Raw genomic sequence first — 65483 nt, forward strand, 5'->3', positions numbered from 1 at the left:
AAGGTAAATATGGCATCATAATTTGTTTCCTAAATGAATAATAAACTTGTTTGTCTTAGTTTACTTATGTTGAAAGATGCTGCATCGTTGTGCTTTAGGTTATTATTTTTATGGCATGTTATGCGGTCCAGTGGAGAGTCTGACTACGAATCAAAAGGTTGTTGGTTCGATCCCTGGGAAGACCGATTTATATATTTATTTTATAAATGTCACTTTGTAACATCGTCGTTGTTCCGTGGTAACAACGTGTAGCGGGTCTTTGATTATGCCTCCCCGGACGAACTAATGAGTGCAACAACCTGTAACTACCTTGCAATTATTGGTTATTATCGTAAGGTTTTCCGCACCACCAGATGTCGGGGAATCTTATGTTGTCTTGAGTGACCGGACTCCGGTTTCAGACAAGAGCCGTGAGAGGAGCTAATCAACACGGATCATGAATATTTCATCACTAATGGCCAAACTTTTTTATTTTTTCCCCCCCAGGCGAAATCCGTTCCGCGTTTCGCACCTCGTCCGACGCTTTCTGGCCTTAATTACGAGGCTTTAGAGCACCAGGTGTAGCATTGCACTCAGACATGTGAGTGGTTTCCAAGACGGTTAGTAGGCCAGGTCAGTCCACCCCAGATCCCCGTCTTAACTGGTCTTCTTCTTGAGCATCCCTTGAGATAAGAAAAGGACGAAACACCTTGGCGTGCTCGATTGGACAATATTCTGAACAAAAGTAGCCCAAAGGAGACTTGTTTCATAACCAAGATGAAGTTGGTCGTTTTAAAATGTTCCCCTTTGCGTGAAATTAGTGTTTTCTAACTTGACGGGATAAGAAAAGACGATATCGCTATTTCTTTTATCTGGACATTTTGAGGCGAACGTCGGGAAAATGTGGTCAACGCCTACCATTTGTATTGTGTGCATTCTCTTTGGTAAGTGTCATGTTTATAATTTTTAAAAAAAAAAACATCTGAAGGAGCCTGGTGATATGTTGGACATATTTTCTTTAGAACTTTTTTAAGTGACACGAGCCAATTAAATTAATGATGTATAAATAATCAACTGTTACAGTAGGACTATGCCTGTTCAATCTAAATCATATAGCCTCATTATCCTCAGTAGATAGACCATACTTCTCAAACATATGTTATCCTTTATCATTGTATGGCTTAGGCCTATTCTCTGCTTAGTCATGTTGCAATTGTACCTTTTATATAAAATATATATATAATAAAGAATTGATAGGCTATCTAATTTCCAAGACCATTGTAGGATTTTATATCTTATAAAATCCTTCCACATGCTATTTTATTTTTATTTTTTTAAAGGATCAGTAAACTACATTTTAGAAAACGTAGGGGTCTTAACCCGCCCTGTGCCCTGTTTATCTCTCAACAGGAACAGTCTGCGATGTTAAAGAGTGCTCCCAAATCCCACCGCCGCACAGCGGCGCTGAGTTACAGGAGGAGATCCGGAGCGTTATAGAACAAATTCAATCACTGACCAGAGTAGTAACTGATTATAAAACACTAAAAGGCAGCAGCACCTCAAGGTCAGGGCATATCCAAGGCGATGCTTCGTCCCGATCCGTAGGAGACCCATCCCTGTTGGAGGGTGTCCACTTAAACTCCTATTATAGCGTCTTAGTTAACCTATATTCGGTATACATGCCGTTAATGAGCGAGCGATTCGTCAATAACCTTCCCGAAACACTCGTGTGTATCCTGTCCGGGACACAAGAATGTGGCCTGGAAGCAGAGTTAACGAGGGTGGTCGTTCTAGAACTCGCTAATCCGTTGTTGGCGGTTTTGTCGTTCATGAGGTCGGAGGGATGTACCCCCATGGACACGGGTGCGGGCAGCTTATTCAGGTCCTACTTGAGGATGGACGAGGTGAGCACGGCGGAACTCACCGGCTTACAGGAAATGCTTGCATTGGCAATGTCACAGGTACCCCAGTCTGGGAGTCTGATGTCGACTATAAGTCGACTTTTGGACATGGTTGTGACGTATTTCTCAACGAAGATGGGGACTCTTATCCAAGTCCCCATTGATTACGTGAACATTGGTTTACAGTTTGGAATTACAGTTCCTTCGCTTAATCAAACCGAGCAATGCCAGCAAGGTAAGGAACCCCCACAAACATATTTACCCATATGAATACGATTAAAGAGAATGGTAGCATGTTCAATGAAAAATATATGTTCGTTTCTTGCTCTGCAGGGAATCTGAAGCAGCTTATAATGTGGTAAGCAATCTTAACATCAAGTTCATCACTTTTTTTCTCATCTAGTTGTGTATTTAGAGCATATTAAAATCTACCAACACTCTAAACACACAATACGGATAAACACAAGCTGACACACTGTTCTCTCGGCAGGGGAATGAAACACAACGTCAGCTGGTCCTTCGGCCCCTCCATACTGGACATCTTCTTGGGCTCAGAATCCTCTCTGTGCAACGACCCCGGTTCAGAATGCCCCAGTCCTGCCGGCCACTACAGCCGCCCTGCCTCCCAATCCGCCACCAATGACGACGATGAAGACTCCATGTTCAGCTGCGACCGCCACAACCTCACCGTCTTCAACGAGACACCGTGCGCCCAAGTCCTTGCCTCTCCGCCGGAGGACCCCCCCACCTCGCTGGGGGTGTTCTGCCGCGCGCTCAGCCAGCTCAGCCCCGCGCAGCTGGAGCACGTCTGGGGTAACACGTGTCACGCCATCCAGGCGCTGATGTCGCCCGTCCTCACCCGGGCGCCCGCTTGTGACACCGGAGGCTACACGCCGCCGCCGCCGCCGCCTGTCCTGCCCCTCCCCCCGTCGCAGGCCCGCCGCGCCAGGGCGTCGCCCAACCTCCGAAACCTGGTCTGTGACTATGACTCCTGGTTTCAGGGTGAGGCGGTGGACGCCGGGGTGGTGAGCTTGTGCTCCGATAACGACCGCGACCTGTTCGTGGAGCAGGTGTGTGACAGCCCGCTGCGCATGATGCAGCTGCTGTCAGACCCCAACAACCACTGGATGTTGGACTTTTGTGGTAACCTGACGTCGAACCCAGGAATGCTGCTGAGCCTCTTCTGTGCCTACGAGGGCTGGATGAACCAGCCGGAGGTGCCCTCTGCCATGGTGGCCTTCTGCTGGAGCATGGACGGCGGCAGGCTGAAGGATCTGGTCTGCAAGGACCTCGGCCTCTTCCAATTCTTGTTCATCAACCCGGACAACGTGGCTCTGATCCCCAACTGCACGCACCTCGCCCCGCAGTCGCCGACGGAAGGGACCCTGGACGAGTTGGTGGCGGACTCCTGCCGCTACTCCGAGTGGCACGATGTCATGCAGATCCCCATGAACGTCATGTCCCTCTGCACCCGCAACGACGCCGCGCGATTCGCCGCCGAGGTGTGCGCCAACGCCACCTTCTTTAGCGCTCTGCTGCAGAACCAGGTGTACGCCAGTTGGCTGGAGGTGTTCTGTGCCAACGTGTCTCAGGTAGCCCCGCAGAGCACGCCGCCATCCAGGGTCATCTACTGGTGCGACTACGAGAACTGGGGCGACCGGCACGTGGACCCCTCGGTGGTGGGGCTGTGTTGGCAACACGATAAGGACAACTTCACCACGAAGGTGTGCTGCAACTCCACGCTGTTCGACCAGCTGGCGGCGGAGACCCAGAACAAATGGCTGCTGACGGCGTGCGGGGACAGAGACGTGGCGGAGATGATACCACAGGTCTGTTGTTGTTGTTGAAGGCTCGGCTGGCTGCTTTTGTCCGGGAGGGGGAGCAGGTTTACTGGCGACTGGAGGGTCTGCTGGTTGATTCGCTTTTCTGCATTTTTACAGACAGGAAGGTGAAGATAGTGCTGCTCAATTTTGTAAAAAAATTAGGATCACGATTATTTTGGTCAATATTGAAATTACGATTATTCAAAAGACTATTTTTGAGTTTGAAAGCATGATGCATTAATTCAGCATTTCCCCCACAAAACGTATCCAGCTGCAATTTCTATAAAACATTTAATGAATAAAAAATATATACTGATAAAATATGTCTATATTGTTTCAACTCGATTATATTAGTTTGGAGAAATGTTGACACAAAAATCTAAATGGCAATCAAAATTCGATGAATTGCACAGCCCTAGGTGAATATTGACAGGAAAGAGAATGGATAGACAGGGGGGGTTACAAGTAGTCCTAAATAGCATAGGACCGAAGGATGGAATTAAAGCTGGGTCGCTACAAGGCGTCTTGTTGACTTCATGGTGAACGCTCTAGTAGGTGGAACCACCGAAGGCACCGGCAGTCCTCGCATCACTCTTGGGCAAGGCTCCTCCTGCATGCCTCATAGGAGCTGCTTGTGGACATTGCATGCCTGGCACTGCTATCGGTGGTGTTTGAATGTGTGTCTGCATGGGTGATGGGAGCCATGGTATTTCAATGTGATTTAACATTGTTATAGCCGCTAGAAACCATATGTTTTAACTATCCCCAACCAACACAGTATACAATGTTGCTGCTTCCAATGTTGTGTTGGTCATACTATAGAATGATTTATTGCTTCTTTAGTGAATAATGCAGAACATAAGGAACTTTAAAAATAATAATCACATGCTAAATCGCAATATCGGTCGAAATAATCGCAATTCTTTTAATTCCCCAAATCATTCAGCCCTAGAATACATTTTTTGTGTTTTGTGTGATCAGGTTTGCAGATACTCGGAGTGGACCCGGCCCATCATCGTGGACATGACCGATCTGGCGCGCTGTGCTGAACTGGACCCCTTCAACTTCACCACCAGGGTGTGCGCCGACGGCGTTGTGCTGAAGCACCTCCTGGCCAACCCGGACAACATTTGGCTGCTGCAGCACTGCATCAACGGGTCCCAACCCGGGGAGCCGCTGGGCTTCAACCTCTTCGAGCAGTGCCAGTACGCCAGCTGGGGCCTGTCGCTCCCGGACCAGGACCTCATGGCTCTGTGCTGGAAATACGACCAGGTGAACTTCGCTAGGTCAGTCTGCCTAGACGTCAACCTTCTGGCCTGGCTCGCCCAGGACACGTCCACCATGTGGGTGAGCCAACTGTGCCACAGCTTCAGCCACCACGGTGCAAACGACAGCGGCCCCGGGGAGGAGAGCCAGCCCTGCCTGGCCCGAGAGCTGGTGATGAGGTTTAACTGGTCCTGCTCGGCCGACCTGGCTCCGGTGTGCCGGCCCGGGGCGAGCGTCACGGCCTCCCTGCAGGCGGTGCTGCGCTGCTGGGTGGAGAGCCTGACCCAGCGGATGCAGGGTCTGTCGGTGCTGAACAAGGCGGCCAGCATGAGCGTGGTGATGCTGGTGGCGCTGGAGGAGAGGCAGCTGACGTCGCTGCGCGTCACGGACCACATCCGGCGGAGCGTGCTGAACTCCACCGCCCTCTACCTGGAGAGAGAGACCAACTTCGAGAACAAGAGGGTCCTCCTGCAGTGCTTTGGGGTAGCGCTTGGATTACGCACGCACGCACGCACACATGCACACACACCGCAATAAGATCAAATTAAGTGGGTAAACCGTAGAACCTTGCAAACTACTGTGTGTGTCTGTTTGTGTGGATGTTTTGTCTTGTTTTCCTCCACAGAAAGAACTCACCAGCCTGATGGAGTCGCGCACCATACTGGACCCAGAGGTCTTCCTCATCCAGGTGATGTTTAAATCATTGTGTAGTTACTAACAGTGATTGGTATTCTCTGTGAATAAACCATATCGGCTAATCAATTCGAAAGTAAATAAGGAACAATTCCACATGTACATCCAAAGATCAGACTTCCTTACCTCCTTACTGTGTATCAGTATACAGATAGCAGTGTTATTACGACTGAAACTGTAGTTATTATGCATTAACCTGAATGCTAGTTATATTTACCTATTTGGCACATGCCAAATAACCATAGTCAAATGGACTCAATGTGAATTCAGATACAGGGTAATTCCAGTATTTCATTCATTTCCATCATGGCTGGTCATTCAAGTGTAAGGATCTTATCCTTAACAACAATACAAGGATATAAAAACAGGACACGGTATTTGTTTAAGGTTTTCAAGGGATAAATACAGCAGGAGACTGTTTGTGTAGCATGATATGATTGGATTCCAGCAGCAGCAGGTATGTATTGATCTCTCCTTACTGATCTGATCAGGAGTATTTCCGGATCCCTCTGGAGAGTCTGCGTGCTGTGCTGAGTGGGGTGGACAACACCACGGCCCGGGAGATCCTCCAGCACTACAGTCGGCATAAGAACTCACTGCAGGTAAACAGACACTAAAATGACCTAAAGCAGACACCTTTATATGAAGGGACTTTAAGAGTGAGTACAGGTGTCGGTCATTGAGGAGAAGGGAGGGGGAGAAGGGAGGGGTTTAACCTCGGTGAACACATAACGTTTCTCTTGTGAAAACATCACGTTTATTTTGTGAATACATTAAGTGACTAGTGAAAACATGATGTATCTCTGGTGAAGACTACATTGCGTTGTTTCTGTCTTATATATGATGTTTCTCTGGTTTGTCTGCAGAGTATAATTTTTTTCCATGGTTAATACCAGATTTTTATCTGGTAAATACGTTATGTTCCCCTTGTGAATACATGATGTGTCTTTTGTGAGTACATGAGATTTCTATGATAGATACATGTTTCTCTGGTTTGTCGGGTGAATACATTATGTTTCTCTAGTGAATTCATTATGTTTATCTAGTGAATCAATTATGTGTCTGGTGAATGCATAATGTTTCTATAGTGAATACATGATGTGTTTCGGGTGAAAACATGATTTTTCTCTGGTAAATGCATGATGTTTCCGTGTGAAAACATGATGTGTTTCTGGTGAATAAATTTGGTTTAATCTCGTTAATACATGATGTGCTTCTGGTGAATACATTATGTTCATTTGGAGAATACATGATGGGTCTGGTGAATGTAAGTTGTTTCTCTTGTGAATTTAAGATTTTTCTCTAATGAATAAATGGTGTGCCTGGTGAATACATGATGTGTATCAGGTGAAGGCATGCTTTTATATTGTGAATACATGCTTTGTCTCAGGTGAATGCATGATTCTTTGGAGAATACATGTTTCTCTGGTTAGTCTCAGGTGAAAATTGTATGTCCTCCTGGTGAATACATGAGGTGTCTGGTTATTCCAATCATTTTCCCTGCTGAATACATCTTTTTTTCTCTGTCAAATACAATACCGTACTCTGGTGAATTTAGATTTTTCTCTAGTGAAAACGTGATGTGTTTGGTGAATACATGACATTTTTCTGGTGAATTCATGATTGTTCTCAAGTGAACACATGATATCATGCGTCTCTGGCGAACACATGTCCACGGTGAATACATGATGTCTTTCAGGTTAAAACATGCTGTTTCTCAGTTGAATACATTTTGTTCCTCTAGTGAATGCTGACCTCTTGTCTGTGTGTGTTTTCCAGCTGACGGATGTCTATTTATCGGCCATGGTGTCTGTGTTCATCCCCGTCCACCTGTGGAAGGACAGCAGGCTGTTCACAGAGCTGGCTCCTCTTCTACCCTGGGCCTCCCTGGCCGACATCAAAGCTCTACCCCCACTGCAGTCCAACGCCTTTGTGTGAGTGGTGGCCATCTTATGATTCGGTTAGCTTAGTGACTGAGTGAACAAGTTTCATACTTACCAAGTATTCAGTGGTTTAATGGCTGATGGCCGAGTGACTTCAGTTGCAGAATACTTAGAAATAATTGCATTAAAGCATGAATGAAATAATTGTTTAATTCTACTTAAAGTAAATGTGAACCCCTTGTTTCCGCTCGAAGTTGAACACTGAGATTCAAATAAATTAGTTTTTGGGTTCTAGGAAGGAGGGGGGGACATCTTATCGCCATGGTTACGACCCATTTGTGCTACTTTTTCATACCGTTGTTTATGAGCTTGATAATGAGAGACGTTGTTATTATGCGTCACACACAGTTAGCCTGGCTCCGCCTGCCTAAGTACTTCCGCTAAATTTTCATATCCCTTCAGTACTACGTCTGGGTTTGCGGTATATTCCTGGGTTTTCTCCGTCCAAATTTTGTGCGTCCAATCAGCGAACAGAGGGAGTGGCTGAGAACAATGACGTTAAAGTCAGCTCTCGTTGAAGGACATCTTCACGCACAGTGTTTGGTTTGTTTGCAGCCTGCGCGCAACGTGATTCCCGGCCAAACGTAGAATGCTACCTTCATTCGGAGTACAGCAGAGCGTTCACAAACTGGTTGGTGAAGACTGGCAAAAGATTTTACTGTTTTTTTTTTATAAATTACAATAATATAACTTTTAGGAACAGTGACTTAATGGCATAGATTACTATGTTGACTATATATACCCATGGGCTACGTTTAAAAAAAGAACGTACAAAATAGTTTCATCCCGGACATTCCACAACACCGTTGCATCATCAGAAACCAAACCAGTAGACACTCTCATTGCCCTCAACAGGAAGTCTAAAATGAACAAAAACAAAATGGAGACGGCACACCGTCTGCACAGATTAAAATACTTCCCTGACTTTAAGTGTTTTTTGTTCATGTACGACATGCTAAATGGGTCACTTACTTTTTATAATCTTTGTATCTCCGGCAGCACAGGATCAGAATCATTTATTAACGTGGTTTACAGACACCTTATCTGACTCCATGTAAACACACAACACACCCCAGGTGTCAGGATCCAAGCTGAAGCTGTGTGTCGCGAGGTGTTGGTAGCCATGAATTATAAATTACTAGCTAAGGAAACAGGTGACCGGATTTAAATCCAAATAATCCTGCCCGGTTCTTTGTGTCGGGTGTTTATGTGCTGTTGGTTGATTGTACCGCTGCAGTTACAACAAACATTTGCACTTATTGAGGAGAAACAGAGACTGCTGACATGACTGTTAAGCATCTAAAGTACGCACACACACATGCACCATATAAGCAAACTCACACTCTTCTCACACTCACCCTCACCCACACAGACACTGGCATACATGTAGACAACCACACATACACACAAAAACAATACCAAACACACACACATAGAGATTCAGTGACCGATACCCCTTCTCCCTATCCAGTCGGACACAGACACAGGCATAGGCATACATACAAACGACCACAAATACACACACACACACACAAACACAAAATCAAACACAAAGACGCACGCACACACAGATTCAGTGACCGATACCCCTTCTCCCTATCCAGCCGGGGTGCGATCAACGACAACCTGGCCCTCATGCGCCTGGCCCAGCGCCAGGCGTTTGGCCAGTGGTTCAGCCGGGCCATGGCGCCGCTCAACATGACCAGCGGCGCACGCTCTCTCATCAGGGACACCGGGAACCTGATCGTCTACCTGCCCTTCCAAAGCTTCCAACACCTCTCCCCTGCTCAGGTAACAGTGGCAGTGGCCAGCTCCTGACACCTAGCTGTGGAGGGGGGAAACCTGAGCACTGGCGCCTTGGTCAGATCCATCAGTGACTGGCCGCCGGCGCCAGAGCTGGCCGTCAGGTAGGCTTTCAGCGGGAGCGCTTGATGAGGATGATGATGATGAGGATGATGATAGCTTCTCTGTGCACCTCAACACTATTTGCCTGGCGTCGACGCGGATGTTGTTTAATAAGTAAAGATTTGAATGGTTTAATTTATAATGAGCCTGGGACAGAAATTAGTCGGATGAGAATACAGGTCAATACTGAAGACGGTTTCGTGGCAAATAGATTATACAACCGCGTGTGTCATGGATCAAAAGGGTTGTACTGATTCTGTATGGCAGGATGTCACCTGATAAAGTTCCAACACCAAGCATTGCATTTAAAATGTAAACCAGATTTAATTTTATCCAAAACAACCAACAGTGAGGCTGGCAATAATCAAAGCATATAACCAAAAAAAAAAAATTTTGGAGGGGGATTTGTCTGCATAAAAGTTGGATTTAGGCAACTACAGTTTTACAGAATTTATTTTATCAGCTGTTTTTATGTCCAAGTTTTGCACTTGCCCTTTCAACGCAGTCGGCTTTCAAAGGGGAGATAAAGTTAATACATTTAGGTGAACAGTGAAGAAGACGGAAACCCAGCGGTCAACATACCTCGTGTGTAGAGCATAGGCTTACAGAGACACTGGGTCAGTGAGTATCTGTTTGAGTTCTTCGGACTGCATGTGGGTTCCTCAGCTGCTGGACGGGCTGGAGGTGCTGCGGAGAAACACGCTCAGCACCCTGCAGCAGAACTTCATAGCTCAGAGCATCATCGGTGCCTACAAGAACCTCTCCATACAGGACTTCAACAGGTAGTGCACCCATGCATGCACGTACAAAAATGCATTCATACACATTTACTGACACACGCACAGAAAATAAATAAATGCGTGTGTTCAGGCTGGGGAACCTGACCTGCCTGGTAGAGCCTTCAGAGCTGCTGCTCTACAGGAACTCTGAGGTTTTCCCCGTCATCCAGAGACTCATCTCCAACTGCGCCCAACACAGGCTGAATTTGCCCAGTGACATGGTGTGTGTGTGTGTGTGTGTGAGAGAGAGAGAGAGAGAGAGAGAGAGAGAGAGAGAGAGAGAGAGAGAGAGAGAGAGAGAGAGAGAGAGAGAGAGAGAGAGAGAGAGAGAGAGAGAGAGAGAGAGAGAGAGAGAGAGAGAGAGAGAGAGAGAGAGAGAGAGAGAGAGAGAGAGAGAGAGAGAGAGAATTGTCATTGTATATTCTGCTTTCGCAGATCGTTTTCATCCTGAATCAAACCAATTTGAGGTCCCCGGGCTCACTTCCACCCGACACACTTTTTGAGCTGGTCCCTTTCCTGCCCTGGCTAGGTGTGGACTTCTTGCAGGAGCTTAGCCAATCACAGCTGCTGCCTCACTTCTCTGAATTGGCCACTGTGTCATTCACCCCTACACAGGTATGATATTCCCACACTATGATTCACACTGAAAGTCAAATGCTCAGCTAGCAATATTCGGCGAGTAAAGTTTTGGCAAGAAACGTTCTGCAAGCAATGGTTACGACAGCAAGGTTTGTCTCTACCAATATTATGGCTAGTTAGGTTTGACTAGCAAAATTTTGCCAGGAACTTTGGCTACCAACGTTAGTGCTAGTAAGGTTCTACAGAAAATTACCAGTATTTAGCTAGTAAGGCTTCATTCTGCAAGGTTAGGCTGGCACGGTATGGCCATTAAAAACATTCCTTAGCCTTATTTCAAATACAATCAGAAGCTCCCCTTCCTACATGGTAACTGATCCTATTCAGACAGTCTACCTATATGGCAGCTTGAGTATGAGGCAGATGGTGTTCTGCATGATTGGCTTCATTCTTAAACCTTCGAGGAAGGGATGGGGGTAATGATAGCTGAACAGCTGACAAGCACCCAGTCTCAACTCTGAGGTCTGATGTTATCTGAGTCAGGGTAGGAAGGGGGCAAGACTTTCACCCTGTCTTTAACGTGATAATAAGCTTTATTCTGCTCCAGCACCCCAACTGTGGCCTCAGAGTAGCAGCGTATACAAATCCAACAGGAGCAAGAAAATGTTGTAAACCACTTGCACCTTTTCAGAAGCCACTTCCCGCCTCATTCAACCCATTTATATTTATCCTGTTTTATTTATTATAACCTTTTTTTTTTTTTTTTTTTTTCAGGCTAGTGTAATCCTGGACAAGATGTCTTCAAGCTATACTGTGAGCGATGTTTTGTTTATTTCAAATGTATAGCAAAACAACACTGGGCTTGCATAGTATATCCAGAGAGCAGCTACTGAAACATGTGTTTTGAAGTTATACTGTGCCCACTTTGTTTTCCAAGCTACTTCCTAACTGGTGATGGTGGACAATATTGGATTGCCAATGCCCTGCGGCACAGGGCATTCTTCCCATTCCAAAGTCCATGGCGTTTGTCATGCAATACTGAATTTGGGCACTCGGTGTAACAGACTTAAACAACAATATTTTTGTGGCACCCTTAGATGATAGTTCTATATTGCCAAATGATTATTCTTTCACTGAAATAAAATACAATTTAATAGTTGAATCACAGAAATCAAAACCGCGCCCCCTTAATGTTCAGTCCTTACCACAAAGGGTTTCTGCCCGTGCTTCTTTGCTGTATGTCTTCCCCTCTCTTCCCCATACCTCCCTGTCTAGCTATCTCCTTACTAAAAGCATAAAACCTGTAAAAAGAAATCTTAAAAAAATGAAATCAAGGGGGTGAATAACAAAAAACAGAAACAAACAAAAACAATTCAATGTTTGAATTTCAAACTGAATTAGCCAACGTTAACAGAATCAGACAACTTTAACTGAATGATTCAACATTAAGGGAATTGTACAACTCTAACTGAATGAGCCAACTTTCTAACGGGCCACTCTGTTGGTCCTGTGGTCCAGACGGCCCCGGCGGGTCTTCAGGCGCTGGGCACGCTGGTGGTGGGGCTGAAGGTGGAGACGGTGCGGACCCTCCCAGCCGACACGCTGCTCTCCTCCCTGCCTGGCATGGCCCAGAACAAGGCAGAGCTCAGACCACCCCTGGCCAACGCCATCTCAACCAAACTCTGGGTAACACACACACACACACACACACACACACACACACACACACACACACACACACACACACACACACACACACACACACACACACACACACACACACACACACACACACACACACACTCACTCACCTCCGTTAAATTGCGGTGTCCATGTCCATTGATTGGGTTGTAGGTAAGATGTCAGAGTTGGAAGAGAGAGCAGAAGAAAGCAAGATTTTGAACATAAGCTATACCAATAAACGATGCAGGTGAAGTGAGCCCGCTGCGATGTTCTTATGGCGCATTCCAGTCACTAATAGATGAGGAATAACTATGCCATGTCTAACAAATGAAACTCAAATGATACCTCTTAAATCGTACCTGTAGCTCTTTTAGGTACCTATTGTGATGTGTGAAGACATTGTTGTGGGTTAAAACATGAGGTTGTTTCTTGTTTCCTCAGGGCTATCCTGATGTGGTGAACCGGCTGCTGAATGTTGCCCCTCTCCTGTCCATCACTCCTCTGCTCAGCGTGCTTCCCCACACAACTCTACTCACAGCTAACAGCACATACACCACCACACAGCCCTGGAACACACAGCAGGTACGCTACCCAGACACCACCACACAGCCCTGGAACACACAGCAGGTACGCTACCCGTACTGCCACTAACACAGCTACTAGTTCTGGTCCCCAGAACACCACTACACACAGCTATTTATAGTCCTCATAACACCACTACACACAGCTAGTTAGGGTCCTCATAACACCGCTACACGCAGCTAGTTAGGGTCCTCATAACACTACTACACTCTGCTAGTTATAGTCCTCATAACACCGCTACACGCAGCTAGTTATAGTCCTCATAACACCGCTACACGCAGCTAGTTATAGTCCCCATAACACTACTACACTCTGCTAGTTATAGTCCCCATAACACCACTGCACACAGCTAGTTCTTTTTCTAACTTCGTTCAGTGTTTCACTATGGGAATCGCCTAGGCGTGACCTACTACTGGAAGCTCCAATTGCACCACGTCTGTCCTTGACAGACAGGTCGGACTGTGCCACAGGGTCCCGCCCCCTGCACTTATACAGTCGACCCGCCCTCCTCAAATCATTCTCGCTTTCTTCCCATGAGAAAGCTACTCAAGCTCCCTCAGCTCATCTAGGTTAGCTTTAAACTGCTTAACAGTTCACAGACGGGCCGTCATGGATTCCGTCGCCGAACGCAGTCGTAGGCTTTTAACCTGGTTCGGCTGAGTAATAACTTCGTAAGAAGCTATCTGTTACTACACCCGCTGGGCAGTGTCCGCATAAAGGCGAGCTGCTTCTCCGGTTACCCTGTATTTGCTTACAGGTGCACTGGTTTACGGTGTAGCTTATCGGCTAACGCGTCAAGGCGAGCTTACCACGGCACAGTACACATTAGCTTGTTGGCTGAGCCAAAACACCCGGAGTATAACGAACGCATCACGGCGAGTGAACTCTGTGGTATGCCTTCGCCCGCCACCCCCGCCAAAGGGTCGGAGCCGAAGGCTAGGGAGGCTGTATCCCGCCTGTGCCCCGCGTCATGTGGGGCCTCCATATCAGGCCGGGACCCCCACCCCATGTGCATAGCGTGCATGGGCATTAAACACGCTCAAGCTTCGCTAGCGGACCCGCATTCATGCGCTCACTGCACATCGATGCCGGAGAAAATTCTGGAAAGGAGGCTAAGGGTGACGGTGGCTACCAACCAGGATCCCTGCCTGGCGGGTGCCCCCGCTATAGGCTCAACGAGCACCCATCAGTCCCACGCGACAACGAGCTCGGCGGACATGATGGAGGCGGCATCCCCGCTCGTGCCCCCCGCTATTCGATAATTTAATTCTCGAGGCGGAACCGGGCGCTGAGGACGCAGAGGGCGACGACGACGCCAACTTTGACTTCCTCGACATGGACGGAATTGAGGAGGAGGAGGACGACTCCACTTTTTGGTCCAACTGTCCAGACCCCCTAGCGCCTCTGACGCTGTACAACCGGTAGACGGTAACCTGTACGAGGTGTGCAAACGGGCCGCTGCAAAACTAGGCATTCAATGGCCTGCAGCCCCTGATGCTGAAGGGGCAGAGAGAGACCTGTACGACGGCAAGAGGCTCCCACCAGCCCAGCCGCCTTCTAAGAAGCTCTTACCAGCAGTTCCCATCTGCATGAAGGAAATGAGCCGCTACTGGTCCAGCCCATTTAAGAGCAAGCTTCCAACCAAGGGCTGCTCAAAGCTGGAGATCCACGGGATGGGTGAGCTGGGGCTGGCCGAACCCCCAGCTGTGGAGCCTTCAGTGGCTCACCACCTCCACCCAAACCGTCGCCCTCTCTCCGCCTCTTCAGGCATCTCCCTGCCTGGTAAGATGGACCGCCTCACTGCTTCCACTTACCAGAGGATGTATAAATATGCAGCACAGTCGGTATGCTCGCTCAATGCCATGACACTACTGTCTGCATATCAGGCTGAAATCCTAGAGGAAATGGGTCGCCAGCTAGACTCTGGGTCACCCAACCCTGCCCTCTGGGATGAAATTTGCATCGTCAATGACCTGGTCCTACGCTCCTCACGGGGCGCAGTTCAGGGCTGTGGTCGAGTCATGGGACTCGCAGTCTCGGGTGAGAGAGCGTTATGGCTCAGTCTCTCCGGTCTGAGTGACGCGCAGAAAGCCGAGGTCATGGATGCTGCATATGACCCTACCAAGGGTCTGTTTGGTCCAGCGCTGGAAAAGATGAGAGAGACCAGCACTCTCAGGAAACAGGAAGGAGAGGCCTTCGATCTCTGCCTTCCCCGAAAACAGGCTCCCCGCCCACCCCAGCCAGCGAGGTCAGGCTTTGCGGCTGCCGCAGCGGCAGCAAGGGGAAGACAAGGGGGAACCAGGCCTCAGAAAGCCTACAGACCAGCCCACGCAGCTGGCCCACAGGCCGACCAACAGCCTAGGTCAGAGAACCCAAGGCCATGGGGCAAACACTCCTTCGCTGCTGCGGCAGCGAGGAACCGCTCTCCCCACCCCGGGGAGGGGAAGAGGAAGCGTGCGACCTAGCAATCCCAGCTTCTCTCTCTCCCCCTCCCATGAAGAAAAGAAACCTTGGGGGGGTAGAGCAAAGCCCAGAGTTCCATGGTTCAGGGACCTGGATATGTCCAAGTTCTCCATGGGCCCTTTCTCAGTCTCTCTCGCCTCACGTTCAGGGCGAACTGAGACAGGGGCAACGGTTGACACAGTGCCACCAAGCATTTTCCCAGTGTCACACAATAAACCCTGCATTTTCGCAACCAGGCCCAGAGCCAAGGGTGAAATGCACAAACCAAGACAAAATAAAACAATGTCTTGGTCCCTACATTCTCATGGGGGGAGCTCACGCTTCTCCTGTGAGGGCAGACCTCTCCCCTTGCGTCCCGAGGGTGACGTCGTTGGGGCGCGATCACATGAGCCCGCTCACTACGCGAGTGGAACAGTGGCGCGCATGCGCAGTTCACCCGTGGATCCTGTCTACAGTTTCCCAGGGTTACAGACTGCAGTTTGCTATGAAACCACCCAGATTCAACAACGTGTTGGTTTCTATGGCCAGTGGGGATTCGGCACGAATCCTAGAGGACGAAATATCGTCCCTGCTGCGAAAACAAGCGATCAGGGCTGTCCCGAACGAGCAAGCCCAACAGGGTTTTTACTCCCGTTATTTTCTCATTCCGAAGAGAGGGAGCTCGTCCCTTCGCCCCATATTAGATCTCCGTGTGTTAAACAGACACCTGCGCAAATACACGTTCAGGATGTTAACACACAAAGTGCTCTGTCGTTCAATCCGTCCAGGGGATTGGTTTGTAACGATCGATCTGTCAGACGCATATTTTCACATTGCCATCTATCCCGCACACCGGAAATTTCTCTGGTTCGCTTTTCAGAACAGGGCTTACGAATACCAAGTGGTCCCGTTCGGGCTATCGTTGGCCCCGAGAGTGTTCAGCAGGTGTGTGGAGGCAGCACTGTCACCGTTAAGAAACAGCGGCATCAGAATATTCTCTTATCTGGACGATTATCTGATATGTTCCAGTTCACGCGAACAGGCACTCAGAGATTCTACTACGGTGGTAAATCATCTGAGGACTCTGGGATTCAGCATAAATTGGGAAAAGAGCCGTCTGGACCCCGCACAATGTGCGGAATATTTGGGTCTCCACATAGACTCTCTCTCTTATCGCGTCACACTATCAGAGAGGAGACTAACGTCTCTCACGCAGTGTCTCTCCCTCTTCAGGCGGGGAGAGACCGTATCGTTCAGGTTATGCCTACGCCTGCTTGGCCTTATGGCTTCGGTGATATCAGTAGTACATTTGGGTCTTCTGATGATGAGAGATTTTCAGCGCTGGGTCGCAGCACTAAGTCTGTGCTCCCGTCGCCACCTGAATCGCAAGGTGAAAGTAACACCAGCGTGTGTTACCGCTCTCCGCCCGTGGTCGGTGCGCACAGTTCTGACAGCGGGCGTCCCGCTGGGGGCGGTGTCGTCCAGGGTAACCATGACAACGGACGCGTCCTTGTCAGGGTGGGGTGCGACAATGATGGGCAGAGCAGTGAACGGCACCTGGAGTCGCGATCTAGCTCAGGCTCACATAAACCTCCTAGAACTTTGGGCAGTGTTCCTTGCTCTAAAACACTTCCTGCAATTTATCCACGGCCGCCACGTCTTGGTAAAGACAGACAATTCCACTGTAGTGGCATACGTCAACCGGCAGGACGGCACTCGCTCACTGAAACTACACGAGTTAGCTCGAGAAATTATCTTGTGGAGCAGCACCAGACTTCTGTCCCTTCGGGCGACACATGTACCGGGTGTCCTGAACAGAGGAGCAGATCTTATGTCCAGAGGAATCTGCCCTTCTTGTCTAAGGTACAGGAAAGGATTGTAGCAAAGCAAATTGTTGACTATTTGACGAGGAATAATCTCTTCGAACCTTTCCAGTCGGGGTTCAGGAATTTCCACTCAACTGAAACTGCTATTACAAGAGTTGTAAATGACATCCTTCTTGCTTTGGATAAAAATACAAGCACAATGCTTGTGATGTTGGATCTGAGCGCTGCGTTTGATACGATTGACCATAGCACTCTTCTTCACCGTCTTGAACACTATGTTGGTATCGGGGGTACGGCTCTTGGTTGGCTCGAATCGTACCTCACAGATAGAACCCAATTTGTGCTTCATGAGGGTGCAGAATCGAAGCATTGTAAATTGCGCTTTGGCGTACCACAAGGGTCGGTTCTTGGTCCATTGCTTTTTGCAATTTATATGCTTCCCCTCGGTGACGTTATCCGCGGCTTCGGAATTAGTTTCCATTGCTATGCGGATGACACCCAGCTCTACATTCCTGTAGATTCCGGGGATTCTGCCCAGATTCAAAAGGTTGAGTCCTGTTTGGCTGCTGTGAAGGGCTGGATGTCACAAAACTTCCTACAGCTTAATACTGGGAAGACAGAGCTGATGATTATCGGCTCGAAGCGGGACCGGGAAAAGTTTGAGGATGTCTCTCTGTGGTTGGATGGCTTCGCCATCCCACAGAGTGCATCCGTCAGAAATCTTGGTGTCTTGTTTGACCCTCAACTATGCTTTGATCAGCATATAAGAAGTATAACTAGAATTGCCTTTTTCCATTTGAGAAACATTGCAAGAATCAGATCAATGTTATCTGTAGTGGATGCAGAGACACTGATTCATGCGTTTGTCTCGTCAAGACTGGACTATTGCAATGCACTGTTCTCGGGATTACCGAACTCTACTACAAAGAGTCTACAGCTGGTACACAATGCGGCAGCTAGATTGCTGACCAGAACGAGAAAGTTTGATCATATTACACCTATTCTCGCCTCTTTACATTGGCTACCAATAACTTTCAGATCAGACTTTAAGGTGCTATTGCTAACCTATAAAGCCTTGCATGGACTATCTCCATTGTACCTGAAGGACCTGATCATTCCTTATAGTCCTTCTCGGTCTCTCCGGTCTTCGGGAGCCGGCCTTCTTTCATTGCCGAAGGTTAAAAAGAAATCGGCTGGACAGAGAGCGTTTGCCTATCGAGCCCCCTTTTTATGGAATAGGCTGCCATCAGCGATCAGGGAAGCTGACTCTGTGGAGCTATTCAAAGGGAAGCTCAAAACGCACCTCTACAATCTTGCATTTGGAGTGTGAAAACAACAGATGCGTAGTGAAGACTACTCTGTTTGCTTGTGCTTTTCTTATTACATTATACATTCCCACTATGTACTTTTCCGTTCTAATTCACTATTCTGTCAGTTGTAGCGTGCTGCGGGTGCTGGACTGGATGCCTGGACTCTCCTCATGGATAACCGGCCAGAACCCCATCACCTTTTTAAATATGATGTACATGTATTTACCTGTATGCCAATTGTGGCACCCATTGCACTCCTGACCATCCCTGGAAGAAGGGATCCCCTACACTGCGTTTCTTCTCAAGATTTCTTCCTTGCTGATTCAAGGGAGTTTTTTCTTGCCCGTGTGGGGGCATGGGTAAAGGGGGGTGTCACAAATATTTGGCCTGTTAAGCCCTTTGAGACTGTAATGGTGATTAAGGGCTATACAAATAAAATTGAATTGAATTGAAACCCCCTGTACGGGGAATGGACTCTTCATCCACAGGTTGTGGGACAAATATGGCGGAGATATGGCTTGGCAGCCGTAGATCTCTTCGCCTCGCTGGAAAACACTCAGTGCCCGTTGTTTTTCTACCTGTCAGACGTAAGGTCCCCCCTAGATGCGCTGGCCCATCCGTGGCCAAACGTGCTGCTATATGCCTTCCCCCCTCTCAGCCTGATCTCCCCCACCCTAGCCAGGGTGAGAGAACAGAGTCTGTCGCTAATCCTGATAGCACCGCGGTGGCCATCCAAACATTGGGTGGCGGAAATAGTGCAACTCCTGGCGGGCGACCCATGGCCCCTTCCCCTGCGCAGGGATCTCCTCTCCCAAGCGGGCGGGGAGATTTACCATCCGCACCCGGACCGCGTAGCGCTCTGGGCTTGGCCCGTGAGAGGTGGAACTTGAATGCGGCAGGCCTGCCTGCACAGGTCGTTGACACCATTCAGAATGCAAGGGCCCTTTCCACTCGCCGGCTCTTTCCACTCGCCGGCTCTACAGTGGCAAGTGGCGGGTTTTTGAGGACTGGTGCGACTCGAGGCACGCCATTCCATATCAGTGTTCCGTGGTGGACCTACTGTGTTTCCTACAGGGATTATTGGAAAAGGGTAAGGCCTTTTCCACGATTAAAGTGTACTTGGCGGCCATCTCAGCTTGTCATGTTGGCTTTGGGGAAAAGCCTGCAGGGCAGCATCCCTTGGTTTGTCGCTTCATGAAGGGGGCGCGTCGCAAGCTCCCAGTTTCCAGGCCCCTGGTCCCTTTGTGGGATTTATCGGTGGTGCTGGATGCCCTGTCTCATCACCCTTTTGAGCCGTTGGAGACGGTGGGGATGAAGTTTGTGTCGCTGAAGGTGGTGTTGCTCTTGGCTTTAACCACAGCTAAGCGTGTGAGTGATTTACAGGCATTGTCTATCCGTCCTTCCTGCTTGCAGTTTGCTCCGGGGATCTCCAAGGTCTGTCTATGGCCCAATCCGGCTTTTGTGCCTAAGGTGGTTGAGTCGACCTATAGGTGTCTCACGGTGGAACTGTCGGCTTTTCACCCGCCTCCTTTCTCCTCTGTGGAGGAGCAGAGACTCAATACATTATGCCCGGTACGGGCCCTACATGTATATGTGAGTCGGTCAGCTGATTTTCGGAAAGGGGATCAGCTGTTCGTGTCCTGGGCCACTCCCCATAGAGGTAAGCCTTTGTCCCGCCAGAGGCTATCCCACTGGATTGTGAAGGCTATATCTCTTGCTTATGAGAGTAGGGGCTTGTAGCCCCCCCATGGCTTGAAGGCCCACTCCACAAGGGGTATGGCTACTTCATGGGCCTTATTCAGGGGAGTGTCGGTGCATGACATTTGTGCTGCGGCGAGCTGGGCTACGCCTCACACCTTTGTTAGGTTTTATAGGCTGGATGTCTCAGGGCCTTCTGTTTCTCAAGCCGTGCTGGAGACGATCTCACCAGACTCAAAGTGATGTTGGCTGCCTGGCTGAATTTGCATAGCTTCGGGAGACATATGCAATACGGGAGTGGTCTATATCTCCCATAGTGAAACACTGAACGAAGTTAGAAAAAGGACTTTGGGTTACTTAACGTAACCCTGGTTCTTTGATAACAGAGTGAGGTGTTTCACCAACACGTCCCTCCTTGCATTTACACGGAAAGAAACCGGTATAGAATGATTTGAGGAGGGCGGGTCGACTGTATAAGTGCAGGGGGCGGGACCCTGTGGCACAGTCCGACCTGTCTGTCAAGGACAGACGTGGTGCAATTGGAGCTTCCAGTAGTAGGTCACGCCTAGGCGATTCCCATAGTGAAACACCTCACTCTGTTATCAAAGAACCAGGGTTACGTTAAGTAACCCAAAGTTATAGTCCCCATAACATGACTAAACATATCTTATTCTAGTCCCCCTAACACTATTACACACTACTAGTTGTATTCCCCATAACACCACCACACACTACTAGTTGTATTCCCCATAACACCACCACACACTACTAGTTGTATTCCCCATTACACCACCACACACTACTAGTTGTATTCCCCATAACACCACCACAACCAGCTAATAGACCTCAAGTCCCCATACTGCCATTAAACATTGGCAGTCGAACACAAGATGAAATGACTCCTTTTCATTCATCAGCCAGAAACACAATTATTTTCTTCTTCTTTCTATGCAGGCCAAGGCATTATTCAGAAAAGTGATGGAATCCCAGCCAAGCCTCACCAAAGAACGCTTCCTGTACGTTTAACCTCAAATCCGCCTGAGCTGTGGTCGTCAGCATTATCATGTGATTTTATCCAAAGCTTATGAATGAATATCGTCAATTTTAGGATATAAAGTGCTCTGCACTTCATAACCTAACATTGTGCAGTTGTACTTTTATTAATGGTAAGGCTGTGCTATTTGCTTTACGAAGTTGAATGAGTTTTGCATAAAGACGAGGGGGCACCCTGACCGCTCCTTCCTGTTGTGAACCCAGGAGCATTGGGACGGTGGGTCAAGGTGTGAGCTGCCCGGTGCTCCGGAGACTCATCGCCGGGTCATCCATTTCCCTGCTGAGAGATATCCTTCACTTCCTGCAAGAGCAGCCGACTCTCCTTCACACGTCACTGGTGAGTTCAGTGTTTACCTCACAGAAGCATTACGGATATAGAGCTCTGCTTAGATTTATATAAAAACAAACGTTGCTTTTCAACAAAGCACGGCTTTCGAAGACAAGATGACAGAGAAATGTATTTGCTATTTAGCGGGTTTTTCAACACTGACTAAATGAAAGTAGGAATGCATTACAGTTTAAATTTGCAATTAAAATTCCTGAAAACTCAATAGACCTACAGATATTATAATATCTAGTTATATCTAATATCCTCTGAGAACAAGAAAACAAGACTGTTGCGTCCTTCTTTGAGCAACTCAATTACTATCCCTGTTCCCAGTGATGCGCTGTTGCAAACATTTTTAAACAGCATCCACTGCCAGATGACTGAACCTTTTTTTCCCTCTACAGAAAAACTGTCTGATAAATGAGCTGTACCGTTTTGAGTTCTTCTCTGAGCTGCTAGTGGACATGGGAGCAGAAATTGCTCTGGCCCTGCCGTAAGTCTGACCCGTCGTCAGGAATTGCCTCCTGCAGCATCTACTCTGTTGCAGTGAAATGGTCTGACCAATGACAGAATTCTTTTGAACATGATATCCACCCACAATAGTGGGTGGATAATATCATGCAAAAGACGAAATGTGTGTCATATAGCATTATTAATACACACACATCATCACCTATATCTTCACAAACCAAATTGAAATTTTTCGTCGTAACAAAATTGTAATTCCGAGGATTCTTAGAAGATGTTAAGCAATCTACATCTGATTGTTTCATCATGGATGAAGATGGAATAAATATGAATTGATTATCAATTAATATCTATATGATCTATAATTGTATACTCTTGTTCAGAGTTTTCTCTGAGTGTATCTATTCTCTCTCTGCTCATCCAAAGTGTCCGTCCGTCTGTCTTCTTGCGATCAACAGGGTGAGCACAGTCAGGATGTTCCCTGCAGACATGATGGACACTCTGAGGACCATGATTGTCCAGGACCCCAGGTCCTTCCTCCAGCTGCCCAGGGTCAAGCAGGAGCTGCTGGTTGACAAGCTGACCCAGAGACTGGTGAAGCTTGGTTCTTTTTGTTTTTTTGTGAGACACTTTGGAACTAGGATAGAAATACTGTGACGCATGAAATGTATACATTTCCATTAAGTGCTCTGAAAGCTTGTTGCGGTTTTCCCCATGGAAATAGTTCTGGTCTATGAGAAAGGAATTAAAAATTTAGCGCGCTGAAGTTCTGAATTGTTCTGAATTATCCGGATGTTGTACCACTGAAGTACCAAAGCTCGCTCTCGCTCTCTCTCTCTCTCTCTCTCTCTCTCTCTCTCTCTCTCTCTCTCTCTCTCTCTCTCTCTCTCTCTCTCTCTCTCTCTCTCTCTCTCTCTCTCTCTCTCTCTCTCTCTCTCTCTCTCTCTCTCTCTCTCTCGCAGGGCATGTACACGGGGGAGTACACAGAGAAGGAGTTCCACTCTCTGGGTGTCATGGCCACATTTGTGGTGGACGAGGTGTTTGTGCAGCTGAGGCGCAGCGTCTTCCTCAACAACCTGGAGCTTCTGCAGGGATTCTGCTACAGCGCCACCAAGAGGTTGCAGGTGGCAGCCATGTTGCAGGAGCCAGCGGTCTTCGGGTACATGGGTGGTCTTACGTTTAGTCTATGAACAGTTTAAGACCTACTTCAGAGGGTTCATTTAGAGAATAAAAGACCATGAATATATTTGTCAGCCATACCATTGGGTTGCACGATAGTTTCATAATGGGTTGTAGTGTGTTTGACTCATAGCCGAAAAGGTTCCGAGTTCAATCCCCAATGTGCATTGCATTGAGCAAGATACCCGGGCCCTACATGGTCCTTGATGTCTTGAAAATATTCGCTGATTCACAAATAAAGTTAAAATAGGATTGACTTAATTGTTATTTTGTTAATCAGCACATTTGTGGAAGGAATTGTGTCGTATCTACTGTGTAAGAAAACTAGGAGTGTCCCTAATGTTTTCATGTCTCCAACAGCCCAGTTGGAACCTGGACCGCGGTCAATATTAACCTGGCGGGGCGATTTCTCTTCTTCCTGTCGAAAGACACGCTGCAGAAGATTTCCCCGGTGAGTTTGCGCCGTTATCAGGAACATCGTCTCTCATTCTCATCGTCTCTGAAAATGTCTAGTCACTTCAGAAAATGTTTAGCCACCGTTGGAAATGTCTAGTTTTCTGTATGGCTTTTCAGTTACCGATACAAATGTATTTCTTTCCTCCATAAAATGCCCAATCAGTTCTGCAAAGATCTAGTCTCTTCTGGAAGTGTCCATAGTCTCCTCTATGAAGTCACCTGGGGACAGCCGCGGTCTGCCTTGATGGGAAGGATATTTTTGGACTTGACTGTTCTCTGAGAGTAGGTGTTTGTGGTTGTCGGGAATGGACTGTAGGATGCTGGGATTGCTATCTGACACCAGGTCAGGACGGACTGTAAACCACCCTGCTGGGTGTCACGTCTCCAGTTAGCCGTTTGGCTCAAATACCCTGTTCCTGTTGGCCCGCTAACCTCCTGTGTGTGTGTGTGTGTGTGTGTGTGTGTGTGTGTGTGTGTGTGTGTGTGTGTGTGTGTGTGTGTGTGTGTGTGTGTGTGTGTGTGTGTGTGTGTGTGTGTGTGTGTGTGTGTGTGTGTGTGTGTGTGTAGCGTGGCTTTATTTGTGTGATTCTATTTATTGGTTTGCGTATGTATGCTTGTGTTTGTGTCTGTTTGTATGAATGTATTGTTGTATATGTGTCAGTGCATTTCTGTTTGTATTATTTTGTATGTTTGTGTATTTGAGTGTGCGTATTCCTGTGGTTTTCTATGTATGTGTGTGTGTGTCTTTGGGAACTCATGTATATGCATGTGTGTGTCGCTCCAGTCCCTGCTGAGCCTGAGCCACGTGGAGAGGTTGTTCCTTGAGCAGTCCCAGTGGGAGGCCAGCGAGGTGGGGCTCCACTGTGTGAAGAACACCCCCCAGCTTGAGAGGCAGGCCTGGTTCAGCAAAGAGGAGTTTGTCCTCCAGTACTTCCTCGGGTTCCTTCGGGGAGCAATAAATACCCCTGTCCAGTGTAAGCATTTTGAAAGATGATTTCTAATCTGTCATTCAATTCTTATTTCTTTTTTACGTAGTGTGTTTGGAGAACCCAGCCAGGGTTAGCTAGGTTTTGGAAAGTATTCATCCATAAATAATCCATATTAAAGCAAAATGTACAATGCTTAAAACAATACTAACATTTTATGAAATTAATGGAATATAGAAAGAACATGGAAAATGATCAGTATGGAAAATGAAACATGTATAATAACAAGGGAAACGATACCAATAATGAAAAGGAAAAAATAAAGACAATTCTACCGTCGCCATCGTTGTCGTCATCTTCATCATCACAATCCCTTTTGTCCCTGCCCAGCTACCGTGGTGACGCCCGGCTGTGAGATTCTACACAACCTGGCTCCGTCTCTGTGGCCCCCCGACAGCCTGACATCCATGACCGACGAGGACTTCTCCAACTGCCTGGAGCTCATTGGACAGGACCCCTTCCTCCAGCAATATCAACGTTCTCCACTGCTGCAGAGGGCCAAGCAGGTGAGGTTCTGCTGGCCATCCAACCAGGGCAGTTTAACCCTAGCCCTAACCCTGGTAAACCAAGTGCTGCCGACTGACTGGGATGTGTGTGTGTGTGTGTGTGTGTGTGTGTGTGTGTGTGTGTGTGTGTGTGTGTGTGCGTGTGCGTGCATGCGTGCGTGCGTGTGTGTGTGTGTGAAGGTGCACGGCCCTGTGTCCTCCCTGCCCTCCACGGTGGTCCCCCAGCTGGGAGGTCTGGCCGTTGCCCTCTCCAGGGCGGAGCTGGCCTCTCTTCGCCTCTCAGAGATCAGCAGCATCTCAGCCATGGGCGCCGTCAGCACTTGGGAACGCACACAGGTAGCACACCGAGGCTTAAAGAAAGATTCAAAGAAAGAGGTATTGCCGTTTGTTCGACCAGTCAATAGCGGCGGCTGGACTAGCAAACTCTCATATTTTGGTCAATGACAAGCTACCTATTGCATATTTGATATGTATTTGATAATCACATAATCCCATCTATTTAGAATGTGACTTTGAGTCAAGGCTGATCTCTCTCACTCTTGTTTTCCCATGCTAGCTGCCTGTGCTTTTCCAAAATGTGGTGAAAGCCATCCAACTGAGTCCTAACCAGCTGGATTCCAGCACTCTGGTAGCGATGGGCCACATTGTTTGTGGAGCAAATGCCGCTGAAATACAAACTTTCAATGCCACAGAGTTCAGGTGAGCATTTTTATTGTCTTTCTAAAACATGCTCTTCATAAGCCAAATCCAATGTCCAATGTCTTTTGATTTGAGAGACTAAGGCCCAATCCCATTTCTACCCATTACCCCTTCCCCTCCCCATTGTTTTGAATGGGTGAGGGGAAGGAAAAGGGGGAAGGGGTAGAAATGGGATTGGGCCTTAGACCACGCCCTGTTTACTGTCCCCCATGGGACATTATTTTGGAAACAATAGATACCGTAGTCAACAGAGAGCGATAAATCATTTTTGATCGAGTTTGAATTGTGCCATGAGACAGATACAGTTTGTCAAAACAGTTAAATGTAGTTCTGTATGAAACCGCTCAGTGGACAACATCTCTCATCCCGCAAAATACACATAATCAACGCCGACATGTGATGCGTTCAATCCAGCGACTACTGGTTTTACGTTTTAAGCTCTCGAATGTTGCTGCACGTGAACGACTTCATACCTTTCTAACCTTTTAAACTCGTGCATGTTGCAGAAAAATGTGCAACAACAACCTCTGGGTCACACTTAACGACGAGAAACAGAATATGTTGACACTGGGAAGCGAAAAAACTTGCAAGACCCGTTGCTCATGTGACTTAGGAAACACAAAGGCATTGCGTTATTGATTGCTCCGGTGGCTCTAGGTAGCTTGTTAAGAGCGAAGGTTTTTGGTGTGTAAAGTTTACGAAAAACTGAAATTCTTGACTTTTGAAATGTTAATTGTATACGTTTATTCACAAACATATTTGTAATACATGGCACAAGGATGTACAACAGGATCAAAAAAAAAAATCCCATGGGGGGCCACTAGAAGGAGGAGCTTCTCTATAGCATTTGTGAATGCGGCTGGCGATGTCAGGCTAGAACATTTTATCTTTCCTGACCTATTGCTCTACTTTTTTTCCTTGTATGCTGTGCTTCCGTGACCCCCCCCCCCCTGCTGGCCACAGTAAGGCTGTGCTGTGGTTGGGCCAGTTGAGGCTCGCCTGCTCTGAGGAGCAGTTTGGTGCGATGGTTACGCTTCTGAGTAATAGCCTTGCCTTCGGCATCACCAGTTCCTGGGGGCAAGAAGTGTTCATAGAGATAGGCGTTGTGGCAGGTAGGTTCTTCAAAGCTCTGACAGAAGCTCTGACAGAAGTGTGACCAATATCAGAATCCAATAGGCTGCTTTTAAACATTTATGACCAATTACCCTTTCTGTGTGAAATAATCTTAATAGACTTGATTGAGACACAGTTTACAAATTACATTTTAGAAAGAACTTAATGGTTTATAATGTCAGTGTTATTAATGGCACTGGTGGACCTAATGTTTCAAGTTATTTGTCATATTTGCCATGAATTGCTTGAATTTCAGGCCAATGTATTCTGATTTATTCTAGCTAGCTAATTAACTCCATGTATTCGAGTAGCATGTGACATATTTAAAGTAACCAATCTGTATCTAGAGCATATGGGGCACTCCGTGGGCCATTTTTTGGTTATAACACATCTATCTTATCTGTGTTGGTAGCTGGACTCCCTGATATGTCCATGTCGGCGCTCGTGAAGGAGCAGCTCGAAGGCATCACACCCCAGGCTATTTCACTCATTCCCCCAGATAAGTTTGCTGTAAGTCTTCCATTATCAGGCGATCCCAGGAGGGACTTTTGTACAGTCAAATAAGCTATTGGGGCTCATTACTATGTTGAAACTGTAAGATAATTAGCATTTCTCTATTTATATCAACACAGTATTCCCATTTTCTGCGTTCAAACTTCCTAATGATCAGATGGAAACATACATGGCATGGTCCCCTGCTGTTACCCACATAAAAAACCCTGTCCTCAATATCTAAGAACTTGTGCAACGTCTCATATTGTATCCTATTCCGATTGTTCTCTCAGTTTTCACGGTTTGTGGCGCCCCCTGCAGGTGGTGTTCAGCCCTCCCAAGATCGGTCATTTCACCTACGAGCAGGCAGTTGCGGTGACGACGAGGCAGCGTGAGGCGCTGTCTGACGCTCAACTGAATGCCCTGGCCATAGTCCTTACGCCCTGGGATGACCGGCTTCCGAACCCCCGACGTAATGCAATATCTGCCTGTTCGAATATAACAGTCAAAATAAGAGTCAATCTTTACTTTTAAATTTGCCTTTAAAGCCATAAGATGCATTTCTGAGTGAAACAAGACATTGAGGTGGGACTGAAGGTTTGGAAGAATCATTAAGGGATGAGGTGATATGTATTGATTCTTTCAGGATTTTATTTGCAGTAGTCAGAGTGTACTTTGAGGACGAACACTACATTGTTGATATTATTAGTGGGTAACATGGGACAACATTAAAATAACTGGACATTTGAAGTTGTCAACCAAACACAGCCCCTTGAGTGTTGCAACTGTTGTCTGTGTTTCACTCAAAATGCAGGCCGTTAGAGGGATGGGATCTCATAATCAGCAGGATATCGATAGTGACAATCTTTCCCTGGCAGTGCTGAATTGAAAGGAAATGCCAATCTTGACCTTTTCCATTTATTTGTAGCACTGCTTAAATGTTCCACTTGACTTATGCCTTTGCCCAAAGATATTCACACCAATTTTCCACTTAATTATTGTGTAAAATATACTCTTGATATGAGAGCATCAGCCTATCAGCTTATAACCTACATTTCCTGTTTGAGATGAATAAAGTATGATACTATTTCTTATATCTGTATTGTGGTTTTAGGCCAATGACATAATCAGTATGAAGGCCTACTGACACATAACCTTTTTACCAGAACAAATTAGCACATTTAGTTGTCTTGCTCTAGTTTGGATGGAATCAATGCAGTAATCTACTGTGTGTGTGTGTGTGTGTGTGTGTGTGTGTGTGTGTGTGTGTGTGTGTGTGTGTGTGTGTGTGTGTGTGTGTGTGTGTGTGTGTGTGTGTGTGTGTGTGTGTGTGTGTGTGTGTGTGTGTGTGTGTGTGTGTGTGTGTGTTTGCGTGCGTGCGTGTGTGATTGTTCAAGTTCATGTCTTTATCTCTTCATGTGTGTGTTAATGTTTGTGTGTCCTTCCACAGAGGAAGGGTCATTTGGGGGGACAGTCAGTCCCACTCATCTGTGTCTCCTGCTGGGACTGCTGATCTGGCTGCTCTTCTCTGCCCCCCCCGACCTTGATCGCCCTGCACCCAGGGCTACCGTTCTCACCTTACCACCGGTCCCACCCTACCTACCAATACCCGACCCAAACAGCACTTCACACTTTCAGTATTCTAATGCATGAGTGGGCTAATTATTTTGTCTTTTGTCCTAAACGTTATTATTTGGCTGTACATAATGTCATCTCCTTTGGTTCTTGGAAAGGCGCTACTAATATATTAAGATATTATTGATTAACTTAATTTGTGTTTCTTTTTCTTTTAACAACTGCAGCAGAGAGATAAACAGAGATAAAGGGTGGTCTTAATAATAAGCACCGTGTGTTTCGATTGATGCATGTACCAACAGCATCTGAGATATTGCCGGTCTTGTTCATGTTCCTTGTCCTTCTCAGGGCCGCAAAGCCACGCACCGTGTTGGAAATAATACAATTAATAATATTTTCAAAACCATATGATAGTTTGGGTTGTAAATCTAGTTTTCTATTATCGCAAAATGTTTTCTATTTATTGAAAGTTGTTTGGTTTGTCTATAATAATATCCTTATATATCTGTATTATATATCATGTGACTCGATCTATTGAAATAAATGAAAATCACGACAACCTTTAACATTATTCTACACAATTCAATGAAAATATGTTTGCATACACTGAATGTTATTTCTATAACAAAACACAACAGCAATGTAGAATGGCCTACGTTTATACAGCCTATATGGTACCTTGGTAACATATAGGCGTACATTTCGGGGAGGACTCGGAGGACACGTCCTTTATAGAACACATACATCCGTCCGATCCAATAAAAACAGAAAAACAATGTAGGACTTTTATTTTGAAACAACGCTATCATAGACGCAACAATGCCTCCAACAGTAGCGTCTTTTTTTTATTTTACTGCTTCTCTTTTTAGTCCCCAGAGTATAAGGACACAGAAGAGTTAATCCTGCATATATGTTGGTTGACTAAGTACGGATAATATAAAAAAGGGAAAAGTTGGGCTAGAGCAGAATAAATATTTGCAAGCAATACAGAAGGCCTGAGAGCTTACTGCACTATATTCCATTACATTTTGAATGGGCACCTTTTGCCTTATTTTTTCGTTTACATAGTCATTTCCCCATAAATGGAATCAGCGGGCCCCCGACCACCCGCTCAATGCCCCCCCCCCCCCTCTCTGCCAAAATGTTAATACGATACATAGTAGTAGGCCTAGGTCGTAGTAGTAGCAATAATTAAATAATCTATAAACAACACAATGACAAAAAAATATATTTTAGGCACCCCTCTGAGTTCAGTGTATCAGATAATGAGTGGAATCTAGAAGGTAGGAGTCGCTTTTCCTGGGGGCCAACCAAGTGCTCCACCGGCACATGAGGAGACAGCCGTCAGTGAGGCGTCGCTCCGCTGATTCCAACCGGCTGGGCGTCGGATCCTGTCAAACACAACCAACATGGCGGACTGGGGTGAGAAACTAACTTGTTTAAAGCATAGAGATCCACGTCTTATCTGGCAAATAAAGACCGCTCGACGACGTGTATGCCCTTATGTTTAAGGACAGGTGTGCGTTAGATGTATTCAAACTCGGATGATCCCATATATTAATACAAATACGGTCGTCTTTTTCCACAGACGCCGACAACTTCGAGCCGGACGAGCCGATCAAAAAGGCGGCAGTGCAGGATAAATGGGAAGGCGAAGATGAAGACGACGATGTCAAGGTATCGCCATTGAGAGCACCGTGTGTAATATGAGGTGCATTACCGGTGTAGTCGTTCGTTAATACCCCGATAAGGTGGTGTGGTTGGTGGTGTAATCACTTGCATTTAACGCCATGCTCGCCTGTCAGATGGACTACACACCGTGCTAAGCTAAAGCTAACCCGTCAGGTGGACCTGTGTTGGTTGTATGCTAAGCTAATGCTAACTCGTGGGGCTCCAACATATGTCGGGCTTTATCTTGCCATATGTTATGTTGAGTTCAAAACGTAGCGCTGGGTTGGTTCTATTATCCATGTTATGTGCCCTCATACGGCTAATAGAAGAAACGCTTTGTGGTCGTGAAAAGGGTGGCTGTTGATGTTGGATCAACATGAACTACTGGGCCAGGCCATTTCATGTTGGATAGCTTAAGGAAGCCTCCATAAAACCACCCAATAGTAACTTAATGAGTTATTTCTGATGTCCCTGTAAATAAGCAGTTGATGATGCTGGTCCCTTTGAATGTGTTGTGTTTAGCTGGCCATCTGTGTTGGAAACGTTAGCTGGCTAACCAACTTTAGCTACTTTGGGATGAAATCATGATCTGGTGATGACTCAACTCGACTGGGCCTGGAACTTTCCAAGTCAATCCTACACAAGGGCCTCATAACAACAGTCCGCCACACGCCGATAATCACTTGTTCACTACCTGAATATTCTTACATTTTCCTTTTTCTCGCCGTCCAGTACAAGGACCTCCCTTAATTCCCCAATGGAAAGGGCTGGCGAGGGCTCCCTAAGCGTCCACTAGATTCTGTGGCATATGGTGTATGCAGCCTCCTACAGGATGAGGCTGCATTGTATCTATTGGAGGTTCATTGCCAATTGAAATGATCCAATGATGTTGGAGACTAATTGCTCCCCCCCCCCCCCTAATAATAAAGTTGACCTATCAGCAAGGCATTGCATGCAACTATACTAGAATATTAAACAGATGGTGAAATGAAAGTCCACAAGATAAGTTTATTCTGACAACTAAGGCAAAATGTATGTTGGTCTTAAAGAGACTTGGGCTTAAAGTAGAATGAGTCATGAGCTTAGATGGGCCTACTCTACCCATGATACACTACTGGTTGAAGTTGTAAGACTCAATCTAGAGGTCTTTTCTTTTTCAGGATAACTGGGATGACGATGATGAGGAAGAGAAAAAAGCGGAGATAAAGAAAGCAGGTAATAATAAAAAAATGTTATTTTTAGAACTTGTCACTGTTGGTTGCCACTGCCATGGCTAAAATGCACGTCCAATTTTATGAGTTGAAAGTCATGCATCCACTGATCCATTGTTTCATTGTCATTTTCAGAGACAAAGGTGTCGGAAAAGAAGAAGCTTAGCGAGAAAATAAAGGAGAAGGAAAACCGAGAGAAAAGGAAAAAACAGGAGGAGATCCAGCAGAAGGTAAGAGTATTTTTCCGCAGTATTCTAAAGAGAAGGTTGTTTTCGGGGGTTACACCAATACCACTTTTTCATGACTGATACTAACTCCCATTTCAGACATCTGCGTCTCAAATGGTACCGAGCCAATACTCTTTAGCATTCAAAGTTCTGTTTTGAATTGACAATTTATAATATTTAATTATCAATTTCCCTTTCAGCTGAACAGCAGTTTTAATTTTGCAATTGATGAAAAGTTATGAAGAAAAAAGTGTTGCATTTCTTTTTTATCTATCCAGCAGTTAGGGTTAGCTTTCTGTTTGTCTGACTGTGTTTAAAGCAAGAGGAGCTAACGCCAGAGGAGCAGCAACTGGAGAAGCTAAGAGTTCAGAAGCTACAAGAGGCCGCAGACCTGGAGCTAGCTAAAGATGCTTTTGGTATGTAAGGTCATGGTCCTTTATTTGTAAAAATATATATATATTTTAAGATCGTCAAAATAGTATATGAATGTTAATGACATTAAAGGAAAAAGTAGCATAGTCCTAAATACTACATAAATCATTAATTAAAATGAGCATACTAAACTTTTGAAATAAATATTTCTTTAAAGGTCGCATGGCATGCTACTTTATGGATGCTTTAATATAGATATTAGTGGGCCCCTAATACAATAATTGAAGCCGTTCCCGAAATTCAGCCGTGGTGCAGAATTACAGCCACTACGAGCCAGTCGTACATTGAGCCTTCCCCAATCGTGCCGTTTCGGTGTCTGTAGCTTTAATGCAAATGAGGAGGAGAGAGGCGGGTCAAGGAGGAGGGTGGGGGTGTGGCCCTGAGCAGCTTGCAGCCACAGAACCATGCGCTGTTTACAGTGGATGTATCGCAATGGGGAGGCGCACACAGCCTTTGTGTTCGATAACTCGTGGGGCTCCAACATACAGTATGTCGGGCTTTATCTTGCCATATGTTATGTTGAGTTCAAAACGTAGCGCTGGGTTGGTTCTATTATCCCTGTTATGTGCCCTCATCCGGCTAATAAAAGAAACGCTTTGTGGTAGTGAAAAGGGTGGCTGTTGATGTTGGACCAACATGAACTGTTCGATAAATATTCGCGAGTCCTGGAGCTCTATATATCATATTATACATAGATATCTATATCATATCATATAAATTATCACAGCCAAAAGCTGTGTGCGCCTCCAGAAGATATTATAGAGCTCATACGACTGCGTCGGGTTCTCCAACGTCTCTGGTTCTTCCACGTCCACATCATCTGAAGCATACTGAACAACGTCATTGAGGAGAAAGGGATTGTTGCCCGCGTTTGTTGACAGCGATTTTCTCCCGTCGGAGCCTCGCTGCCTCGGTAGAAGGCAGAGGGCAACGCCGAGGCGGTGGTCCCTCTGCAGCAGGCAGCGGGAAGTGGGGCTCAAGCGGGAGATATCATGGGCAACAATCTCTTTCTCCGCCATGTTTTTGTTCATGCTCTTCAGGGAATCAAAGCCAAAGTTCCTTTCCCCCAATTCCTTCTCAACCATGGCTGAGATAACCCCCACTACGTGTCTCTTTGTGGAAATACCAGAGACGAGAGTCCGACGGGTGGTGTGCCATAACACCAACAGCAGAACGGTTATCCCAATAAAGAAGTGTACAACACTTGCGTTACAGTCCTGGAGCTTTATATCTAAATAACATCATATAGCCTAATAGGCCTACATATCATTTAATACACATTATCACGGCCAAAAGCTTTTCGCATCTAGACGATATTATGGATCACAAACGACTGCGTCGGACTCTCCGACGTCTCTGGTTCTTCCACGTCCACATCAATTTGATGTAGACTGAATTGCCCGCTGCCAGGCGGTGGTGCTTCGCAGCGGTGGTGCATCCCGGCAGCGGGCGGCGGGCAGCAGGGCTCAACGATGGCTGAGATAACCCCCACTACAGTCTCGTTGTGGATATACGAGAGACGTCAGAGAACCAACGTGTTATGCGCCATAACACCAACAGCAGAATGGTTATCCAAATAACAAAGAAGTGTACAACACTTGCGTTACAGTCTGTGTAATTTGACGCACGCACGCACCTGAGCTTCCATTTTGTTCAAAGACGAGCAGGATACCTAGTGCTCGTTTTACAACGAACGCGTACGTTTTAGCCACTGGGAGACCATAGGCAGGCTAGGGGAACACGTATTAAAATCTCACTTTATGAGAAAACCTCATAGTGAGATTTCCATGCCATGGGACCTTTTTAAAACCTTTTTTATTTTGCAAACCTTTGTTTTGTTCTTTCTAGGGATGTTAACCGATGACCGATGGTTGACTGTATCAACGTTAACCGATCAATCTTGTCGCTTGTCTGTTAAAAAAATAATTTGGGTCAGTGTGGAGTTGGTTTCACTTCACACAAAAAGGTGATCCGATGAGGTGACTTATTGGAAGTTGGAAGGACACCGCATCTCTAACCCACTGTTTAATTTCTCCTCAAGTCTTAATTATTCCCGCATGCGAGCGGCGGAGAATATGATCTCTAAATTATGGACAGTATACTAAACGCTATAAGAATACAGTTAGCATCTCATTCCAAGATCTTTTTGTGTGAAGTGAAAAAAATTATCCTTCACACTCAATTTTGCCGTCTCCTTCAAACTAAACAAGCGGCGTCCTTCGGAGCTGTCATTTTCTTAAATGAGCCGCGGGAATGTTTCAAATGAGCTCCTAACGCTGCCCTCTTCCGATTGGCCCCTGGTGAATCCCGCGCAGGGTCTCAACCAGGTCCGCGCCATCTCAGACCATTGAGGGCGTTCGAGCCCGCTCTCTACATACGGTCAACTTGCAGTAAGCATGCCTCGTGTTTCAATTCAAACACAGGTCGTGCCACTGCCTCTCACTCGGAGAGTGTGTGAGTTGGAGGCAGAACAGGAGAGAGATAAGCAGAGTTACTACATAGCAGGCGACTGGCGCGGCTCGAAATGGCTGTTATTTAAAATAGCACATTTTAATCTGATCGGTTAACCGGTTTCAACCGGTTAATGAGGCTCGGTGGTCGGTCAAGAATATTTTACAGTTTTGCCATCCCTAGTTCTCAGTATTAATCCCACCAGGTGTTTTTTAGAACATGTCGGATGATGTTTTTTTTTTTATATATATATATATATTGTTTGAGTCCTAAAATGTACTATGTCTTCTGCAGGTATCAGCAATACGGCAATCAACGTGGCAGGTATCGACGCCATATGCCCGTCTTCTAAAGAAGACTTCGTAGAGTTGGAGAAGTTGCTGAAAGAAAAAATATGCCAGTTTGAGAAGTCTGTGCATTATTCAAATTTTTTGGATTCATTGTTTCGGGAACTCTGTATTTCATGTAAGTTTCACAGTCTTTACCAGAATCAATTTATTTGTATGTTCTAGTATGTTCTATGTACTAAATGTCATGGTTTCCCCCCTGCAAGATTTGTACTAAGCAACCCTTTCTGACTTACAGTGGAAATAGAGGACTTAAAGAAAATCAGTAATGCCCTTACAGTCCTTCTTAGTGAAAAGCAGAAACAAGAAAAAGTGAGTTATTTTATTTTCATTTTGGGGAAATACAATTTTGGGAGTTTGTCTTCATCCAGCAGATGGTGCTGTGAGTCTACAGCACCATTTAATGAGCATATGGGGTTTGTAAATGACTGATGATTTGGCATAATAGAAAAGCTGTGTCAAAGTGATTAATATGGTAGCCTGAGAGGGGCGCTCTACGGCTCATCCAAGTAATCAACTGGGAGTAGCCAATGAGAGTAGGCCGGATCATGACTTTGACTTCTGTCTGCTCAACTTTAGAAGATATTATGCGGGTGATAAGGTTAGCCTGTCAACTTATAGAGCCAGTGAACCACATTTTTTTTAGCTTGAATTCAAACACTTTTTCTCTAAATTGGGGATTTATTTTCAGTCGCTGTGATAAAACGGCTAAGATTACTATGTCGACGATCATGTAACACCAATTACCACGTTTAAAACAAATGTTTAATTAAGCTATTACGTTTCTCTATTGGCCTACTAGCCTTCCCTACCCAACTCCCACCTTATTCTTCATGTTTAACATGTTTAAATTTCTTTTAATCCTAGTCTGTTTTATTATATGCCTGTTACATAGTTTTGATAGGGCAATATGTAAAGCGTCTTAGAGTACCATATTAAGCGCTATATAAATTTCATTTATTATTATTATTGCATTTAAGGTATTTCTATTTCCTCCGCTGTGGAGCCCAAATGGGATTATATGGTTATCGATACCTAGTATGCAATCGTTATCCGTGTCATGTCACCACAGAATTGAAAGTTCCCCCTTATCTCTAGAAAGGAGCTGCTGTTATAGTGGGGCGTTCAACTGTCGAACGCTTTGAATCTGTGGGTGTCTGTTGAATTCTAAACGGCGTACGTCGCTCTGCCTACACAGCAAAACAAAGCCAAGAAGAAAAAGAAGGGCGGTCAGCCCGGTGGCGGGCTGAAGGGCAAGATGCGCGACGATCTGGACTATACAGCGTTTGACGGTGGTTACGCCCAGGACTACGAGGACTTCATGTGACACTGGCGCACCAGCGACCCCCCCCCCCCCCCCCCCCGCCCCGCCCCGCCCCGCCCCGCCCCGCCCCGCCCCGCCCCGCGTCAACCATCCCAAACACAGCTGTACCTTCTCATGCTGCCCAGAAGCCATCCTGGTAGTCCTGAACAAGATGGCCACCCCGCATCGGCCCCCACCCCCAACTCTGCCCCTTCATTTTGCTTCAATGGTCAGAGGGACCTCACCGGGGAGCGTCCACCGTCACATCTGATATGAGCGTATGGATTTGCCTTTCGTGTGGCCTAAAACTCCAGAGACGCTCTCGCTCGTCAATTAGTATCCGCCGGGTGATCCAGATGCAATGGGAAAGTACATTTGAACTGCTGGGCTGTGTTAGATCCAGGACTCGATGTTTATTGCTAAGATTTGAGAGGTGTGGCTCATTTCAAAGTGGCAGATAAAGTATTGCAGTAAATAAGGACATAGAAACACATGTGGTTATATGCAAACGTCTTTACCCAGTGTCTGTATATACTAAAGGTCTCTACTTAATTTGCCTCACAGGAAACTATAGTATCTATGACTCTGGTTGACAAATACAGGTGTTATTTGGTAATGATTAATCGTAGTCCTCAAGGAGTTGCTGTGTTCATGCATTCAGACTGGAGCGCTACATGTGAAAAGTCGTAACACCCATTGTATTTGAAGCAAATATGGATGGCCTAGGGTAATAAACATCCTCTCTGCCATTCTCTGGAATTTTCCTTTTATGAATCGAAAAGCAAAAAATAGTGCATATAGGTATTATTTTTGTGCATGACAAAGGTATGACTTACTAATTTGATTTCTACTAATGCAGTGTTTGGATACATCAAGTGGTCTGACTTGCCCTCTGCTGGTCTCCTGATCATTGCTTCTGCAGGCTTGTATCAAGTGTGTTGAGGAGCGAGGCCTTGCTTACTTCTCACTACAACCTGGTCACAGGGGCTCGACTTTCTACTGACTGACCAGTATCCACGACAAGTCCCATCATAGCAGCATCTGCAATCTTTTATATGCATTTAATTTAATAAATCACTGGTAGAAAACAAACCCCGGTTTTGCAGTTTCTGTTTTGAGAGAACTGTCTAATAGTGGATCTAGATGACCGTTTTCCGACCCTGTTAATGCTGTGACCCTAACCTGTGGAAGTACTTTTGGATCAGGACCCTTCAAGTATCTTGTGCCGTAAAAAGTGGGCTATTCATTTGCATTACCATGTGAACAAAAAATGACGAAAGTGAATCATAAAAAGCTTATCAACATTTCCGTGTATTTTTCATCACTATATATATTCTCGTTTTCAGTCATCAAATTAAACAAATCATGCATGTTTCTTGAATATATATTGTAGACAACCTGACATTCGTAATGTAGCTGTTTAATACGAGTTGAGAGAAGAAATCCTGGTCGTTACCAATTTATTCAAATTGTATCCAACTGACTTGTTAAAAACATGGAAAGTACAATAAATATTGTATTTACAATTTCAAGTAAATATTTAACATGGTCAAAGGTTTACCTTTATCGGGAAATATTTTCTTTACCCATTCCCCCGCCAAAAAAACTACCTGAAACATGTTTGAATTAAAAAGAAGATTACATTAATAAAAGTGATTTGAAATAATATAAAAAATGCTTCATAATCCCCACTGATCACTAATGACTGTTGATAAGAGACCTACGGCATGGTATCTCGTCTAGATTGTGTGCGTCTTCCGGCTGGATCCCTGGTGTTGCGTTTTCGGTTGCCACGCGGTGCATTGGAGCCCTCTCTCTGCCGGCGGCGACTAGGCCGGCTGTCTCCTCGCCCACCTGCGCTTGCCCCGGATTGCCCAGATGAATTCTGGGAGTTCTGGAACACGCTCTGTTGTGTAGCATCGTGGTCTCCGCAGGTGAACGTGAGTGCTACCCCCTCATTGCTCTTCATGACGCGGGACGTGCCGTCGGAGGTCCCGTCGAAACAACGGCCAAGGGCGATCTCTTTGGCGGTGCGTGGGTCTTGGTCCGTCACAGTGTAAATGCCGTAGTTGTGGCCGAGAGGATCCAGGGGGGCCAGCATTGTGAACTCATTAGTGTCATTGTTGACTGCCAAGGGCAGATGGTTCACCAGGTACTCCTGGAGAATGGTGTTGACGTTCTCTCGTTTACAGCTGCCCTGGGGAATCACCCTGACCAGTGTGCGGTCCACGCGCTCCTGATCATACAGCATGCCGCTGCATTTGAACTCCAGACACACTGCAGACACATTATTCAGGTCCATGTCACGGATGCTGCGGGTGTCCCTGAGACCGTACAGCTGGCCCCCTGTCCTGGGATGGGTGCCGCCCATGTTGCGCGAGCGTACATTGAGCTCGTGGGGACTGCTGAGTTTAACCTTGATGTAGCAGGCCCGGTACTCCATGGGCTTGGGCCACCAGCTGAGGTAATCCTCCGTCCAACTCATTGGGTCGTCCTCGTTGAAGGGCACTGTGTTGTATTCGTAGCGATCCCCTTCCACTCTGGAGAAACGGAAGTGGGGTGCGCTGAAGGGTGCTTCCTCACAATCCCTCAAACGCTCAAACGGGTAGATTGGTCCGTTGGACTCCTCTGGGGTGTTGGAGTTTGGTTTTGCTACATTAATGCTGAATGCTGTCTTCTTCAACCTGGTGTCCTCATGGTCGGTTCGCCGGTAGTTTAGCTTTCCCAGGAAGGGTTGGGGGACACCGATGAGGTTGGGATTTAATTTTGGTGAGGAGGTCACAGCCTCCAGCTCCTCCCCTCCCAGGTTGGCCATGACGTAGGCAGAATATGCGTCAGCCCTCTGATCGTCACAGAAAGCTGGAAGGCACGCACCGTTGGAACCCGTGATGGCGCTGTCGAACCGGCCCCAGGCGCGGGGGTTGGTGGAGAATCCAGGGGTGGGCTCCATGTTGATCAGACTAATAACGACTCCCTCCACCTGTTCACTGGGCATAAAGCGCTCGCTGCGGAAGCTCCTGACCTTAACGTAGCACCTGCGGTTCTCGGGCACATCCAGGTTGAACAGACGTCTTTCCCTGATCTCCATGTTGCCAATCAAGAAGGTTCTCTCCTCTCTCTTCCCTCTTCTTTTCTTCTCCATCTGCAGATTGCCTTCCTCCTCCCACAAAGCTGTCTCAGGATTCAGCGACCAGAGCTTCATGGTGTCGAGATGCTCGGGCATCTTCACCTGAGTAGAGTCCAGGAACACCTTGACCTCACCTGCGTTCAGAGGCTCCCCACCCTGTTCGGCACTGAAGTCAACGGAGAACATTCCGTACGTTCTTAGTGGAAGGGTGTCGCCAGCTTCTCCCACAAAGTTGAGGTCGCTCTGCGCTGCTGCCGCTGTGGAAACATCTCTAGGGTCGAGAAAGGTCACACTAGCCTTGACGTTTCCGACAAACACCTCTCCGTTCTGCTTGTAGAACGAGCGAGGAGGGATCTCAAGCTGGACCATCGGATCCTGGCCCTCTGCCTCTCCGAGCTCTAGAGTGTTGGTCTCTGTGGAGCTGATGGTGACAGGCTCCTTCTTCCTGAGCAGTTTGATTTCGTGGTAGATGGCTCCCCCCCTGCTGTTAAACGGCAGCACCTTCGTTGTGTTGACAAACTTCTGCATGTTGTCCACAAAGGTCAGGACCAGCCTGGCTGTGTCGAGGGGCACCTGGACGGAGAAGGTGCCTTTGTACCCCGTGCGACTAACTCGCTCTCCGTTCATGAAGATGTGGCCAAACCTCATCGGTTCCCCTGTATCCGCCGCGACGGCTCGCCCGTGAACGACAGCCTTGGTCTCCACACACTTCTGGCAGCCGCACGCCGTCACCACCATTGTGGGGAGTTGGTAGCCCTGGCACGATATATCTCGCTTGGCCATCTTCGCCACGCCACAGCAGAATGCAACGTTGTCTTTGCAGCGGCTGGCGTTGTCAAGCTGACCGGCACAGGTGGCGGCGGGACATTTGCCCACGTCGTAGTAGAGGGAATCGCTTGTGTTCTGGGGGCAGTCGTGGGGCAGGCGAATGAGGTGCGGCTCAGGTGTGGGATTACACGACGGCTGATCTTTAGCTGCAGGACAGAGGCAGATAAAAAAAGAGGAATGAGGATGAGATTCTCGCAAATGAGGACAATGTCTCAGTCAGCACACATCTCAGTTACAATCCTTTTTTTGTTTGTATCCTTTGGGTGTTTCCATCAACCCTTTGCTTTGCCTTTCAACTCTAAGGCTTGGCCTATTGCTTTGGGAACTGTGGATGAAATGTATAACATTCATGTGTCATTTACAGCATTCCCGCTATTCCATGATTATAATTTTTTGGATAGAGTTTTTGGTTCCAGTGTGGATTGATATGCTGGCCTCCTCAGAATAATCGGAGTTGGGTTGTCCTGTACCTAGTACAGTGAGGAGGGCTGGTTTGGTCTTTATGGCGCCGGCTGGGCTACTGGCTCTGCAGTAGTATTCTCCAGACTGTTGAAGACGCAGGTCTTTCAGGACCAACGTGCTGTCAGACCGTCGCTCAAGGAGAGTATTGTTGTGGAACCTGGTGGATCCCAAGGAAGAGAAGTCAAAATGTGCAACCCAAATTCAACTCAACTTACTCTATATCAAGCGATTAGACAAAAACAGCTAAAACAAATAAATACACAAGAAATGTGTAGAAAGTTATACTCTAAAGGTTTTAACCAAAGTATGTTACTCATATTTAGTCAATGGTAGGACTTCTTCATATATAAACAAACCACTGTTTTAAGTGGAGTTGGTATATTTTTGGGATTGCTTACCACTGGAACTGCTCTGGCTTTGGCGTTCCGGACACTTGGCAGCAAAACACAGCAGAGTGACCCTCTCGCCTGGCTTTGCTCTCAGGGTTCGTCAACACACGAAGCTTCTCTGAGAAACCAGAGGAACAGTGCCCAAATGAAAAAAACATATATACGTCCTCATCATCGTGGATGTAAGAGCAAGTGATTGATTTGGGACAGGACTTGTGGTGACAGATTAACTGTGGACATTTGGCTAGCCGTGATGAAGGCCTCAAACAATTCGGATAAAGTATATTGATTGACTTGCTTTTCTATTTTTAATAAACCGGGATCAGTGTAGTCTAGGGGTAAGGTCCGGCGTTGAAATAATATTACAGTAAATAGTACATGGATCTGTTCATTAAATAAAATAAAAAATAATGAAAAAATTGTATGGCATTGCCCCAAAAAATGACCACAATTGTAATTTATGGATGCTGTGATGAGACTCAAAGCGCCCCCTCCAGTTACCTGTCCTCTCCAGCCGGATGCTGAGCACTGAGGTGGGCTCACTGCTGAGCGGTACCAACACGTCCAGCGGGGAGTGGTTCTGGGCGCTGACCGTCAGCGTGGTGTTTCCATCGGGACACACACCGGGGATCCGGAAGTGTCCGTTGTGGTCGGTGAGCACGAGGAGTTTTCCCAAGCGCACGATGGTGGCGCCTTCCGCGACCAGTCCTCCCGCCCCGCGGACTGAGCCCAGCAGGACGTGCCCCTCACACGTGCACGCCTCGCACTCAGCGTTCTCCTTTCCCATCATGCAATGCAGATGGCAGTCTACAGAGTAGTACATAATAAAGTCAATGTGAGTATAAATGAACTGCCAAGAATACAATGTACGAGGATACCTCTACGAAACACCGCTTACCCGCCCTGGGGCATTCAGGGCCGTTGCATGATCTTCCCTCCACTTTGGGTCCGCTGCAGGACAGAGTCTGGGACTGGCAGCTCCGAGAGCGCACCTGTACCCCAACCTTGCCGCACATGGCCGGGCACGCGTTCCAGACAGACCAGGGACCCCAGATTCCCTGCAGGATTTCACTATAATCTAGATAGATACAAGCATGGGTAATATACATGTTTGGAATAGCAGCTTTGCATTACATTACACTAATTGTCTTACGACTACTATTGACTTTGTTTGTTTTTCTGGGAGTGGAACCCCCCAACCGCTACAATATCCTGCCCTAAATTAACTAATTTGAGCCGCCTGTACTGCACTGATCACACCTACCTTTCGGGCAGAGGAAGCGGACAGAGTAGTTGGAGCAGTTCCTCCCCGGACCCTGCTCTTCATTGAGGCACCAGAAACCCACCGTGGGGTCGGCGTGCACCGTCTCCCCCGTCTCGCGGGCCGGGACCCAGTCCGTGGTCCGGGCCTCCAGTGCCCGTGGGACAGGGCACACCCTGGAGCGGTAGTAGAAGCGGATTGCTTCCAGCTGCTCGTAGTCCCCACGGCCCCCGGGATGGTCCACGTTGAACCAAGTGGTCCACTCATGGTTGGCTGAAGGTACGAGGACGAGACAAGCCGTGAGATTGGCTTAGCAGCTGCTCGGTCGACACGCGGCTGTGTGGAACCGGACTGCACAACAATCTGATTCTACATGCACTTATTCTGTTTTTATTTTAGAAAAGAAATGCAATCATACCGTCTGAATTGTCGTTCCTCCGTGATCCTAAACATGATACACACACAGACACACAAAATCGGTATCATTAACAGTACTCCCCTATATATTTTTTGTGGTTAACGGATATACTTTTATTGTTGGTTCTATGAACCCAACAATAACGATAAATTAAACCACCAGTGGTTGCATTTGTCCTGGGAAAGTGGAGGAAAGACTAATAGACATTTTTTAACTTAAACCTATGTGTATTGAAGGTAAGGCCAAGGTCAAGGTAATCACCTAAATGAGGAGCAGCAATAGTTTCTTTCCCAACATTTTATTATTGAAAAATACCAGAGCATTGTTTCTTTTCCTTCTGGATTACTCTGCAATCTTTGTTGTACATTTTACATCTGTGTGTTTGTGTGTGCGTTTTCTGTAGGATTGTGTCTGTGTGTGTGATGTGGGCTGTTTAGTTGTGTGTCTTATATGTTGCGTGTGCCAAAGTGTATATTTTGTGTGTCTGTTTTGTGTTAGCATTTGCATGTGTACTGTGCTTGTGCAAAATGCATCCGATGAAGAGAAACTCGAGAGCCAAACCTCGAGACGTGGTCGCCATGGCGCAAAGGACAAGAAGCAGGGGCCACACAGACATTCTGACACTTTGTAGCTCGGAGCGACCTCTGACCTTTCACCTCTGGGTAGAACGTGTCACAGCAGGGACTCTAAAGATAGTGTTGTCCGCCACTCTGTTGAAGAAAGATGAAAGCAGAAATCACATTCCGACAATAAACTGCCCAGATGCACAGCAGCAATTCTAAGATACGATACTATAATATTGCCAAAACAAAGGGATTGCATTCTTTATATTCTCAGTAGAAAAGATAGTTTCTGCATTAACATGCGTTTTGATAGCATTTCTAGCAATGAATGTGAATTTTATTTTCATAAACTTCAGTCAGTTTGTTAGTCAATGCAATGTTTTCTATCGCTGCCATGGTGTTTCATATGGCATTGGTAGCCCTGAAACCAAGCCACTTGAACGTTGTTTGAATCAATGTCTTTGCGTTGGGTATTCTTCTAAGCTGTTGTGTTATGTGCTATTTCATGTTACGCAAAGGCATTCTTCTGTGGTACGGATTACGACAACGTGTATTTGTGGGGCACAACAGATTTTTATGTATGCTTTGCCTTCACATAAAGAAATCCATTACATTGGTTCCTTTTATAGATACGCTTTGTTCAACAACACATTTAAACCGCTGTTAGATAATCTTTCAATAAAGATTTCGATTTTCGAGTGACCCCGGGAAGGTCACTCGACGAACTTGGGTTTTTGTGAGACCCAACGGAAAGCTCAGATGATTACACAACGCCAAGACAATCATTTCATACATGCGTGTTGCGTGGTTTCAGGGTTATTCGATTCCATATGAATGACCAAGGCAACGATAGAAAACATTGCAATTACTAACAAACTAAACATCATATACATTCACTGAGTGAAGATAACGAAATGGTAATTTGCATTTATTGCTAGAAATGTTGCATTTTCAACGGAGAATAAAACAAATGTCTTCCATTTTGTTTTTGCAGACAACCTTGACACACGTGAGAGCTTGCAGTTTCCTTGGCCAGTTGATAGGCGGCAATCGACCAGCCAACGGTAATTTGAGATGTTTTGGGTCACATTGACAAAATACCTATTATTTTGTTGGCAATCATTCTGATAAAAGTACAAATATAAAAGGCTCATGAACTGTAATACCACATAATTGTACCTAAAATCTACAATGGTAGTATAATAGAGTTACTCCTACAGTTTTCTGTACCAGGCTGACTAACGATGACAAGACGTTTTCAAGCACAATCGTCTTACTGGCTGAACTTATAGGAACTTGAGTGATAATCCCCCACATCTTCTCCATATAAGTTCGATAGAGCAGCAGAACCACGTTGAGCTGCTGACCGTTATGGACACGCACAGAACTCCGCTCAAGTTACACATCTGGATAAGCAATCAAGCCAGCGCAAGGGGAGCACTAAAGTCTTTCTGCATCCCCAAGACAAGAAACACCAGGTTGTCTAATGTCAACACAAGCAAAGTAGAGCTCCAGCGTGAACAATCACAGCTCCATAGGATACCAGATTCAAACGATTTATATCACACTCTGTACATGTTTAGTTTGGATTTGTGTATAAAAAAGCACCCATCCCCTTTTTAAAGTATCTTAAAAAAATAAAAAATGAAAAAAATCTGGGTGTCTCATTAAAACACGAACACGGTATGATTTCTTTCAATTGTTGGGAGTCCTTGGATGTGATGAGAACAAGATCATGTGGGATGAAGTCTATCACTCAAAACATCTTGTCCCAAAGCACATTTCCTGTGACATTGGAAACAGACGCCTGGTTTTACAACTCAATAACAGTTTTTTAACGACAACGACGCACTTCTCAATCACTATGAGTAGGATATATATGGACAGAAGTATTGTCAGGATTTGATCTCTCTTACCTCTTTCTGCAGTGAGGAGTAGTGCGGTTTGGGATCCTGAGAACCCCTTTCCCTCTCTCTCGCTCTTTTCTCAATTCTTGCGTGACAGACCCCACCCTCTGCTCCTTCCTATACTAAAGTCTGACAGCCCCCTACGCACTCTTATACTAACCCCCCTACTCATTCCTCCAACCACTGAATGTTTGGTATCAACCCACCACCATCTCTGTTCCCTCTCACCCTCACCCCACCCGCCCCAACTGAGAAAATAACACAGATCAATCGTTTCTAAAGCAGACACTTTGATCTTGTATCTAGGGCTGTGTATTGGCAGAAATGACCCATCCATAATACATGGGGTTGCAATTCAATGTGTAGAGATACATTTTAATAGTGTGTTGAGCTTTTCAATGTTACTATTAGGAGTTGAAATGTATGGTAAAAAAAGAATACTGAATTTGTTGAGATAATACATCAGGCAACAATTACAAAACAGTATGTCAATTGCAACACGATCTTGGGGGTCATCAATTAAACAGCAATACAGTTTCTTTGAGGATGTATTCAGTATAGGAAAACCGAATCATAGCTAATTTCATGTGTCCTATAGGCTTTTGTTCCGCCTCAAGCGTGTGCTTAAATCTGTTGCTTGTGAGGTAACACTTGAAAGGTTAAGGTATCAAATACAGTCACCTGTTGTTGAAGCCAATCAGAACCTTGTAAAGGGTCAACTCAGGAGGGTGGGGCATGATCAACCTAACCATAAAGGAAGGAACATTGAGAAGGAACCCACCTTCTAGTGATGGATAGGAGGACAATAGGTGTTTTATTGAAATCATACTTATTCTCATAATTTAGTCCATATTTTAATCGATAATTGTAATCCAACTGTGACAAATAAATATTATACGCAAATGTTATAAATGACATGTCATATGGTTAAAAAAATAAGTTAGTTAATTATGTGCTGTTAACGTGCTCATTTTATGACTATATTTTTGTAGTAAATAATTAAAGCTTCTTGTTAAGCAGTGCTACTAATCTGTGAGGAAAAAACATTTTTCTGAACAGTTTCACTAAATGTACGAAGTCAAGTTTAATTATTGGTTATTGCATGTTGGACTCTTGCAATATAGTATATAGATCAAGCTATAAAATGCTGTTCAATGATATCCAGATGAGTTTTTCTACAGTGCGAATTTTCAGAACCTTGTTTTCCACCAATCCTAACATTACATCATGTTCATTTTCCACCGATTACTGTTTCCTCGGCAGCCGGTAGTGGACTTGGCGGGATATGTTTAGTAAAGGGGACATCAGGATGTAGTTCAGCAATTTGCAGCCCACTTCTCCAGCCAAACACTTCCAGCTGGACTTTAAAGCATTTGGAGTCATTTAGAACAAGGTTTATCTGCGAAACATATGTCCAAACATGGCGTTTATCACAGGATTTCGGATGATAACAGTAATCTTGTTGCACGTTCTTCAGCTGTGGTTGTATCAACCCCAAACCGAGATTTTTTTATTTTTATTGTAATACTGTACAAAGAAACCACAAGATGTTAATTGAAAATCTCCTCCCAGATGATTCCATATAAAGGATCAGAAGCAGACAGGAAACCCTGCCATGGGGCTTGCTGTTTGTACTTGGTGGTGACCACAGACCAAACTGACTACCGGTCAGTGCTGTGTATCACAGCTCGCAGCGCATAAGTGCTTTTTACTAAAGGAAGACTTTACAAGCCATTTTAAATGTCAAGGTCTTTACGAGAACTGGTAGCCTTTTATGGGTCTTCATGTCTTCATGAAACAAGACAGGGCACATGGAGGAGGAAACAGAGGGAGGGACAACGCAAGGAAAAACACCTCACGTTTTGTCTCTGGGCAACAGAGGGAAACAGCTAATGTTTGGTTTGGCTCATCCGTTGGTAAATAGCTCCCAGAAAGGTGTCTCAAACAGGGCCACGTTTCCATCTTGTACCAAGGACAGTGAGTGTGAAAGATGTAGCTATCAACGATTTCAAAAGATTTATCATTTTACTGTTTTGGGAAACTTTGAAAGGATACACATCTTCATTTCAATGTCGTTGGGCAACGAGGGTGAGGCTTGAGAGTGAGTGTTAATATGAACAGTGGATCGTTTAACAAAAGGTCAGTTATATGGTGAAAATAATTGGTGAATTTAATATGAAGACATGAAGGAAGAAAAATAAAATCTTTTTTTCATCTGTGACTTTTGTTCTGTAAAAACATTAGTCTAAATAGTCATGGGTTGTGATAAAGATCATAGATGGACCAGAGATTGACCAGAGGTTGTGCTGGGCTCAGAGGTGAAGCCATATGGGACCAACCTTAACGACCACCTTCCAAGTGGGAAAAAGCATTCACTCCTTGGAATTCTGAGCGGGAAATATGGGAACTTTCCAGCAAGAGTGATGACTCAGATCAAAATATGGAAGTGCAGCAACTGTCAAGGCCTCCAGTGGTTATGACAAGCCTTCTGTCCAAAATATTGCTAGATTATTAACCAATTTATTCCGGTAAATTCACCGTAACTCACCCAAAGGAATCTATAGGATGATGATTGGTTTTACATCTCCCTTCGTCCTCTGGGGATAGATGTTTACTAGTGGCTAGGGGGTTTAACTCCCAGTCAATGGGTTCTGCGTTGACCCCCAATGTCCAGGCCATATTTCAGAGTGATCATTTCCTTACAAATCACTGTAAAGTTGATCTAAAGTGACGCTTGTGAAACCTCAAAGGTAAGAGGGCCCTTATTCAGCCCCCTGTGTGGCCTGAGACCCCAGCACTGGGAGCCCACCGCAGGGCCATGCCAGGGCCAGAGTTGGCCCAGAGGTTATGTTGAGGCCGCCGGGGGGGTCGACTGTAATGAGTCCACCAGTGAAGGTATGCACAGAGGCCTCTGCTATTGTCGTTAGGGGCCCTCGCAGGCACACGGCGAGGTAGAGCACTTCCTATACAGGCTGGGAAAGAAGACAGAACCAGGCTTGGCTAGACTCCTCCATGTTACTCTGTTTCTCAAGGTCACAAGTTAAAGTTAAAAATGTATGATAAGTTAGAAAGCACTCAAAGTTTAGCATTGAAAAGCACAGTATTATTTTTCATCCAGGCTCATGCTGTGTTGATACATACTTTATAGTATAAGTGGAGCCAACTTTGTTCGAAATAGATACATTTAGCATGTATCTATTTAGCAATTTACAAATGAGGCTGAGAAACATTACTTGTTGCTAATTTGAGTTTCCTTATTATTATAAGTCAGATGTTCATTTTGTGAACATTCTCGTCGGTAACCTAGTGTTGACCTAATTGGAAAAAAAACAAGTGTTTTTGAACTCCTAAATCTCAAAACAATACAGATCTTTGGAGTAGCAAAGACACACCCTCTGAGTGGGCCTTGACCTCTAACCTCCCCTCTGGCACCCCTCATCCTCATGAGTGGCTTTTAATGCATTTCTCCTGCTGGGAAATCTGCCTCCACACATTAAAACCATCAAGCCGTGCCTGCCTGAATCCACCCCAGGGGGCTTTCTGTGAAGGGGGGGGGACAGTGATTTCCCCAGCACAGGGAGAGGCTTTGGTTGGGCACCTCCTGGGGGAGTGTGAGGGCTGGATGGCGAAGGTCTAGATGAGAAACATGTGAGGCCAACCTGGAAGACAGATGATCCAGGCTTCACACGGGCATCCATCTTGGGCTTTAGTCAGAGGTGTGTGAGGGGTCCAGGGAAATGGCTGACTTCGGACTTCAAACACACAAGGAGAAAAGAAACAAATTCCCTCACCCTACAGCTCTTGAACGTCGTTTCTGGTTTTCTTTTGCTCCATCAGGTTTAATGCTGTGTTACACAAACTTGAATAAATTCGTAGCAGTGCTGACACTGTTTTTAGATTATTTATTGTTATGCTATTCCATTTCCCCTTTATAGATTCATCATCATTGTCTTTATATGTAAAAAGAAATTCATGGGACTTTTTGGAATAACAGTGGTGGATGTTACAGAGTCTGTTTCAACAGACTTCACATGGAAAATCAATAGGAAGATCCTCAGACACAGGGTTGCAGCGAATCAAATTTTACAAAGAGACCACTAAATCTATTAAAGTTTCTCTTTTCAGCTGGGTTCCTGGGAAGAGATTTGACTTGGGTTTGAAGACGGTAACAGAGAAGACGGGTTGGTTTGATGCCATGGCGGAACTCGCTCCAGACGTGACTAAACAACATCAGAGGAGCAACTTTGCACTTTCTCCCAGTCTGGATAGCTCCTTCACAGCGAGGCAAAGAAGTGAGAGGTATCTTTGAAAACAATATGCTCGCAGATCAACTATTTTTATCTCTTCATCTGTTTTAGATTCCAAACAGATGTTGTGATATGTGATATAGGGTTATAAATACAGTGAACTTTCACATGCTTTAAGGAAAGTATTATTCTGGTTATCAAGGTGGAAACTTAATAATATGAGACGTAGTGCGTGTTTGACAAAGTTTGTCCATTAAGTCGTAGACGGATGGTTTGTCTCGCCACCCAGAGCAAGAGAGAGAGAGCCAGAGAGAGTTCCTGTGGAATCCATCAATGGCCTTCCCTCCCGACCAGCGTGATGTCACTTCCTGGCTCATCATTAAGCCACGTCCACAATGGAGAGCCCCCCCTCCTCTCGGGCCAATGTTAATTCCCATTGACTAAATAAACAAGTCTATCTGGATCCAAGTACTCGGTCTCCAGGGCGATTTCCCACCCCTTGTTGTAGTAGTTAGTGATTCATTAAATGGCCAACGGATTGATTCCCTAATTGATTAGTTGATGGAAACATGTCGTGTACCACAAACACAATGTACTTTTCTAACATCTTGACCACAATAAAACCAGAATGAAGGCTTTTTTCAGAGTCTATGCCCTCATGTGAACGAGGTGGAAGAGTGCTGCAGAATACATTATTCATGTTAATCACAGTTGGATAGCATCAGCATTACAGCGGCAGTAACACATGTAGGGTTGCTGCTGTACTGCTGTTCAGGCAAGCATCTGCTAGTAATCTAAGCAGAACAATCCTGGCTACTAGTCTACAGGATCATCAGGGACCTGGGAGAGTATTCAGCCTGAAGGATGCCCAAAAACAGAGAGGAATCTATCCTCTATGCTCTCACATTAAATCCCTTAAAAAACAGGATTGTAGTTTTCTAGGGATGCCCTTAAGGGCATATTGCATTCACTAAGCTTCACTAAGCAAATAAATGTTTCATGTGATGAAAATTGAAGCTATTCTTACAATTGAGCACCGATGGCCATGCAGCAAAGAAGATGTTAATGTTTCTGTTGTTGAGAGCTAGGCTAGGAACCAGATGAATCTATGAGCTCATGTTTTATTTGTTCTGGCATATGCATATGCAATACGTATTTGCAAAATGGTCTGGCTATTTCAGGTGAATATAACGAATATATAACGAATTAAGCAGTGTCAAATGTATAAGTAACTGTGTAGTAGCCACATGGTCAGTTTTCTTCCTCCTAAGCTAACCGTGAAGCAGTTTAAATGTAAGCAGTTATTTTCATAATTAATTCTAAATCTGATTAAAACGAATATTTAAGCTGTGTAAGATTGAAGCATTTTACATCTAGGCTAAGTATAAGATGCTTAGAATGAAGCAGCTTAGAATTAGTTATCTTAGACTTAAAGCAGCTTATAAATAAGCAGTTAAAATTAATGCATCTTCTTTTTAAATACATTGCCTATAAGTGCACATACATTTCAAGTTCATATTTTAACATAATTTGAAAGGCACTTAAAATTATTTGGAGCGAAAGGGAGACAAATGTCACATTTTGGGCACACGTTTGTGCTGGAAGTCAAACACACTGGACTAGATTATCAAGTAAGTTTCGGTATATTTACTTTTTTACTGTATATTTCAGGTCAGGTTCAGGTCAGGTATCTTTAATTCCAGAGGAACTGATTTAAGAATATCAACAGACGAACTGTATTTCTGCTGGGATGGAACACATTAAAGTCACTACACTATAGGCCTACTTTTCCTTTCAACTCCGAAATAAGTAAATAAAAAAAGAACACTCCACATCTTTTGGCATTTATACATTTCGCTTGCCCTTGAGATTATTTTCAGATATTTTTGGATCATGTTATCCTCGAAAGATCTAAAACTTGAATGCCAGTTAAAATTGATAAAGTTGTCGTCGATGTTACCCCCTATGTTTTATTCGATACATTTCGACAGTGTTACCCCTTATGGGTTTTTCATGACGACAGATAAAAAACGACAGTGTTACCCTTTACGTTTCATTTGATAAAAACGACAGTGTTACCCCTTATGTTTTTTTCCCATGATGACTGATGAAAAACAACAGTTTGTCTCGCCAGTCCATGGCGAGACAACAGAGGAGGCTAACATTTATATATTTTATATAAGGGAAAATATAATTCCCTTATATTTTATTTGACAAGGACAATTTTTTTCTTTTTTTCAAATATGTTTTTTTTCATGACGACCAATAAAAAACAACAGTGTTACCCCTTATGTTTTTTTTCATGACGACCAATAAAAGACGACAGTGTTACCCCGTATGTTTTTTTTCATGACGACCAAAGAAAAACGACAGAGTCACCCCTCATGTTTCATTTGATAAAACGACAGTGTTACCCCCTATATTTTAATTGATAAATATCGACAGTGTTACCCCTTATGTTTTTTTTCATGACGACCAATAAAATACGACAGTATTTTATGTTATGTTATGTTTTATTTCATGACGACCAAAGTAAAAACGATAGTGTTACCCCCTATATTTTATTTGACAAAGACAACAGTGTTACCCCTCATGTTTTTTTCCCATGATGACAGATGAAAAACAACAGTGTTACCCCTTATATTTTATTTGACAAGGACAAATTTTTTCTTTTGTTCAAATATGTTTTTTTTCATGACGACCAATAAAAAACAACAGTGTTACCCCTTATGTTTTTATTCATGACGACCAATAAAAAACGACAGTGTTACCCCTTATGTTTTTTTTCATGACGACCAAAGAAAAACGACAGTCACCACCCATGTTTCATTTGATAAAACGACAGTGTTACCCCCTATATTTTAATTGATAAATATCGACAGTGTTACCCCTTATGTTTTTTTTCATGACGACCAATAAAAAACAACAGTGTTACCCCTTATGTTTTTTTTCATGACGACCAAAGAAAAACGACAGTCACCCCTCATGTTTCATTTGATAAAAACGATAGTGTTACCCCCTATGTTTTAATTGATAATTATCGACAGTGTTACCCCTTATGTTTTTTTTCATGACGACCAATAAAAAACAACAGTGTTACCCCTTAAGTTTTTTTTCATGACGACCAATAAAAAACGACAGTGTTACCCCAGTCGACGTTTATGCGGGGATTCGAACCTGAGCTGTTTAGAGTGTTAACCACCGACCTTATCAATGCACTATCAAGACACCTAATAAATTCTACACAATGGTTGTACTTGACTTTATAATTCGCATGAAATAGAGATTAGAGTCTTCCACCAGTGGGCATCAACCGGACTTGAACCCCGGTCACCAGGGGGATGGCTCATAGCTCTCTCCACTTCCCACTGAGATTTATAGTTTGAAAATGTCTGTGGTTATATATGTATGTGTGAATTTCCATTATTTCCCTTATGTTTTTTTTCATGACGACCAATAAAAAACAATAGTGTTACCCTTATGGGTTTTTCATGACGACAGATAAAAAACGACAGTGTTACCCCTTATGTTTTTTTTCATAACGACCAATAAAAAACGACAGTGTTACCCCTGATATTTTATTTGACAAAGACAACAGTGTTACCCCTTATGTTTTTTTTCATGACGACCAATAAAAAACACCAGTGTTACCCCTTATGTTTTTTTTCATGACGACCAATAAAAAACAACAGTGTTACCCCTTTTTTTTTTTCATGACGACCAATAAAAAACGACAGTGTTACCCCTTATATTTCATTTGACAAAGACAACAGTGTTACCCCTTATGTTTTTTTTCATGACGACCAAAGAAAAACGATAGTGTTACCCCCTATGTTTTAATTGATAATTATCGACAGTGTTACCCCTTATGTTTTTTTTCATGACGACCAATAAAAAACAACAGTGTTACCCCTTATGTTTTTTTTCTTGACGACCAATAAAAAACAACAGTGTTACCCCTTATGTTTTTTTTCATGACGACCAATAAAAAACGACAGTGTTACCCCTTATGTTTTTTTTCATGACGACCAAAGAAAAACGACAGTGTTACCCCTTATGTTTTTTTTCATGACGACCAAAGAATAACGACAGTGTTACCCCCCATGTTTCATTTGATAAAACAACAGTGTTACCCCCTATATTTTAATTGATAAATATCGACAGTGTTACCCCTTATGTTTTTTTTCATGAAGACCAATAAAATACGACAGTGTTACCCCTTATGTTTTATTTGACAAAGACAACAGTGTTACCCCTTATGTTTTTTTTTCATTACGACCAATACAAAACAACAGTGTTACCCCTTATGTTTTTTTTCTTGACGACCAATAAAAAACAACAGTGTTACCCCTTATGTTTTTTTTCATGACGACCAAAGAAAAACGACAGTGTTACCCCTTATGTTTTTTTTCATGACGACCAAAGAATAACGAGTGTTACCCCTTATGTTTTTTTTCATGACGACCAAAGAAAAACGATAGTGTTACCCCCTATGTTTTAATTGATAAATATCGACAGTGTTACCCCTTATGTTTTTTTTCATGACGACCAATAAAAAACAACAGTGTTACCCCTTATGTTTTTTTTCATGACGACCAATAAAAAACAACAGTGTTACCCCTTATGTTTTTTTTCATGACGACCAAAGAAAAACGACAGTGTTACCCCTTATATTTTATTTGACAAAGACAACAGTGTTACCCCTTATGTTTTTTTTCATGACGACCAATAAAAAACAGTGTTACCCCTTATGTTTTTTTTCATGACGACCAATAATAAACAGTGTTACCCCTTATGTTTTTTTTCATGACGACCAATAAAAAACAACAGTGTTACACCTTATGTTTTTTTTCATGACGACCAATAAAAAAAGACAGTGTTACCCCTTATGTTTTTTTTCATGACGACCAAAGAAAAACGACAGTGTTACCCCCTATATTTTATTTGACAAAAACAACAGTGTTACCCCTTATGTTTTTTTTCATGACGACCAATAAAAAACGACAGTGTTACCCCTTATGTTTTTTTTCATGACGACCAAAGAAAAACGACAGTGTTACCCCTTATGTTTTTTTTCATGACGACCAAAGAAAAACGACAGTGTTACCCCCTATATTTTATTTGACAAAAACAACAGTGTTACCCCTTATGTTTTTTTTCATGACGACCAATAAAAAACGACAGTGTTACCCCTTATGTTTTTTTTCATAACGACCAATAAAAAACGACAGTGTTACCCCTGATATTTTATTTGACAAAGACAACAGTGTTACCCCTTATGTTTTTTTTCATGACGACCAATAAAAAACACCAGTGTTACCCCTTATGTTTTTTTTCATGACGACCAATAAAAAACAACAGTGTTACCCCTTTTTTCTTTTCATGACGACCAATAAAAAACGACAGTGTTACCCCTTATATTTCATTTGACAAAGACAACAGTGTTACCCCTTATGTTTTTTTTCATGACGACCAAAGAAAAACGATAGTGTTACCCCCTATGTTTTAATTGATAATTATCGACAGTGTTACCCCTTATGTTTTTTTTCATGACGACCAATAAAAAACAACAGTGTTACCCCTTATGTTTTTTTTCTTGACGACCAATAAAAAACAACAGTGTTACCCCTTATGTTTTTTTTCATGACGACCAATAAAAAACGACAGTGTTACCCCTTATGTTTTTTTTCATGACGACCAAAGAAAAACGACAGTGTTACCCCTTATGTTTTTTTTCATGACGACCAAAGAATAACGACAGTGTTACCCCCCATGTTTCATTTGATAAAACAACAGTGTTACCCCCTATATTTTAATTGATAAATATCGACAGTGTTACCCCTTATGTTTTTTTTCATGAAGACCAATAAAATACGACAGTGTTACCCCTTATGTTTTATTTGACAAAGACAACAGTGTTACCCCTTATGTTTTTTTTTCATTACGACCAATACAAAACAACAGTGTTACCCCTTATGTTTTTTTTCTTGACGACCAATAAAAAACAACAGTGTTACCCCTTATGTTTTTTTTCATGACGACCAAAGAAAAACGACAGTGTTACCCCTTATGTTTTTTTTCATGACGACCAAAGAATAACGAGTGTTACCCCTTATGTTTTTTTTCATGACGACCAAAGAAAAACGATAGTGTTACCCCCTATGTTTTAATTGATAAATATCGACAGTGTTACCCCTTATGTTTTTTTTCATGACGACCAATAAAAAACAACAGTGTTACCCCTTATGTTTTTTTTCATGACGACCAATAAAAAACAACAGTGTTACCCCTTATGTTTTTTTTCATGACGACCAAAGAAAAACGACAGTGTTACCCCTTATATTTTATTTGACAAAGACAACAGTGTTACCCCTTATGTTTTTTTTCATGACGACCAATAAAAAACAGTGTTACCCCTTATGTTTTTTTTCATGACGACCAATAATAAACAGTGTTACCCCTTATGTTTTTTTTCATGACGACCAATAAAAAACAACAGTGTTACACCTTATGTTTTTTTTCATGACGACCAATAAAAAAAGACAGTGTTACCCATTATGTTTTTTTTCATGACGACCAAAGAAAAACGACAGTGTTACCCCCTATATTTTATTTGACAAAAACAACAGTGTTACCCCTTATGTTTTTTTTCATGACGACCAATAAAAAACGACAGTGTTACCCCTTATGTTTTTTTTCATGACGACCAAAGAAAAACGACAGTGTTACCCCTTATGTTTTTTTTCATGACGACCAAAGAAAAACGACAGTGTTACCCCCTATATTTTATTTGACAAAAACAACAGTGTTACCCCTTATGTTTTTTTTCATGACGACCAATAAAAAACGACAGTGTTACCCCTTATGTTTTTTTTCATGACGACCAAAGAAAAACGACAGTGTTACCCCTTATGTTTTTTTTCATGACGACCAAAGAGTAACGACAGTGTTACCCCTTATTTTTTTTTTCATGACTACCAATAAAAAACGACAGTGTCACCCCGTATGTTTTTTTTCATGACGACCAAAGAAAAACGACAGAGCACCCCTCATGTTTCATTTGATAAAACAACAGTGTTACCCCCTATATTTTAATTGATAAATATCGACAGTGTTACCCCTTATGTTTTTTTTCATGACGACCAATAAAAAACAACAGTGTTACCCCTTATGTTTTTTTTCATGACGACCAAAGAAAACGACAGTCACCCCTCATGTTTCATTTGATAAAAACGATAGTGTTACCCCCTATGTTTTAATTGATAATTATCAACAGTGTTACCCCTTATGTTTTTTTTCATGACGACCAATAAAAAACAACAGTGTTACCCCTTAAGTTTTTTTTCATGACGACCAATAAAAAACGACAGTGTTACCCCTGATGTTTTTTTTCATGACGACCAAAGAAAAACGACAGTCACCCCTCATGTTTCATTTGATAAAAACGATAGTGTTACCCCCTATGTTTTAATTGATAATTATCGACAGTGTTACCCCTTATGTTTTTTTTCATGACGACCAATAAAAAACAACAGTGTTACCCCTTATGTTTTTTTTCATGACGACCAATAAAAAACAACAGTGTTACCCCTTATGTTTTTTTTCATGTTGACCAATAAAAAACAACAGTGGTACCCCAGTCGACGTTTATGCGGGGATTCGAACCTGAGCTGTTTAGAGTGTTAACCACCGACCTTATCAATGCACTATCAAGACACCTAATAAATTCAACACAATGGTTGTACTTGACTTTATAATTCGCATGAAATAGAGATTAGAGTCTTCCACCAGTGGGCATCAACCGGACTTGAACCCCGGTCACCAGGGGGATGGCTCATAGCTCTCTCCATTTCCCACTGAGATTTATAGTTTGAAAATGTCTGTGGTTATATATGTATGTGTGAATTTCCATTATTTCCCTTATGTTTTTTTTCATGACGACCAATAAAAAACAATAGTGTTACCCTTATGGGTTTTTCATGACGACAGATAAAAAACGACAGTGTTACCCCTTATGTTTTTTTTCATGACGACCAATAAAAAACGACAGTGTTACCCCTGATATTTTATTTGACAAAGACAACAGTGTTACCCCTTATGTTTTTTTTCATGACGACCAATAAAAAACACCAGTGTTACCCCTTATGTTTTTTTTCATGACGACCAATAAAAAACAACAGTGTTACCCCTTATGTTTTTTTCATGACGACCAATAAAAAACGACAGTGTTACCCCTTATATTTCATTTGACAACGACAACAGTGTTACCCCTTATGTTTTTTTTCATGACGACCAAAGAAAAACGATAGTGTTACCCCCTATGTTTTAATTGATAATTATCGACAGTGTTACCCCTTATGTTTTTTTTCATGACGACCAATAAAAAACAACAGTGTTACCCCTTATGTTTTTTTTCTTGATGACCAATAAAAAACAACAGTGTTACCCCTTATGTTTTTTTTCATGACGACCAATAAAAAACGACAGTGTTACCCCTTATGTTTTTTTTCATGACGACCAAAGAAAAACGACAGTGTTACCCCTTATGTTTTTTTTCATGACGACCAAAGAATAACGACAGTGTTACCCCCTATGCTTTAATTGATAAATATCGACAGTGTTACCCCTTATGTTTTTTTTCATGACGACCAATAAAAAACAACAGTGTTACCCCTTATGTTTTTTTTCATGACGACCAAAGAAAACGACAGTCACCCCTCATGTTTCATTTGATAAAAACGATAGTGTTACCCCCTATGTTTTAATTGATAATTATCAACAGTGTTACCCCTTATGTTTTTTTTCATGACGACCAATAAAAAACAACAGTGTTACCCCTTAAGTTTTTTTTCATGACGACCAATAAAAAACGACAGTGTTACCCCTGATGTTTTTTTTCATGACGACCAAAGAAAAACGACAGTCACCCCTCATGTTTCATTTGATAAAAACGATAGTGTTACCCCCTATGTTTTAATTGATAATTATCGACAGTGTTACCCCTTATGTTTTTTTTCATGACGACCAATAAAAAACAACAGTGTTACCCCTTATGTTTTTTTTCATGACGACCAATAAAAAACAACAGTGTTACCCCTTATGTTTTTTTTCATGTTGACCAATAAAATACAACAGTGGTACCCCAGTCGACGTTTATGCGGGGATTCGAACCTGAGCTGTTTAGAGTGTTAACCACCGACCTTATCAATGCACTATCAAGACACCTAATAAATTCAACACAATGGTTGTACTTGACTTTATAATTCGCATGAAATAGAGATTAGAGTCTTCCACCAGTGGGCATCAACCGGACTTGAACCCCGGTCACCAGGGGGATGGCTCATAGCTCTCTCCATTTCCCACTGAGATTTATAGTTTGAAAATGTCTGTGGTTATATATGTATGTGTGAATTTCCATTATTTCCCTTATGTTTTTTTTCATGACGACCAATAAAAAACAATAGTGTTACCCTTATGGGTTTTTCATGACGACAGATAAAAAACGACAGTGTTACCCCTTATGTTTTTTTTCATGACGACCAATAAAAAACGACAGTGTTACCCCTGATATTTTATTTGACAAAGACAACAGTGTTACCCCTTATGTTTTTTTTCATGACGACCAATAAAAAACACCAGTGTTACCCCTTATGTTTTTTTTCATGACGACCAATAAAAAACAACAGTGTTACCCCTTATGTTTTTTTCATGACGACCAATAAAAAACGACAGTGTTACCCCTTATATTTCATTTGACAACGACAACAGTGTTACCCCTTATGTTTTTTTTCATGACGACCAAAGAAAAACGATAGTGTTACCCCCTATGTTTTAATTGATAATTATCGACAGTGTTACCCCTTATGTTTTTTTTCATGACGACCAATAAAAAACAACAGTGTTACCCCTTATGTTTTTTTTCTTGACGACCAATAAAAAACAACAGTGTTACCCCTTATGTTTTTTTTCATGACGACCAATAAAAAACGACAGTGTTACCCCTTATGTTTTTTTTCATGACGACCAAAGAAAAACGACAGTGTTACCCCTTATGTTTTTTTTCATGACGACCAAAGAATAACGACAGTGTTACCCCCTGTGCTTTAATTGATAAATATCGACAGTGTTACCCCTTATGTTTTTTTTCATGACGACCAATAAAAAACAACAGTGTTACCCCTTATGTTTTTTTTCATGACGACCAATAAAAAACAACAGTGTTACCCCTTATGTTTTTTTTCATGACGACCAATAAAAAAACGACAGTATTACCCCGTATGTTTTTTTTCATGACGACCAAAGAAAAACGACAGAGCACCCCTCATGTTTCATTTGATAAAACAACAGTGTTACCCCCTATATTTTAATTGATAAATATCGACAGTGTTACCCCTTATGTTTTTTTTCATGAAGACCAATAAAATACGACAGTGTTACCCCTTATGTTTTATTTGACAAAGACAACAGTGTTACCCCTTATGTTTTTTTTCATTACGACCAATACAAAACAACAGTGTTACCCCTCATGTTTTTTTTCTTGACGACCAATAAAAAACAACAGTGTTACCCCTTATGTTTTTTTTCATGACGACCAATAAAAAACGACAGTGTTACCCCTTATGTTTTTTTTCATGACGACCAAAGAATAACGACAGTGTTACCCCCTGTGCTTTAATTGATAAATATCGACAGTGTTACCCCTTATGTTTTTTTTCATGACGACCAATAAAAAACAACAGTGTTACCCCTTATGTTTTTTTTCATGACGACCAATAAAAAACAACAGTGTTACCCCTTATGTTTTTTTTCATGACGACCAATAAAAAAACGACAGTATTACCCCGTATGTTTTTTTTCATGACGACCAAAGAAAAACGACAGAGCACCCCTCATGTTTCATTTGATAAAACAACAGTGTTACCCCCTATATTTTAATTGATAAATATCGACAGTGTTACCCCTTATGTTTTTTTTCATGAAGACCAATAAAATACGACAGTGTTACCCCTTATGTTTTATTTGACAAAGACAACAGTGTTACCCCTTATGTTTTTTTTCATTACGACCAATACAAAACAACAGTGTTACCCCTCATGTTTTTTTTCTTGACGACCAATAAAAAACAACAGTGTTACCCCTTATGTTTTTTTTCATGACGACCAAAGAAAAACGACAGTGTTACCCCTTATGTTTTTTTTCATGACGACCAAAGAATAACGAGTGTTACCCCTTATGTTTTTTTTCATGACGACCAAAGAAAAACGATAGTGTTACCCCCTATGTTTTAATTGATAAATATCGACAGTGTTACCCCTTATGTTTTTTTTCATGACGACCAATAAAAAACAACAGTGTTACCCCTTATGTTTTTTTTCATGACGACCAATAAAAAACAACAGTGTTACCCCTTATGTTTTTTTTCATGACGACCAATAAAAAACGACAGTGTTACCCCTTATGTTTTTTTTCATGACGAACAATAAAAAACAACAGTGTTACCCCTTATGTTTTTTTTCATGACGACCAAAGAAAAACGACAGTGTTACCCCTTATATTTTATTTGACAAAGACAACAGTGTTACCCCTTATGTTTTTTTTCATGACGACCAATAAAAAACAACAGTGTTACCCCTTATGTTTTTTTTCATGACGACCAATAAAAAACAACAGTGTTACCCCTTATGTTTTTTTTCATGACGACCAATAAAAAACAACAGTGTTACCCCTTATGTTTTTTTTCATGACGACCAATAAAAAACAACAGTGTTACCCCTTATGTTTTTTTTCATGACGACCAATAAAAAAACGACAGTATTACCCCGTATGTTTTTTTTCATGACGACCAAAGAAAAACGACAGAGCACCCCTCATGTTTCATTTGATAAAACAACAGTGTTACCCCCTATATTTTAATTGATAAATATCGACAGTGTTACCCCTTATGTTTTTTTTCATGAAGACCAATAAAATACGACAGTGTTACCCCTTATGTTTTATTTGACAAAGACAACAGTGTTACCCCTTATGTTTTTTTTCATTACGACCAATACAAAACAACAGTGTTACCCCTCATGTTTTTTTTCTTGACGACCAATAAAAAACAACAGTGTTACCCCTTATGTTTTTTTTCATGACGACCAAAGAAAAACGACAGTGTTACCCCTTATGTTTTTTTTCATGACGACCAAAGAATAACGAGTGTTACCCCTTATGTTTTTTTTCATGACGACCAAAGAAAAACGATAGTGTTACCCCCTATGTTTTAATTGATAAATATCGACAGTGTTACCCCTTATGTTTTTTTTCATGACGACCAATAAAAAACAACAGTGTTACCCCTTATGTTTTTTTTCATGACGACCAATAAAAAACAACAGTGTTACCCCTTATGTTTTTTTTCATGACGACCAATAAAAAACGACAGTGTTACCCCTTATGTTTTTTTTCATGACGACCAATAAAAAACAACAGTGTTACCCCTTATGTTTTTTTTCATGACGACCAAAGAAAAACGACAGTGTTACCCCTTATATTTTATTTGACAAAGACAACAGTGTTACCCCTTATGTTTTTTTTCATGACGACCAATAAAAAACAACAGTGTTACCCCTTATGTTTTTTTTCATGACGACCAATAAAAAACAACAGTGTTACCCCTTATGTTTTTTTTCATGACGACCAATAAAAAACAACAGTGTTACCCCTTATGTTTTTTTTCATGACGACCAATAAAAAACAACAGTGTTACCCCTTATGTTTTTTTTCATGACGACCAATAAAAAACGACAGTGTTACCCCTTATGTTTTTTTTCATGACGACCAATAAAAAACAACAGTGTTACCCCTTATGTTTTTTTTCATGACGACCAAAGAAAAACGACAGTGTTACCCCTTATATTTTATTTGACAAAGACAACAGTGTTACCCCTTATGTTTTTTTTCATGACGACCAATAAAAAACAACAGTGTTACCCCTTATGTTTTTTTTCATGACGACCAATAAAAAACAACAGTGTTACCCCTTATGTTTTTTTTCATGACGACCAATAAAAAACAACAGTGTTACCCCTTATGTTTTTTTTCATGACGACCAATAAAAAACAACAGTGTTACACCTTATGTTTTTTTTCATGACGACCAAAGAAAAAAACGACAGTGTTACCCCCTATATTTTATTTGACAAAGACAACAGTGTTACCCCTTATGTTTTTTTTCATGACGACCAATAAAAAACAACAGTGTTACCCCTTATGTTTTTTTTCATGATGACCAATAAAAAACAACAGTGTTACCCCTTATGTTTTTTTTCATGACGACCAATAAAAAACGACAGTGTTACCCCGTATGTTTTTTTTCATGACGACCAATAAAAAACACCAGTGTTACCCCTCATGTTTTTTTCATGACGACCAATAAAAAACGACAGTGTTACCCCTTATATTTCATTTGACAAAGACAACAGTGTTACCCCTTATGTTTTTCTTCATGACGACCAAAGAAAAACGATAGTGTTACCCCCTATGTTTTAATTGATAATTATCGACAGTGTTACCCCTTATGTTTTTTATCATGACGACCAATAAAAAACAACAGTGTTACCCCTTATGTTTTTTTTCATGACGACCAATAAAAAACGACAGTGTTACCCCGTATGTTTTTTTTCATGACGACCAATAAAAAACACCAGTGTTACCCCTCATGTTTTTTTCATGACGACCAATAAAAAACGACAGTGTTACCCCTTATATTTCATTTGACAAAGACAACAGTGTTACCCCTTATGTTTTTCTTCATGACGACCAAAGAAAAACGATAGTGTTACCCCCTATGTTTTAATTGATAATTATCGACAGTGTTACCCCTTATGTTTTTTATCATGACGACCAATGAAAAACAACAGTGTTACCCCTTATGTTTTTTTTCATGACGACCAATAAAAAACGACAGTGTTACCCCTTATGTTTTTTTTCATGACGACCAAAGAAAAACGACAGTGTTACCCCTTATGTTTTTTTTCATGACGACCAAAGAATAATGACAGTGTTACCCCTTATGTTTTTTTTCATGACGACCAAAGAAAAACGATAGTGTTACCCCCTATGTTTTAATTGATAAATATCGACAGTGTTACCCCTTAAGTTTTTTTTCATGACGACCAATAAAAAACAACAGTGTTACCCCTTATGTTTTTTTTCATGACGACCAATAAAAAACGACAGTGTTACCCCTTATGTTTTTTTTCATGACGACCAATAAAAAACAACAGTGTTACCCCTTATGTTTTTTTTCATGACAACCAAAGAAAAACGACAGTGTTACCCCTTATATTTTATTTGACAAAGACAACAGTGTTACCCCTTATATTTTATTTGACAAGGACACATTTTTTCTTTTGTTCAAATATGTTTTTTTTCATGACGACCAATAAAAAACAACAGTGTTACCCCTTATGTTTTTATTCATGACGACCAATTAAAAAACAACAGTGTTACCCCTTATGTTTTTTTTCATGACGACCAATAAAATACGACAGTTACCCTTTCTATTTTATTTGACAAAGACAACAGTGTTACCCCTTATGTTTTTTTTTATGACGACCAATAAAAAACGACAGTCACCCCTCATGTTTCATTTGATAAAAACGTCAGTGTTTTAATTGATAAATATCGACAGTGTTACCCCATATGTTTTTTTTCACGACGACTAATAAAAAACAACAGTGTTACCCCTTATGATTTTTTTCATGACGACCAATAAAAAACAACAGTGTTACCCCTTTAGGTTTTTTTCTTGACGACCAATTAAAAACGACTGTGTTACCCCTTGTGGTTTTTTTCATGACGACCAATAAAAAACAACAGTGTTACCCCTTGTGGTTTTTTTCATGACGACCAAAGAAAAACAACAGTGTTACCCCCTATGTTTTATTTGATAAATATCGACAGTGTTACCCCTTATGTTTATTTCATGACGGCCAATAAAAAACGACAGAGTTACCCCCTATGTTTTATTTGATAAATATCGACAGTGTTACCCCTCATGTTTTTTTTATGACGACCGATAAAAAACGACAGTGTTACCCCTTATGTTTCATTTGATTAAATCGACAGTGTTACCCCTCATGTTTCATTTGATTAAAACGACAGTGTTACCACTTGTGTTTTTTTTCATGACGACCAAAGAAAAACCACAGTCTCTGTTTTATTTGATAAATATCGACAGTGTTACCCCTTTTATTTTTTTCATGACGATCAATAAAAAACAACAGTGTTACCCCTTATTTTTTTCACCATTACAGTGTTATGGTGACTTTCATTTGTACCAGTGATAAAGTCTGCGCGAAAATGTTCTTTTATGTTGTGCTGTGCATTGTATCTA

The 65483-nt window shown here is 43.3% G+C and overlaps 3 protein-coding genes across 3 annotated transcripts; 2 read left to right on the top strand and 1 right to left on the bottom strand.

Annotated features, from left to right (window-relative positions):
* Positions 1-1358: 1358 nt before the first annotated feature.
* strc1 (stereocilin 1) lies at positions 1359-29838 on the top strand (the record flags this gene model as incomplete). The annotated part of the gene is made up of 28 exons (XM_060072064.1): positions 1359-2115; positions 2214-2238; positions 2371-3709; positions 4685-5452; positions 5595-5657; positions 6154-6264; positions 7442-7596; positions 9210-9396; positions 10177-10292; positions 10381-10510; positions 10725-10904; positions 11640-11678; positions 12384-12551; positions 12990-13130; positions 21361-21422; positions 21664-21796; positions 22192-22280; positions 22714-22849; positions 23218-23414; positions 23795-23885; positions 24675-24864; positions 25207-25382; positions 25563-25718; positions 25939-26081; positions 27045-27193; positions 27607-27704; positions 28008-28158; positions 29137-29838. Coding segments are annotated over 28 exons (6153 nt in total), but the record flags the coding sequence as incomplete, so codon positions are not given.
* Positions 29839-30432: 594 nt separating this feature from the next.
* On the top strand, positions 30433-38207 carry eif3jb (eukaryotic translation initiation factor 3, subunit Jb). Its single transcript, XM_060070751.1, has 8 exons — positions 30433-30683; positions 30850-30938; positions 32093-32147; positions 32279-32373; positions 32690-32786; positions 35548-35718; positions 35839-35912; positions 36799-38207. The coding sequence occupies exons 1-8, from the start codon at positions 30671-30673 to the stop codon at positions 36925-36927; spliced, it is 723 nt and encodes a 240-aa protein (XP_059926734.1). The 5' UTR covers positions 30433-30670; the 3' UTR covers positions 36928-38207.
* On the bottom strand, positions 38193-46025 carry cilp (cartilage intermediate layer protein, nucleotide pyrophosphohydrolase). The gene is made up of 9 exons (XM_060070750.1): positions 45868-46025; positions 43950-44098; positions 43389-43415; positions 42974-43243; positions 42608-42787; positions 42211-42516; positions 41719-41827; positions 41329-41477; positions 38193-41004 (listed from the first exon to the last, which is right to left on the bottom strand). Exons 2-9 carry the CDS (start codon positions 44002-44004, stop codon positions 38624-38626), a joined length of 3477 nt encoding a protein of 1158 aa, XP_059926733.1. The 5' UTR covers positions 44005-44098; positions 45868-46025; the 3' UTR covers positions 38193-38623.
* Between the last annotated feature and the right edge of the window lie 19458 nt (positions 46026-65483).

Source organism: Gadus macrocephalus, chromosome 14 (genome assembly GCF_031168955.1).
Source record: "Gadus macrocephalus chromosome 14, ASM3116895v1".
Taxonomy (NCBI): Eukaryota; Metazoa; Chordata; class Actinopteri; order Gadiformes; family Gadidae; genus Gadus; species Gadus macrocephalus.

Bases quoted from the DNA above. Each gene is read 5' to 3' on its own strand.
- eif3jb (XM_060070751.1), top strand. The intron at 32,148-32,278 runs GTAATAATAAAA...TGTCATTTTCAG, and splicing joins AGCGGAGATAAAGAAAGCAG to AGACAAAGGTGTCGGAAAAG. The intron at 35,913-36,798 runs GTGAGTTATTTT...CTGCCTACACAG, and splicing joins AAAAGCAGAAACAAGAAAAA to CAAAACAAAGCCAAGAAGAA.
- cilp (XM_060070750.1), bottom strand. From the start codon at position 44,004: ATGTCTGTGTGGCCCCTGCTTCTTGTCCTTTGCGCCATGGCGACCACG. The intron at 43,416-43,949 runs GTTTGGCTCTCG...TATCATGTTTAG, and splicing joins CATGGCGACCACGTCTCGAG to GATCACGGAGGAACGACAAT. The intron at 42,517-42,607 runs GTAAGCGGTGTT...ACTACTCTGTAG, and splicing joins CCCTGAATGCCCCAGGGCGG to ACTGCCATCTGCATTGCATG.